This window comes from Miscanthus floridulus, chromosome 2, assembly GCF_019320115.1.
Source record: "Miscanthus floridulus cultivar M001 chromosome 2, ASM1932011v1, whole genome shotgun sequence".
Taxonomy (NCBI): Eukaryota; Viridiplantae; Streptophyta; class Magnoliopsida; order Poales; family Poaceae; genus Miscanthus; species Miscanthus floridulus.
Genome location: NC_089581.1, coordinates 85,999,709 through 86,071,797, shown reverse-complemented (window position 1 = coordinate 86,071,797; position 72,089 = coordinate 85,999,709). Strand labels below are relative to the sequence as shown.

Genomic DNA, 72,089 nt, shown 5'->3' with positions numbered 1-72,089 from the left:
CCTATCGACCCTGTAGACGTCAATAGCGACAGTCCACGTCGTGGCCCTGTCTTTCTTAACCCAGACCCATTCGATTGGACCTAGAGTGGTTGGCAGGGGCATGGGTCTCCGTCGGGCGAGATGGATCCCTCGACCTTAGGGTCGCTTGAGGCGGAGTCCCCTCCTAGAGGTCGGGCGAGGTGGAGCGCAAACCCAAGGGTTAGACGAGGAGGAGCCCACCCCCAGAGGCTAGGTGAGGCATTGCCCGCCCTTAGAGGGTGGGCAAGGTGGAGCCAGCCCTCAGAGGCCGGGCGAGGCAGAGCCACGACCTCAGTGTCGAGCGAGGCAGAGCCCGCCCTTAGAGGTCGGGTGAGGCACAGCTAGCCCTCAGAGGTCAGGCGAGGCAGAGTCCATGGCCTCAATGTCGGGTGCGGCAGAGCCCGCCCTTAGAGGTCGGGCAAGGCGGAGCCAGCCCTTAGAGGTCAGGCGAGGCAGAGCCTGAGGCTTCAGTGGCGGGTGAGGTAGAGCCCGCCCCAAGAGGCCAGGCGAGGCGAAGCCCGTCCCCAAAGGCCAGGCAAGGCGAAGCCCGCCCTTAGAGGCCGAGCAAGGCAGAGCCAGCCCTCAGAGGCCCGATGAGGCGGAGCTAGCCCTCAGAGGTTGGGTGAGGCAAAGCCAGCACTTAGAGGTCCGATGAGGCGGAGCCCGCCCTCAGAGTCCAGGTGAGGTGGAGCCCGCCCCTAGATGCTGGGTGAGGCAGAGCCAGACATCAGAGGCCAGGCGAGGTGGAGCCCGTGGCCTTGGTGTCGGGCGAGGCATAGCCAGACATCAGAGGCCGGGCGAGGCAGAGCCCGTGTCCTCGGTGTCGGGCGAGGCAGAGCCCGCCGTTTGAGGTCGGGCGAGGCGGAGCCCAAACCCAAGGGTCGGGCGAGGCAGAGCCCGCCCTTATAGGCCAGGCAAGGCGGAGCACAAACCCAAGGGTCGGGCGAGGTGGAGCCCACCCTCAGAGGTTGGGCGAGGCGGAGCGCAAACCCAAGGGTCAGGCGAGGTGGAGCCCGCCCTCAGAGGTCGGGCGAGGCGGAGCACAAACCCAAGGGTCGGGTGAGGTGGAGCCCGCCCTCAGAGGTCGGGCGAGGCAGAGCACAAACCCAAGGGTCGGGCGAGGCGAAGCCCGCCCCCAGAGGTCAGGCGAGGCGGAGCCCGCCCTTAGAGGCCGGGCGATGCGGAGCTTGCGCACATGGGGCTCGGTTAGAGCTGTAGTCGCGCTCTTGACTGCTCGGATGAATCAATGTTGATGGTCATTAGCTCCTCCTCTTCGGGTACCCTAGTATTGGTCCCCAACAATAATAAACAAGGATCATGCAATTTGAGTAGTAGCAAGAAATACAATTGTTTTGTGGAAAACATTTAAACAGAACAATAAATGTGATCTATGGGGTTAGCAATTGCAAGCGAAGCATAGGTAAATAAATTAAGCAATTAGCAAGTTAGAGCTCGATCTTCCACGTGTCCTGAATTCCAAACAACTCAAGTCTGATCTAGAAGTATAGAACTTATAGCCTTCAAAAGAAACACTCTGCAGAGAGGTATACATTAACCCCACCAGAAACAAGGGATATCGCCCATACGACCCATTGGTACATAAGAGATCTCTTCCCCTTTCCACCAAAACTCTCATTCCCACAAAACAAACAAAAGGTTTCTAAACTCCTATCTCGAAACTCTCATTCCCTGTTTTCAATGACCCCCAACCAAACGAGCCGTATAAGTTATATAGATAGATAAGAAAATATCACTCTCATAGTGCATATTCAGCATATAGCTTCATGTATGTTTTCAAGTATTCCATGGTCCAATAGTAAACATAGTCCCAAATTTATAACAAACATAGTCCCTGATATTAGGAGTTCATGGACTTGTCAATTAGCATGATAATTCAAATCATTGATCTTTTAAATGACAACCTAGTTACAGTGGCCTCTACCAGTAAACGGAAATATTGGGTCTTGGTAAATCTATCAGTAAAATGTAAACCCTACTCAGTGCTCATCAAGATATTGTTCCGTTAAACATCGCTATGTAACCTTTTCACTTCAGTAGCGAGAATTTTATGCAACCAGCCCCGATCATGGGCTACCCAACCCAACAAAAAAAACCAAAGTTACCCCAAAAAAATAAGACTTGCCATTGTGTTGGGTCATATTCAAGTCATGATTTTTATCCTATGACCCGACTTAACGTGAAAACACATGACCTAAACTTAAAGAAAAACTAAAAACCCCAAGAAATAGTCTAACTTATGTTGGGTGGACGTTATTTTTGCAAAGTGTGGGTGCCGCACACAAACCACAGCTACTTGGTCTGGGTAGGGTGTGCTTACCAGAGGAGCACATGTTGGGTAGACGTTAGGTGGTCAGGTTCAAGGCAAAGATTTTTTACATAACACTAGACATATGTCATTGCGTTGCACGGGGTGACGAACTTTTGTTCACACCTATGACGGCACACATGGCTTATGGCTTAGATAAACATATTTAAATCATAAAATCCAATTACATAGAAGATACAAAGGTCCTATTCGCTTGGCTGAAAAGCCAGTCTGAAAAGTATTGTTGTCTAATTTGTAGTGAGAGAAAAAAATTGTTTCTTCGCTGAGAAAGTACGACTTATAAGACAAACGAACAGGGCCAAAGTATGTTTCATGATCTTATCATTTTTTCATGTTTATTCTTAGAAATAAAAAATAAATCAAAAGAACATCAGTTGTCATAGCATCTTCAGTATGCTCTAAAAACCCAAGCATTACATAACTTGTCCGAAACCTAAGAAAGACCAATAATAATTTACCTTATAGTTTACTCCTGCAGTACACATGTAAATGGGCTAATCATTTCATAATTACGCTTATAAAAACATTTGCAAATGCTCTTTCTTGTTTGAGTGGGTCTCACTGCTGATAATAAATAAAAAACGAAAAGCAGGAACAGCCCACCCCACGACGTTATCATCCAGTGATCCACGCAGTGGAGTGGTGATTCCGGTTCCAAGGCTGAGGCCATCTTGTCAGACCTCAGCTGGGTGGAACGGGGAGGGGCGAGCGGGCCATTCGTCCTTGATGCGGACTCCGTTTCCGAGTTCAACATATACTAGCAAATACCGGTGCGCTGCTACGGGTTTCAAAATCACATGACTATGTATTTTCCAGTAACAATATGAAAGAAATATCTTGTATGCACCATAGTTTTGACTGAGTACGTACATGTTTAACTGAAACACATTGTGCGGTCAAAGGTCTTGCAATAACATCTTGTAATTCACTTTATTACTAAGCGCCTCCTTAGAAGCCAATGATTAAAAGTCTACCATCAACACCTAAATCATTTAGATTGCAGTGGAGATATGACCTTTGTGAACTATAAACTTTTTAGATCCACCTTCATACTAATACAATATGAGGCAATCTAAGATGCACTCCCATAAACATACATGGACCATGGTCAATTAACTTAAGCTGGGATCTTTTACCTAGGCCAAGATCAATATACTAAAAATAATGCAAAACCTTTTCTTGATTTGTAGCAATTTATATTTGGAACATGCTCGTTCAGCCTGTCTTCTTATTTCCATTAGCTTTTTATTTGCACACTGCAGGAAAGGACAGATATTGCAGGGCATCACTCAGACTTTCTTTAAATGGGTTCTAAGACCAATGACACCTGAAATCGAACCATCCTACAATGAAGAAACACTTCATGAGACATTAAGGACAGGAAAGGGCTTGAAAAAAGTACAAGATTATTTTCTAGTTCAAAACTCATGGTCCCAACCTAGAACATGCTTCCTATCAACTGTAACATTCTACTCAGCATTTTCTTTTAAGGTAGCAAATTAAAAGAACATATTCCGCCCACCATGTACTCGACTATAGGTAGCTCAAGTACTAAGATGAATATCACAAGCATCTTCTGAATATTATCAACGAAAAAAATTCTTAATAAAAGACCATAAGCAAACAATTATCCCGGATTGGTCAGTGTTAGCGAGCGCCACCTTCACCAGATCAAATTGTTGTCCATTCAGTGATATTTTGTTTAAAAGCAAGGTAAATAGATAGCCAAATTCACCTGATAAAATTGTTGCGCGTTCCATTATATCAGACGACAAATACCTGCTAAAATTGGCATACTGTTAATAAAGCAAGAACTGAAGCTGCCAAAATTAAAATAATTTACCTACACATACTCTCTCTCATGGAAAAAAGTTATAAAAAAGGGCATCTGTATCTGTAACTACATGCTTATACATGGGTTGGATTTCTGATGATGAGGTTTAGAGCATTCAGCTATATTAGCATTTAGCAAACAAGCACATATTTACCATTAGCATTGTTGAGAGATGCGCTCAATGAGAACTAAAAGCTCCTGCAGTGCATGGTAGTGGATATCCAATGAAATAGAGGAATCATTTAAGTTAGCAATAGCAATCTTCATCAACTCAGCAGGGGATGGCATCTTTAACTTCTCCATCAGTTCTTGCAAAGCAGGCAACCAGTAAAAAAATTGTTTTTACATCTTCCAAACATTGGTCTGAACTCTGAAGATCAACTTTACAACTAAGAGAAATAGGAGTTTGGTCTATTGAGGAAATTTCTAAATTTAATGGAAACAAAACTTAAAGAGAACTCTAAATTTATATTAAAAATATTCCTTCAGCCCTACAGTAGTCGTGTCACCTTAATCTCCAACTATTAGTTAGCCCTACAGTAGTCGTGTCACCTTAATCTCCAACTATTAGTTGAGAAATTTGGCCCCAAAAGTATATCCAATTCTGCAATCCTTTCTCTCAACTTATTTGAAGATTCCGCAGTCCCTTCCCAAATCAATGAAGATGTATGATAACATAACTAAGCACAGCATGCCGCAATTTTTGATAAACAAATTGAGCCAAACTATAAATAATACAGGTTCAAGCGCTCCCAGGCTTTGCATCGTACTCGCACCTAGATGCTGGACCTGACGTTGCTCTCCCAGCACAAATGGCCAATGCTCTCAAAGGTCATCAAGTTGTTACACACACACTCACATGCCATTATCCCATGATGGACGCTTCCACATCAATAACCAGTAATCTTCAACATCGAGTACTATGAACTATCTGAGCCCCGATGAGTTTCCTCTGCTCTCAATTCCACTAAATTCTACTGGTACTAATAATTAACAACTCAGCACAAATGGCCAATGCTCTCAAAGGTCATCAAGTTGTTACACTACACTCACATCCATTATCCCATGATGGACGCTTCCACATCAATAACCAGTAATCTTCAACATCGAGTACTATGAACTATCTGAGCCCCGATGAGTTCCCTCTGCTCTCAATTCCACTAAATTCTACTGGTACTAATAATTAACAACTCCAATCTTTACACCCACCCAAGGAAACCACTCCACAAGAACCAACAACACAGGTGCATGCGCGCAGGCACCATTGCGTAAGCAGATGCCTTTTTTTTGTGCAGCAGTAGCAAGAATCATATTGGTGTCAGAATCGAGAAGATATAATTACCTACATCTAGAGCAAGCACGGGGAACTCGGTCCACACCTCGGGACACGCTGCAAGGGCACGCACTGCTCCCACGGCATCACCTGTGATCTCGGCGCCTGCAGCAGGTGGAGGTGGGGATGCAGGTGGGGCCGCGGCGGCCTGCTGTGACTCCACCGCGTATCCTTGGCGTCATTGGCGACCATGCAATTGGTGGTGTCATGGCCTTTTCTTGATGGTCGCGAATCCGCCACTGTGGCCACACCCCAAAAGCCAAACTCATTGTAGGAATCATCTTCTAGGCGACGACAGGCTGGATGCGGTGGAGGAGGCTAGATCCGAAGCGATGAGGGAAAGATCTAGTGGTGCAGTCGCCTACTCGCTCCTCTCTCGGTCTTCATGGAGCGACCGTGCGTGGCGCCGGCATGACGAGGCAGGGGCGAACCGGCGGAATCGGTAGGGTGGGCCAGGGCGGGACGGCAACGTCGGAGGGAGAGGGCTAGGGCGGTGGCAGGCGGCGTTATCGGGAGCAGGTCAGGGCGGCGGAGGACTGCATTGGTCGGCGGCGCTGCATTGGACGGGTTGGACCGGCTGCGGACCGGGCGTGATTGGGCGTGGCGCAGACGCGGCGATGTCCGGGCCTCATTGTGTGGGAGGAGCAGGGACGAGGTTTATTTGAAATCGTTGTGCTGGCGTGTCCTCGCGTCCGTGGCGGCAACGGCGAATGGGAGGCGAGGGAGAAGGCGACGAGGAGGTGGAGAGGCGGGTGATGGCGCTTTGTCACTCCTAGAGTCCGCAGCGCGGCGGGGCGAGACGGGAGGGCGATGGAGCAGGCGAGTAGGAGGCGGCGCTGGAGCGTCCGTGGCGACGGCGAGGGCGAACGGAAGGGCAAAAGTGCAGGCGCGGAGGAGACAGAGAGGCGCCGCCGTGTCCGTGGCTTCACAGCAGAGAGCATGCCTCGGGAGTCGAGGGGCGGGTAAGGCCGAGGTTGAGGAGGAGCAGAGGGTGGTTTGTGTCGGAGGCACGCTGAATCGTAGATTTGAAAACACGAAGCGGGAGGCACGCGGAAGTCTTCGAAAGGAAGGAGGGAGAGGCTGACCGAAGTGGGTGTGGATGATTCCTAGTTTGGTCTTATTAGGAGTAGAGAAGTAGAGAAGGGGAGTAGGAAGGTTTTCTAGGAACGACGATAAGGGTCCATATATATAGTATAATACAATAATATAATAACAAATATTTTTGACCCAACGTTTCATCATGTCTTGGAGGTATAATCCTAATAAGAGTGAAGGTAAATTATATTTATTATTTGATAAAATGTGAGCCCACTAGTAGTGCCTACAATGCATCATTAAAGAATGACCAATTTTCCCTTCCTAGGGTAGAAGGCTTCTTTTTAGGCTGTGTTTAGTTCACGAAATAAAATTTTTTTGGATGTCACATCGGATGTTTCGGGGATGTTGGAAGGGGTTTTCGGATACTAATAAAAAAACTAATTACATAGCTCGCCTGAAAACTGCGAGACGAATTTATTAAGCCTAAGTAATCCATCATTAGCGCATGTTAGTACTGTAGCACTTATGGCTAATCATGGACTAATTAGTCTTAAAACATTCGTCTCACGATTTCCAACCAAACTGTGTAATTAGTTTTTTTTCGTCTATATTTAATACTCCATACATATGCCGCAAGATTCGATGTGATACTTTGGGTGAAAATTTTTAGGAACTAAACCAGGCCTTATCTCTTCTTATCAAAGCAGGGAGGTTTGGCCGCTTCTCAGGGTGGCCATGGTAGCACACCTATTTTCGGTCGTCCGATCCTCGCGTGAACGCCGGATGCTCGTCCACCCTATTGTGCCGCCACCGCCGCAACCCTGGGACTCCTCTCGGTCTTTCTAGTTGCCCTCCCACTGCCACGAAGCCTCCGGCCCTTCCAGTCGCCCTCTCCCTTTCCGTGCCTCAGCAGTCCTCACCCGCTCAGCGTTCTTCGCCGTCGCCATCGTTGCCTCCACCGTCGCCCTCGTTGCTGCGTACCTGGGTCCCGGCCTCCTGCGTTCACAGGTTCTGAATCAAGTTCCTTTTCTTCTCCTTCAGTTGCCATGCTGGATGGGTTCCTCTCTGCCTCGTTTGTTCCGGCTCGGCCTTCCTTTTCTCCTCCCCTTCGCTTTTCCCTGCTTTACGCTTCGGTGGGGGGGGGGAGTACTCATCCTCAGCCCTGACCCTGTGCCAGATCTACCCCCCGGGCTTCCTTGCCATAGTTCTTCAAGGCACTATTCATCTGCTCTGGTCGCCTAGGGTTTCCGTGCGCCGGGGTGGGTGGATGCGCTGTTCTGCCCGCGTACACGATGGACAGGTTGCCCGATTCGGATGCGCATGCTTTGTCGCCGTCTTTGTTACCGCCATTGTACCACTATTTCTTGCAGCCGCGATTTGCGACCGACAACCGCTCCGCCCCAACTGTTCGACCAGCCTGCGCCGTCGCCCTGCTAGCGCCTGCTTGGTTTACCCTGTTCCTACGAGCGCTGATTTCCTTCTCTTCCTTGCCTGGTTCGGGACGGCTGGGGGCTTGTGATTCATAACGGTGTCATCTCCACACCGCGTCTCCACTTCGCTGTGCTACGCTACACGCTTCTCCTCCTTGCTGTGCTTCAGTCTTGAACTACTTTTCCCGTTCCTTTTGTTTTCCAAAGTGATTTAGCTGCTGATGTATGTACTAATACTTTAATTTGTTGCCAGGTTTCGGTCCTGCCGTTGCGTCGCTGCTCCGGATCGATTATGTAGGTGCCTCTTGCAGATGCGCTGTGCAGGGTAATTACCTTACTCTTATTCTGGGTAATTTTGTTGCCTTCGTTGCCGCCATAAGATCCACTGCTTGCGGAGTCCTCAAGAGTGTCTGGTAGCTTAGTGTATGCGTACTTACGTGTCAATGCTTATTACGGCAAATTATGGGCCCTCGCGCTCTTCACAACGATGTGTCTGCGGTTTGTTTACGCGGTACACTCGGATTTTCAAAGCTCTGGATATTAGTTCAGGTGTTGCAGGCACATTGTGCACCTTCTCGCCTGTTTCTCTATCCTTGTACTGCTCCAGTCTTACCATATAGCCAAAGTGACTTCATGCTGTATGCGCTGTAAGCTACTTTTCTTCCTTGTGCTGTGTTTCTGTACGTGTCTGTCCTGTGTGGCTAATGGATGATTGCCTGTGCCTTCCCATTGTTGCGCTCGAATTATACTGCAATCAAATAGATTGTCCCAAGGGCCCCAGATTCTAGGAGCCCACGTTATTCTATTGAAAATTCGTTCCTCTAGCAGCTCCGGTTTGACCATTGTTTGTGGTTTTGGTTTGTCTGACACCCACACCTGATGTATAGCATTGTGTTACGTACGTCATGATTGGTTGCTGTCCTGACAGCCTTTCTACATTGTTTCCCTTGTGTCAGGTTGTCCAAGTGGGCCTCATCACCTCAGCTCTTGTTATGCCTAGGTACTGTGCCAAATCTTCATAGGATTTTCACATTGTTCTTTATTCTATTCGCCTATTGCCTACACGTGCCTGTGGTTTCCATGAGTGCCTAATCATGTTTTACTCACTCTTTCCCAGTATTTCAACGTTCTTACATCTGCTAACCTAGTTGCTACGTTTGACCTCTGGAGTGCCTGATCATGTTTTACTCACTCTTTCCCAGTATTTCGACATTCTTACATCTGGTAACCTAGTTGCTATGTTTGACCTCTGCGTCTCAGCTCTAACAGGTATGTACATGACGATTCCAGCACAGTAAATTTGTTTTACAATCCATCCTGCAGGCTCATGTTTTACATGTTACTGTGTTGTTGCATCACGATGCTCCTACATATACATATTTGATTCCTGTGGTGGTGGAATTACGTACAGTTACCAATAGATATGGTTGTGTGCAGACATACATATATGTGATAAAGTCTACTTCCATTCATAGATACGCACGCATTTTTTATGCCATTATGGATGCTCAGTACCTGTTTCCTACACTTTTTAAAATCATCCGTGTTCTAATTTCGGCCCCATAGACTTTGCCCATGCTACTTTTTACCAATCGTTCGGATGAAGTGCCTTCCCATTGTTGCGCTCGAATTATACTGCAATCAAATAGATTGTCCCAAGGGCCCCAGATTCTAGGAGCCCAAGTTATTCTATTGAAAATTCGTTCCTCTAGCAGTTCCGGTTTGACCATTGTTTGTGGTTTTGGTTTGTCTGACACCCACGCCTGATGTATAGCATTGTGTTACGTACGTCATGATTGGTTGCTGTCCTGACAGCCTTTCTACATTGTTTCCCTTGTGTCAGGTTGTCCAAGTGGGCCTCATCACCTCAGCTCTTGTTGTGCCTAGGTACTGTGCCAAATCTCCATAGGATTTTCACGTTGTTCTTTATTCTATTCACCTATTGCCTACACGTGCCTGTGGTTTCCATGAGTGCCTGATCATATTTTACTCACTCTTTCCCAGTATTTCGACATCCTTACATCTGCTAACCTATTTGCTATGTTTGACCTCTGCGTCTCTGCTCTAACAGGTATGTACATGGCGATTCCAGCACTGTAAATTCGTTTTACAATCCATTCTGCAGGCTCATGTTTTAGCTGTTACTGTATTGTTGCATCACGATGCTCCTATATATACATATTTCATTCCTGTGGTTGTGGAATTACGCACAGTTACCAATAGATATGGTTGTGTGCAGACATACATATATGTGATAAAGTATACTTCCATTCATAGATACGCACGCATTTTATATGCCATTATGGATGCTCAGTACCTGTTTCCTACACTTTTTAAAATCATTCGTGTTCTAATTTTGGCCCCATAGACTTTGTCCATGCTACTTTTTACCCAGATAAAGCCTCCTTATTTTGTCTTTCCCTTTCCCTTTGTGGCCCAATTTGGTTCCAATTCCCCTTCAAAAAATATATTCCTCTACGTTTTACCGGTAACTACGCCTGCTCCTCAGTCGTGCTGGGTATGCCTCCTTTTTACCCTTGCTGCCTATTTTGTTTAGACTCAGCTTTCTTGCCTCCGATTGCTGTCCAGTAGGTGGCGCGGTCATACTTGCTGTGTCTGCTTTTTGCAAGCCAACACCTCTATCTAACATTGCCAGTTCTCAAGTTTTTTATCGTGTTTACCGTCTAATGAAAAATCCTTTAGCTGTGAATTGCTATCTGCCAGATTGCTTCCTGTGCCCAATTAGTTCGGTGGTTGTACCTTCTCTATCAGCCATGATAGCATATATGTGTTATTTCCTGTTCCATTGCTTTCCTCTGGCCTCGAACATTGCCTCACCGAACTATTCCCTTTAGATTTCTCTGTCCCTATTGTTCTTGGCTTCTTTTTTAGACGGCCTTAGTTTCTCGCCGCTTGTACAAAAGTACCTTCCACACCTTATTACGACACTACCTTTAGTTATGGATTATTTAGGTTCTTCACCCTCTTCATTCTTTTACATACTTTGTGACCACATGCCTTCTGCTCCTTCCTGCTTGATATAGTCTCAACTGCTAGACATACATGACCACTTCGGCACATCACTCCGTTCAGAACAAACAATCATGTGTGTACATCTTTTGCTTCAAACTTTTACAGCCTGTCTACATTGTTTCCCTTGTGTCAGGTTGTCCAAGCGGGCCTCATCACCTCAGCTCTTGTTGTGCCTAGGTACTGTGCCAAATCTTCATAGGATTTTCACGTTGTTCTTTATTCTATTTGCCTATTGCCTACACGTGCCTGTGGTTTCCATGAGTGCCTGATCATGTTTTACTCACTCTTTCCCAGTATTTCGACATTCTTACATCTGGTAACCTATTTGCTACGTTTGACCTCTGCGTCTCTGCTCTAACAGGTATGTACATGACGCTTCCAGCACTGTAAATTCGTTTTACAATCCATTCTGCAGGCTCATGTTTTAGCTGTTACTGTATTGTTGCATCACAATGCTCCTATATATACATATTTCATTCCTGTGGTTGTGGAATTGCGCACAGTTACCAATAGATATGCTTGTGTGCAGACATACATATATGTGATAAAGTATACTTCCATTCATAGATACGCACGCATTTTATATGCCATTATGGATGCTCAGTACCTATTTCCTACACTTTTTAAAATCGTCCGTGTTCTAATTTCGGCCCCATAGACTTTGTCCATGCTACTTTTTCCCCATCGTTCGGATGAAGCCTCCTTATTTTGTCTTTCCCTCTCCCTTTGTGGCCCAATTTGGTTCCAATTCCCCTTCAAAAAATATATTCCTCTACGTTTTAACGGTAACTACGCCTGCTCCTCAGTCGTGCTGGGTGTGCCTTCTTTTTACCCTTGCTGCCTGTTTTGTTTAGACTCAGCTTTCTTGCCTCCGATTGCTGTCCAGTAGGTTGCGCGGTCATACTTCCTGTGTCTGCTTCTTGCAAGCCTACACCTCTATCTAACGTTGCCAGTTCTTAAGTTTTTGATCGTGTTTACCGTCTAATGAAAAATCCTTTATCTGTGAATTGCTATCTGCCACATTGCTTCCTGTGCCCAATTAGTTCGGTGGTTGTACCTTCTCTATCAGCCATGATAGCATATATGTGTTATTTCCTGTTCCATTGCTTTCCTCTAGCCTCGAACATTGCCTCACCGAATTATTCCCTTTAGATTTCTCTGTCCCTATTGTTCTTGCCTTCTTTTTTAGACAGCCTTAGTTTCTCGCCGCTTGTACAAAAGTACCTTCCACACCTTATTACGACACTACCTTTAATTATGGATTATTTAGGTTCTTCACCCTCTTCATTCTTTTACATATTTTGTGACCACATGCCTTCTGCTCCTCCCTGCTTGATATAGTCTCAACTGCTAGACATACATGACCACTTCGGCACATCGCTCCGTTCAGAACGAACAACCATGTGTGTACATCTTTTGCTTCAAACTTTTATATCTAAATGTTGCGTTCCTATGATAATCTACGCGCTGCTCATTTACTGAAATTGCTTTTTTTATTATGTCATCATGTTTGGGACGCTTGTCTTATTGATGAACTTGCTCCTTGTGCATGGCAATTCTGTTTAGCCTCCTCAATGTCCTCAGGTCCGGTCTGTTTTTTCAGCCACTGCGCAACAGATTGTATAGTGTTCCTCTGTGTACTTCGTACTGTGCTTAGTCCCTGTTTTCAAACCTTTAACCTGATCATAGTGTTACCTGTGCTCTGCTTCGCTTCTCTTAGGTGGCCGTGTTTTTTGTGCTTCGCCCATCTTAGATCCCTCTGAATCCCGCCAAAAACGAAAAAGGCTATTGGATCAGCACCGCCTTGCCTGGACAGGTATATGAACGGTTTCCTATCGAGCAAATAGGACACGCGCCTTCCACAAATTATTTTCCTCTTCTTTTTATTTAAACAGAATACATTCTTGTTCACGCTACGTGTACCACTCCTTTAATCAAGCCGCCTCACAGGTCGTTCAAAGAATTATACACCGTCTCTTCAATGTGGCCATTTCGATGATGAATATGTTAATGCGCTCAAAGGTACAGTTTTTAGCCTGCTGAAACAAAACAAGTTCTGCTGTCCTATCCCTATTTCGTTCCCTAAAAGTCTCGTCCCTTCTATTCACCGCATCTAAACGGCCGCTTTTAAAAAACTTGATTTGTAGCCTCTTATCGAGATAGGTCATACTATGGCCCACCAGATTATCAATGCCGTCATTGTGGGGCTGTGTTCTGGTATGGTGAGAGAGGCAAATCTGAGTCTTCACGCCGTGATGACAATATTGTTTATAACAACTGTTGCCGCAATGGGAAAGTTGTCATCCCACCTTTCCAAACTCGCCCTGATCCTTTGGCTGCGCTAGCTACGTTTCATGGAGGTCCTCACTCCAACAAATTCATGAAGAATATTCGGCAATACAATTGCCTTTTTGCCTTCACGTCTATGGGGGCTAACATTGACCGCTCGCTTAACGATGGCCGTGGCCCTCCGATTTACAGAATTAGTGGATAGGTCCACCATAGGATTGGCTCCCTCTTGCCACCAGATGGAAGCCCTCCTAAATTTTTGCAGCTCTATATTTATGACACCGCTAACGAGGTCGATAACAGAATGGAGGCTGTAGCACCCGCTGACATATCTAATAATAATTTGGATCCTAATATTACTTGGAGCCTCATAGATATGCTTGACTAGCATAATCCATTTGCTAAAAAATTTAGGATGGCACGGGATAGACTTCAGGATGGACATAGCCAAGATTTCGTTGTCAGGATTATAGGAGCTAAAGAAGGAGATCCCGTTCAGTACAATCTACCGACGACTGATCAGCTTGCTATGCTTGTGGTCGGGGACTTTTCTCTTGATACTTTCAAGCGAGATATAGTCATTCAAACACGGTCTAGAGACCTGCAACAAATATCTTCTTTGCACCCTGCCTATATGCCGTTACAGTACCCTTTGTTATTCCCATATGGTGAGCGTGGATACCAGATTGGTGTTCTATATAATGGTGCGGTACCAGCTAACAGAAACACTCGCACAAAGGTTACTATGCGAGACTACTTCTGTTACAATTTCCATTATAGAAGGAATCAGCCAAATCCATATCTTTGTTATGGTCTTCTATCGAGTCAGGCCAAGGTTGATGCTAGAGCAGCTATAGATGAAACCAGGTTATGGTACATTCTGGATAATCAGAGTGATCTTCGAGTTGACAATATTCAGGGTATATCCGATGCTATAGACCGTGGCTGTGTGGACGGTAGCCAAATGGGGAAAATGACAGTTTTGCCATCCTCATTCACTGGAGGTCGACGATACATGATTCAGAACTATCATGATGCCATAGCAATATGCAGGGTTCATGGTCCACCTGACTTCTTTGTCACATTCACATGCAACGCCAAGTGGCTTGAAATAACTGAGGGTATCATTGAACCAGGACAGAGGCCTAGTGACAGAGCAGACATCGTTGTTAGAATTTTTAATATGAAGCTTGAAGATCTACTGCATGATATTAAGAGTGGAAAAGCCTTTGGTCCATGTAGTGCAGGTACTAATATCAGGCCTATTCTTCCCTACTCTATAACTGCTCATCATTTACACTTCTTCTGCAGCCATCACAGATTTACCTGTCTTATTCCAAATTACCATTTACATATGTTCGTTCATTTCTAAATCCATCCTATCAATCCTCTGTGCTTCCTGTTACAGGCTCGTATTTCTTATTGATCTCATGTGTTCACATGCACATTGTATTTTTTGCGATCTATATCACTATCTCACACTCGCACACTTCAATGTATGCTGCAGTTCTTCATACAGTTGAGTTCTAGAAACGTGGTCTGCCACATGCCCACATCATTCTTTGGCTATCTGCCGACACTTCACAACCAACTTCATCATATGTAGATTCATTTGTTATCGCTGAGATACCAAATCCAAAGGAAGATCCACTGGCATATGCTCTTGTAGCAGAACACATGGTACACGGTCCTTGTGGGAGATCCAATATGAATTGTCCTTGCATGAAAAACAGCAAGTGTTCGAAAAGATTTCCCAAGCCTTACCAAGATCAAACTTTGGTCAATGAAAATGGATTTGCAATCTATAGAAGAAGAAACAATAGTCTGTTTGTACACAAAGGACGAAACAAACTAGATAATTCATGGATCGTGCCATATAATTTGTCCTTGCTCAAAAGATACCAGGCTCACATTAATGTAGAATGGTGTAACAAGAGCATCTTTGTTAAGTACCTCTTCAAATATGTGACTAAGGGACCGGATTGTAGCAAGGTCTACCTCCAAAGAGTTAGAGACGGTGTAGATCCTCCCTATGATCAAGAGACTCAAACTATTAATGAGGTTAAAGAATATTTAGATTGCCGCTATATATGTGAGCAAGATGCATGTTGGAGAGTCTTTGGCTATGATATCCATAGGCACTATCCATCTGTGGAAAGGTTGCCTATTCATCTACCCAATGAAAATTTCATTATGTATCGTGCAAAAGCAAATATGTCCCGGACCCTCTCACAGGAATTCCTGCAGGACAATGCTCACGCAGTGGTTTGTTGCTAATCAAACCCATTCTCAGAGCAGGGAGTTAACTTACTGTGACTTTCCTTCTAAGTGGAGATGGGAGGAGACCTCTAGGACATGGCAACAGCGATGTCAGAACATTGGAAAAAATAGGCCGTATCCGCTATGTTCATCCTTCAGCTGGTGAATGGTACTTCCTAAGAATGTTATTGTTAGTGGTTAGAGGAGCCACAGGTTATGAAGACCTTCGATCCTTCCAGGGTATCTGCCATCCTACTTTCAGGAGTGCATGCAGGGTCCGTGGTCTTCTTGGTGATGACCAGGAGTGGTACGGTGCCTTTGATGAGGCTGCTGCTTGGGCAACCTCTAGACAGCTAAGAAACCTTTTTGTTACCATGCTTCTCTTTTGTGAGGTTGGAGATGAGTATGCCTTCTTTGAGAAGGTTTGGAGACTCCTAGCTGATGACATTCAATACCAGTTCAGAGACATGATTGGTAACCAAAACTACCAAATGGCAGACAATGACATTAGGAATCACTTGCTTGATAAGCTCACTGCTTTATTTGCTAAAAGTGGTAGCAATATACGCAATTTTAATCTTCCACATAGAACAAATGCTTCGGCTACTTCTTCCGAAAACCGTTTGGTTGAAGAAGAATTATCGTATAACATGGCTTGTTCATCTGATCAGTCAGACTTACTATCATCGCTCAATGATGAGCAGATTGCTGCCTTCAATTCTATAGTCAATAGGGTTACAAATGAAGAACCTGGCTTCTTCTTTGTCTCTGGATACGGTGGTACTGGCAAAACATTCCTTTGGAATTATATTGTCACCCATCTAAGATCACAGAACAAAATTGTTCTTACCGTTGCGTCTTCAGGGGTTGCATCGCTATTGCTGCCTGCTGGTCGCACAGCCCAGTCTCGGTTCAAAATACCTTGTGACCTAGATGAAAACTCGGTCTGTGACATAAAGAGAGGTACCATGTTAGCTGAGTTGATTCAGATAACATCGCTAATAATTTGGGATGAGGCCCTTATGACTCATAGAGCAGCTTTTGAGGCCGTTGACAGAACATTTCGGGATATCCAGTCTCAAAACTCTTCTGAAGCAGCCCACCTCCCATTTGGAGGAAAGGTTGTTGTTCTTGGTGGTGATTTAAGGCAGATACTGCCTGTCATTGAGGGTGGGACTCAAGCATAGGTTATTAACGCCACTATTGTCAATTCTCCGTTATGGTCGTCCATGACTGTTCTTAGTCTTACTAAGAATATGAGGTTATCTTCTTCAGGTCTGGATTCACAGGAACTTCAAGAACTGTCAGATTTTAGCAGTTGGATTTTAGATGTTGGAAATGGTAGAGTAAATACGTTTGCAAAAGAAGGAGACACTGACGCTGCATGGATCAAAATACCCCATGATTTGCTGCTGATGCCTAAAAAGGATAACATCAACTGCATAGTTCATGCAATCTATCCAGATTTACAGAGAAACTACTATGATTCTTCCTACCTTAGGGAACGAGCCATCTTAACTCCTACCAATGATTTGGCCGAAACGCTTAACACGCATGTACTTTCGCTCCTACCCAGTGATCAAAAGGAATATTTGAGCTGTGACAAAACAGGAAAGCCTCCAGGCACTCATGATGCATATGATCTGTTCTATCCTGTTGAATTCCTAAACTCTCTCAATGGAAATAATTTCCCTCGACACCAACTCATTCTTAAAGTCGGTGTCCCGATAATGCTGCTACGGAATCTAAGCCAATCTGATGGACTTTGCAATGGTACAAGGCTGATTATCACTACTCTTGGAGACATGATTATTGAGGCAAAAATTATGACGGGTACCCATGCTGGTCAGACCGTCATCGTCCCTAGGATTTGTCTAACACTAAAAAATACAAAATGGCCATTTGTTCTCCATAGACGCCAGTTCCCAATTAAAGTATGTTATGCTATGACCATTAACAAGAGCCAAGGACAGACACTTTCGTACGTTGGTGTCTATCTTAAAAAGCCAGTTTTCACACATGGCCAACTCTATGTGGCTCTTTCACGTGTGAGTTCGAAAAAAGGCCTCAAAATTTTGATAGAGGACGTAAATGGAAATTCTACAGATGAAACCAAGAATATTGTGTACAACGAAATCCTTGCCTCTATCCCATATACCACCCCAAGCACATCGCAGATCATTTGAAATACTTACTAATTGTGTTATAGGTTGATATACCAGTTGATTGTTTATGTGTATTAACATGTCTTCCTCTACATTTGTCTGCTCTGCTATCTATGCATGGTAGGCTTCTTTGCTGCGCATACATAATGAATGTGCTTACCTACAAATTTATTTGCAACTTATTAACTTAATATATTCATCACAGTTTCCAAATTTTCTCAGGTCAGAAGTTCATCTTCTTCCTTGTTTTATAGGTGCATGATATGGCTCATACACCTGCCTCCACACTCTTAGCAAACCTAAAGCCAAGAGACGTACAAGCTTCTGTATGTGTTCGAGTTAGCAGAAAGTGGAATTTCACTGGCAGAAATGAGAATGGACCTATCCTACATGTTGACCTCGTTCTCACTGATAAAGAGGTGTTATAGTTGCTTATATCCTCAGTCGCTTCAGAGGTTTATGTACCTACATCTCCTTTTGATCCATATAATCCACCTTTTGGTCTACAAAATCCTTGTAGGGAGGTGTTATATACGCTGAGATTCCAAAAGATGAGGTGCAGGACAAAAGCCCTCTCATAGAGGCTGGCAAGGTGTACACCATCAGCAGGTTCAGGGTTAAAAATGCTAAGTATTCCTACATGCCAGTTCGTGGAAATAACATGATTGAATTCACTTGCTACACTAGAGTCATAGTGGAGAATATCCCCTCAGACATGTTCCCACAGATTGTTTACACACTTGTCCCTTTCAATGAAATACATCAGCATGTAAGACAGCACCCAAATTTTATTGGTAAGCTCCTTTAAAAATCACACACTCTAACCTAAATACACTAGGTCTTAATATTCTATATACTATGCACAGATGTTCTTGGTGTTGTCGTGAGAGTGCATCCAACAATCCCAACATGTTTACCAGGATAGACAGCGTCGACTCTAACCCGGGACATAATTATTAAAGACTTAGAGTAAGTGCTCTGCAATCATACTACACATTCACCTTTAACTTCCGCACACTGAAATCCATGTTCTTTATTTTATGTTTATCGATTTCCAGAGACGAAGAACTTAGGGTCATGTTATGGGGATCACGAACAACAGCATTCAGCCTTAATTCTATCTACAACAGCAGTATTCCAAGGGCAATTGTCTGCTTGTTTGTAGGTTGCATCCCCAAAGAGTACCAGGGTAAGTTTCCTAGGTCTCTACAATTCACTTGCAGCAGTTCCTCCCTATTTACACACATAACTAAGACATTTAGATATTACAGGGGTATCACATGTGACTGGCAGCAACGCCTGCCACTAGTATCTAAATCCTCCCATACCAGAGGCCCAACAATATTATAACAAGTGAGTACCGTGCTTCTACACGGTCGTTTCCACCCTTCGTTATATATTTTATGAAAATTTAATTAGTAACACGCTTCTGAAATTGTAGGTTTCAGAATCAGCACTTCCCAATAGATTTGCCTCCGTCATCACCAACGCACCTACAAGAGGATGAAGAAATTGTCATAGAGCATAGGTCACTTGATGAGCTAAATGTACTTGATCCATATGACTTCCCTGTATGTCCTGTAAAGCATCCAACATTTAATTACTAACACAAACCAATGCATCCTAAAATATATCTAATTTTTACCTATTTCCTTCCATAGGAATCAGGCTTCCACTGCACAGCCACAGTAACGGCTGTGCCAAATGACGATTCATGGTGGTATCTAGGATGCCAAGGATGCAAAAAATCAACTCCTGATCAGGTCGGCGGTGCGCCTTGGTGTGGTGCTTGCAAATCCTCAGATTTTATACCAAGGTAAACCTACTTTATTACCTCTTCATACACACCACACTACTGTTTAGTCCTAAGGTTCAATGACACTCTTGACCATTCGTTTTCGTTACCCATTTCATAGATACAAATTGAAATTTTCTGCGAAAGATGAAACTGCAGAGGGTCAGTTCTTCTGCTTTGACGGTATTGCTCAACAGCTCGTTAAGAAAACATGCGAGTCTCTCTTTCACCTTCCTGATAGAATGAGTGCCACACCTCCTCCCCTAACAGCTATTATCGGAAACAAGTACACATTTACTGTAGGCCTAACAAGTGAGTCCTACTATTCAAAACAAACAAGAGAATACCAGGTGAAGTATGTTATGGAAGATTTCCAAAAACACCTATTCACTCCAAGATCACTAGCAATTGAAGGATCCAGCAAAATTCCTACTCCACCAAAACCCTTGATGATCATACCACGTACAACCACTACACCCAGCACAACTAATACATCGTCCTTGATAATAGATACACCACCTGCGGAGTCTCCTACTTCAACAGAACCAGCTGCTTTACCACCTGCTGGACAAACTACACCATCCGCAGCTAAGAATTTACATGATCAGGCCTCGTCTACCAAGGTGATCTCCTTAACACATATACTGACATTGTACACCCTACTTACTTTTACTACAAAAAATTACTGTTCAAATCTGAACCTGTCATTTACAGACGCTATAATATCTGCTAATTCCCACCACTGTGCAGCCCTCGGTGGAACCTGAACCTGCTCATACCCCACCTTCATCTGGTGTTGCTGAGTATGTGTCTCATATCACAAACTATGTACATACAATTTGCTAGCTCACCAAGGTTCCTGTTGCGCTGTTAACTCTGTACCTAAATCTGCCAACTGTGTAACAATAACCCCACAGCTTTCCTTGAATGGTAAGCGGTTCATATAATACCATAAAACAAATGGTTTGGTCTCAAGGATGCTTAGCATATAGTGTCTCTGGGCTTTCATACACTTTTAGATAGCTTTCTAAACTTGGCCACTGTTTATCAATGGCTACACAAGATACCTTCAATGATAGTTGGTTTACATGGTCCACAAGATGGTTTGGTCTCACCCTCTCAACAGTTGTTCACATGTGGTATCTCTGGGAATTCATGTTCATACCTTTAAAACTTTGGTGGAACTCAAACAAAACATCTGGACCTCTTTCTTGTGGCCGCCTGACTATCACAATGGTCATGCCTTACCATTTCCTAACTCAATTGCTAATTACTTTACCGCTTTCATGTTCACAGATATCTAGCTGTGTGCTGCTTTCTTACCATGAAATACCTATTTTACACTATACTGTCAAAATTAGCGCACTCAAAATATATGAACAAAAAAGTTCTCACTAGCTTCCTATTACACTCAGTAAGTCACTTAAAATTTCCTTGCTACAGATTCTTCTTCGTGCTGTGACATTGCTAGGCTACCGACCTTTAGAGTGTAGGATCATCATACAGATCATCAGTACCATGACATGAAACCATCAGATCAATGCACATTGATAAATTTAAATCCTTGTACATACAACCATCCTTTTTTTCTGCTCACATGAAAGTAATAGTAGTCTGTACCTGTGTTTATTTTATCACCGCAGTTAGTGTTGCTTCGGATGATCTAATATCACTGCCCCACTGTTCTATACTGCTCTGCTCTACAGTACTTCCTCTCAATATTATACATGCCTGCTATATTTCTAATAATACAGCTCACACTTACCACTGATTAGTTAATCAAATATTACTTGCCAATTCACTATTTCTAATGCTATATTTCCCAGCCCGCCAAAGTCGTCGGCCCATGTTGAAAAGCAACCTGCAAAGAGGAAATTGTTTCAAGACCATTCTACTCATGAGGAGGTTTGTCCTATTTGTATTCACAGATCATATCATTTTCCACACTGTACTGTACACCACACAGCCTGATACTACACCTGCGTTCCCACACATAAAAATTTAAAGTACAGACTTCGTGTTAACTAGGCTCGACAACTTCTGTTCATCACGGACTTTTCATATAGGATCAAACACCCTTCACTGAATCTGCTCATGAGACCTCTCAAGCAATCGACAAAGACGTCCAGATCGCCGACCATGATACGAGTACACACGAACAACATCCAGAGGACCAGCTAGACAGCCACCAGCTAGACAGCCGAACAAAAAGGTATTAAACACTGACTATGGATTGGAAAACCACTTTTTTGGGCAGACTGCTTACAATGATACGTTAAACCATTAACATATAATCCTTCTGTGCAACTTCTCAACAATAATAAATATGAACTGCTTCCAGGCCAAGAGGTCAGGATACTAAACCGCATGGCAGGTCTGGTGGACGCAAATCATCATCAGGCAATCAAAAAAAGTGATAAAGGTTTTTACATACATACTGCCATATTTTTTTTAAAGTCACCTTCAAAACTCCTATTATCACCTCAAACTATCTGATGTTTTGTACAGCTTGTCAAAACCCTTGGTGCGTCACCTTGTGCATGGCCATCACAACGCGTACAACCAAGCTCATCTTCAGCACGATGTACTTTGAGATTTACAATGCCGGTTCAAAACTTGCCTGCCTAAGTTACTATACCAGCACGCAAACTCTACACTTTTGGACCTACTCATCGGCATTTTTGTATAGTCTAGGATCCCACTATCTAATCTCATGAAACTACAGGACCTGCCTACTACTACCTGCACTGTAACCTGTCGTCATATGGTGTCAACTGTTGTAGTATGTCGGGAACACTACCCTAACCTTCCAAATCGAGACATTGCCGCCTTCATAACATACATCCATGTAATATAAATACAATCTGTGCTTCTGCAGTATGTTTACCGTTACTCACTATACTCACCTCTACCATTTCATTTCTCGTTTAATTGCGCGCCGCGCGCAATGGCGCGCATAATGTACTAGTAACTCATGATTTATGAAGACACATTTCACACCAGATCTACCGTTTCTTGGAATGCTTGCATACATGACATAGGCATAAGAACCAGCACTGTGCTCTGGCTGTCATGCATGCCGCGCAGAAACATTGCCACCCTTCTGCGGCAGCTCCGCCGGTCCTGAGTAGATTGCTTCACCCCATCCGAAGTTCGCCGCGCGAAACCCGAGGCGATTCCAAGCAGTGACCAGGGTCGTTGCCGTCAGCGACGGGCGAGCACCGCTGTTCATCTCGATGTAGTCAACGGCGGAACGGATGAACGCATCGTCGGTGCGGAAGATGGCATCTCTGATGGAACGGGCAGCCACGGACAGTGGTTTGCTGAGATCACTGGCAGTGGAGATGCAGCAGGCAAAGATGATGGCGTTGCCCCAGAACCCCGGCGGCATGGGCGGATCGACGCGCAGACGGCCGTCCACGGCGAACAGCAGCTTACTCTTCTGCTCGGGGCGCATCCGCAGGACCCGCGTCCTTGTTACCCAGACAAAAGCCGTGAGCGCGACGAAGATGGAACTCTTGGTGCCTCGCGCTTCGTCGCTTGCGGCTTGCTTCAGCCTGTTCAGCTTGGCTGCGTCGAACGTGAACGAGCGATACACGCACGGCTCATTGTCGAATATGCCGGCGAGGCCAGAGACGTCCTCAATCTTTGTAAACTCGTCATGTGGGAAGTCGATCGTCGGGATCGGCCTGGCGCACTGCACCATGCGGTCCAGGTAAGGTGGCGTTGACAGGGCGACACCCCGCGCGGTCTCGGCCCAGGAGCAGATGAACTCGTCGGCGGACTGGCCGTCTGCCAAGCTGTGGTTCATGGCGAGGCCGAGGACGAAGCCACCGCACTTGAACGTTGTCACCTGCACGGTCAGCATTGGCGCCTCCAGGGCGTTCTCATTCTGCATGTCATCGACGTAGACGAGGTCACCAAGAACCTCAGCACCCGGGGCCGAAAAATCGCCGACCACCTGGAGCTCGTAATCGGACACCGCCTCAACGAATGGGACACCGCGGCGGTCGTTCCGCATGGCGAGTCTCCCGTCCTCTCGTACGGCTAGCCGGCCCTCCAAGGGGTAGTAGTGCGACAGCACCCTGCTCAGGGAGTCCCTGAGCAGCGTTGCCACATTGTCCATACGCGTCTCACATGGCACCGTGAAGACGTGGACTGTCTTCATGAGCCCGGCGACGTTCTGATCCAGGTTGGAGAGGAAGTAGTATTCTTGTGTGGCCGCGGCTGCGGCATCACCAGTGTCGTGCACTAGTACAGGGTCCGATCTCGTCACCTTCATGGTCTCTCTTTCGTACTACCATCGACGTGCTTTCGTATGACATTGGAGATTGTCTTCATATATACTAGCAATGTCAAACAGTTAGCTGCAAGGTTTAACTGCTCTCGTCATCCTTTCCTTTCTTTCGGTGGATGATAATAGCATGACTGCTCCTGGCCGTTGCCGTCATTTCTTCATAAAGGCGTCACCTAATTTATTGACCCAATGACCAAGTCCACTCAAATGTGCAAGAGTAAAATATTGCCATGTAAGTGCAATATTTGGTTTCCGGTGTATTTACATAACTACATATTTTTTTTTCAATGGACTGAACAATCAAACTTTGTTGTTCCAGATTTAATTGTTTGTGAGATCAGGACCCTGTTTTGTGAGACACGTGCCATGCTTATGTTTGCAAACAGTGTCAAATCACAAATATTACATTCTCGAACCGGGTTTCCAAAAGATCTTTGTTTTCAAACATAACCATTAAATAGTTGAGTTTGCACCCTATACATTTACTTGTTTGCGCTTGCCACCAGTTTTTCCATACCAACTATGATTTTAGATCCTAAGAACAACTCCAGAAGACTCTCTAAATTCTTCTTAAATGTTATGAATAGAGATTTTGATGAAAAACTATCCTCCAACAGCTTATTTAAATGGTTATCTAAATATAATCATCTTCTATTCTGGATTTCTCGCTAGCAAAAAATAAAAGACGATAATGGCTCTCTCGAGTGAGCACGAGAAATAGAAAAACAGTTGAAAACTAAAATAATATAGATAACGATTTTTATGCAAATGACTTTAAAATAATAATTTAGAGAGTGAAATTTAGAAAAGCAATTGGGGATGCTCTAAGAACTGGCCGCATAGACCACAAGCAAGGAAAACGTCGATCAATCAATCTGCCATGGGATGCTAGCCAACGATTTCTTCCTTTTTCTCATTTCCCTTTTCAATTTCTCTTTTCAATAAGAGCAAGTATAATAGCAGGCAGTAAGCTGACTAAATGCTGAGGAGGAGAGAGAGAAGAGGAGAGAAAAGAAAAGTGAGCTATAAGCTTACAGCCAACTTAGACGCAAAAACCAAAAAAATTTGTGAGAGAGACAAGTGGGTCATATATTAATAGTGAAGAGCTAACTAATATATGAATAGGACTAAGAGAAGGCTACCAAGAAACCTTACAGCCATCAATTGTTGTATTATTAGCCTCGCTCTAAATAACCTGCCACATCATGAAACTGCTTACGCGCTAGTGCAATAAATACACATAGAAACTAACATATGTTGTCGCATATTTAATAAAAAACCACTATTGCCTTGTTCAAGCTATCCGAATCATAAAAAAGGCATCAATTTAATGATACTCGTGAAAAAAAATATAAATTTACCTCTTGACATATACAAATATTTGTGAAATAGGCTATATGAATCATAGAAAGATTTGAGTTAGTTTTCTGCTCACAAATAATGAAGCGTGCGAACATAAACACGTCAATTCTAGCCTCAAATAATTTTTCTTGTGAACTAATGAATTAAAATTTTATGACTTTACATATAAATATTTGTAATATAGGATATTAAAGGTTGTGTATGTAAAAGCATGATGGAATTCAGAAATAATCAGGCAAAAATATCCTCGACTGAACACAAACACATACACACAAAAAAACACAAGCATGTAACGAATATAGAAGCCACAAAGAAAACACAAATACTAGCAGTCTAGCAGCGATGGAGCACACGAAGGTCATGTTCGCTTGTTGGTTTTAGCCAGTGCTAAATTATGAATTTGACAGTCCTGTGGTGCAAATAAACACAACTATATTAATCCAAAATTCGGTAAAGAGAATTCAGTAATTTGCAAATCAGGTAAGCTTAACTCGGGCAAGGGGAAGTAACGGACTAAATTAAAGCAGCCCACGTAAAGTACATAGAATCTTGGAGCACCAGCGAGGAACAACACTAAGGTGTACATAGACATAGGATACAGCATGAACGGTATGTATGAAGACTACTCAGGAGTGCTATGACGTTTAAACAACAAGCAAGCCGGTTGGAATTGAAATCAGCATCATAGAGGATTGATGGAGTGTCCGTTGATAGCCACGGATCCGTCGAAATTATAAATAGTGGTACTATCAGACCCGAAGGTATGTTATTTTTCGTGGAGCCTCCGCCGAAGTCGACGGAGCATTCGTAACACCTCAGGTGTTTTGTTTCCATATTTGCACTTGCATTTTATAAACATGAGCATCATTCATCCCTTTATGAGTTTAGAATTGTATGAAACATGCTTTTGAAATATTGCAACATATTATTATATTCTATGTGTAATTGTTTTAGGAAAATGAATAGGTGTGTAACACTCAAGTGCAACATGTGCAACTCACTTTAGTGAAACATGATTAGCTAGTACAATGCCACAAACTCATGAAACACATGAAACATGGTTTTGAAACAGAAGTAACAAAGTCACTTGTTTTTCCTTGTTTCAATACATGTGATGCTTGATTTTGGTGTGACCAATATGTGGTGTGGCTAATTATCATCTTAAGCAACTTAGTTATACTTAGAATGTCATTAGGAACAATGTTCATGTTGATCATTTTGCCTAATTAAGTTTCCAAGTCATGGTTTGACTAGTGTTGACCTCTAGAGCTTCTTGGTTTGACTGTTTAAAAAGTATAGCTTAGAGTGTTTGCATGTCTGAGCAACCTAAAGCAAAGTTGTAGCAAATTTTATGAGGAACAAACTTTGTTTAGAGGCCAAGTCACGAAAATGTGCAGAACATGCTCTAAAGGGGCCCATAAGTCAGTTTTGAGGTTCATTTGGAGGCTCTGAAAAAATTCTAAGTCACAATTCGAGTTTTAGTTTCCTGTACCCAACTTGTTAGCCTTGTAGCTCCCTAACCAAGCCGAATCAGCTCAAGCTCCAATTGGCAAAGTTGTAGCCCTCACTTAGATCTCCCACTTTGTCAATTACACCGGAGCCTGGATCATCACGGATTTGGAGTTTGAAGGTCACCAAGTATCGCTGTCAGGCATCGATGGCTTAACTGAATGGATGCTACAGTGTCCCTGACCGATTCAGAATTTGAAGGCTACGTGTACGCCACGTGTCGCCTGGCACCCTGATCGCACAGGCCACGTTGGGCTGCCGCACTGCCAAAGGAAGCCCCTGGCACGCGACCAAGAGCCTCCCAGCGCCACATTTCTATTTTTGCTCCTCCTTCGCCTCAGCGCAGCGTCCGCCGTGACAGCACCGCCTCCGCCATCGATGCCGAGGACACTGCCGTCGCCTATCTCACTCGCCACCGCAAAATCGCCGCCTCTAGTTACCCCACAGCTCCGCCATAGCCTCCTCTAGCTCGTCCACCACACCATTGAGCCGGTGAACCAAGGTAGTGGCCACATTTCGATTCCCGCCTGCCGTTCGGACCTCGCCAGAGTTGCGCTCTCCGTGGCCAACACTGCATCGCTCCTCTCTTCCTGCCCTAGCTCCCGTCTAGTCTTCTCCAGTCACAGTCACACACTGATGCTCGGGTGAAGATGTCACCGTCCCCGCTGGTCTAGTTAGGTCGGAACGCGGCCGCACGCCGCCATGCGCCATGGCCAAGCCGCCGAGCTCCGTGGCCAGGGTACTTAGGGGTCGGTAGAGTTTGAGGTTAGGGTGTCAATCAATGCGGGAGGTCGAGGCGGTCACATTGGTGCTGTCATCGTCGAAGGAGATGCCGCCGTCGGTGAGCTCCGTCGGGTTCCTGTCGAGCGAGTCGTGTCACAGAACCGACTAATTTATAAGAGCACAAGTACAAAAACAATTATTGAAACGATCAAATTCTCAAACTTGAGCCCATATAAACCCGGTAGTCAACCGAAATCTCGAAGGATTTCAAACCAACTTGCATACAACCAAGATCACAGTAATTCAACATAACATATCGTACGTTACAACATTTCGCAGACGTTCACAAATAGATTACATCATCACAAAGTCATCGTTATTACAAAACAAGTCTTGTAAAACATGCAGAAAGCAAATAGTTTAACTTACATACCCGAGTTCAAATACACATACTGGTTTGCTGATCATAGCCCGTAAAAGCATTCAGATAAGAGAACAGAGATCATGCCCATCATCTAGTCTTCATCACTCGTCGGGTGGAGACAATACTTACAGAATCCCTGATATAGAAGGTCATCTACAACAAGAGGCAATAAATCCCTGAGTACGGGAATGTACTCAGCTAGACTTACCCATCAAAAACCAAACCAATGACACCAATGATTATGCATAGCTTAATGTAGTGGATCTGGCTGACACTTTCTTTTTGCGGAAAAGCATAAGTAATAATGATCAACTCTTAACCTGAACTAGCAGTGACTTTTAGCCATTAACCTGTCAACTATATTAGCACTTGTACTAAGCAATCATTTTATTAGGGTGCAAACATTAATAACCATATCAGGTATTCATTGTGGCAACCTTATCATCATCATCCATTTAACCATATCGTTAAATTAATTGAATCTACGTTGCCGCTGCTCAGTCAAGTTCTCACTATCCGGGAGAGACGACGATTCGAATCGATTCCTATCCAGCTGGAGGGTTATTCCTAACACAAACCCTACTTCCCCCATCAGGGTCGCAAACAAGTTACCTTTGGTACAACTCAGGAGAAAAATAAAAGAAAAGACATGGGTCCGGGCCGCCCTGCATTTTTAGAGAACCACTCTGCCAGGAAGTGCAGGATTTTAAGCACCTGACTCCCCTTGGACTTATGCCAATGGTTCTCCGCACATCCTTACTACCTCCAAAATGCATGCAACCCCCACGATTCCCAGCCTGAGTTGAGCTACTCAGCTTCGCGGTCGGAATGACTTATCTGGCCAGCTAAGTGTTAGGCTGCGTTCAACATGACATGAGGACGTACAGCGTATCAGTCCTTAAACGACTCAGACGGAGTCACTATGTCTAAACCTACACAAGACTCCGCCCGGTCTTAATTCATTATTAACATGGTTCTTTTCCACGATAGCAAATATAGCCAACCGTGATCCACCTCATCCTAAAGCTCGCAGGTGACAGGAAATCACCTGACTTCTACCGCACTAAGCAAGGCTAAGCATTTAATCTGTTCCTAAACTTAAATAGGATTCCAGTGCGATATCTGGACAAGGAGGGATATATAATACAGCAATTGGTTCCAACCAATTCCTATACTTAATGCATCATCAATGAATAAAAGATACTCAATGTATTTGTAAAAACATGGGAGGCTTAATATGCTCCGGGGCTTGCCTTTTAGGAACGAGGAAGGCTGGTGGTCAGGGCACTCGGGCAACTCCTCGTGGCGGCTGCTTCGTCGGCTTCCTACACCTCGGGCTCCTCCTCCTGGTTGGCTCCCTCGAACTCCAGCAATGTCACTCCCTTCGGCACACCTATTGCATGAATGCGCAAGATAAATATCATGGATGCATATGAACGAATGTCAGGGAGGCTTGGGGAATGCACATGTTCGCTGTAGTTTGCATATTCCAACTTAAGCCCTATTCAAATCACTTTTACTTACCAAGTTTATACAACCTAATGTATAATTGCTCATCTTCAGTTAATGACCTAGCACCTGCACCTAAGCATATTCTCAAGTTAGGCTAACCCCTAAATAATCAACAGGAACATTGCATCAAGCATACACTCAAGCATTTGTATTTCAGCAAAATGAAGACTATGTAGCGGTACAGTAAACTAGCCATAACTGGAGATTTATAAATCCAAATGACATGCAACAAGACAATATGGAAAGCTTATGAAATTGTCTACAATTCATTTTCAGACCTCAAAGCATGATTCAACACTTTACCAAGTCGAATTCTTTGATCAACAGAACTCTGTCCTCACAAGACTAGAGAGTAAGCAAAACTGGAACCTAACTTTAAACAGCTGTAGTTCTAAACTACTGGGCCAAATGCCCTCAAATTTTGACAGGAGCTAGATACATAAATTATCTACAACTCTTGTATTCATCACATTCACAGCAATCAAAATATCATGGGGAACTTTCTAAAGTTCCCAGATCTGTCCAGAGGGACATAATGCAAACGAAATAATTATTAACTTATGATGTAAACAAATAATTGGACAAAACTAACTCTACTCACTTATTACACATATCACAAGAATACCAGAAAGTAGGGTGTTCATCACCAAAACATTTCTTTTAATACCTTTTTTAATTTATTTAATTAATTAGAGGAAATGGTAAACATATATGAAAACTACACCATTAAATCTACAAAAATTACAGTAGATACTACATGCTCTAAGTAGACTACCATAAAAATTTCACACCATTTGAGTAAGTAGAACAGCCTACACAAAAATGGTAAGGCATAATGGCTTAAAATGGCATAATTAGGAAACCTTAATGAAAAGTGTCAAGCAACAGATTTCATATTTTTCCTTGCATCTTTAAGGTACTAAGATACTACCCACCAAGTTTCATGGTCATAGGATTCCTAGATAATTTACAAAAATTCATACAAGTATCCATCAATGATAAAAGGAAAATCTATAACTCAAAAACTATACATGCAATGACTCTCAAATTTTAACCAGAGCTTCTACTTAGCAAGACTAGCTTACCCACAAAATTTCATAATTTTTAGATCACAGAAACTCAAGATATGATTTAAACAAGTTTGCATGCATTCAAAAACACCTTTCAAGTTCCTATTTAATTCATCCAAAATTTCTACATCATGTGCTCAAGACATATTTTTCTTAAATACTAGACCTAACAGTGAGTCTAACAAAATTTGAATCACACCATTTGGATCTACACATTTGGAGTTACAAAATTTACAAAACAGAATTCAAAATTGGAAATTTGAACTATCCTATGGAACAAGCAGTCACTGACATGTGGGACCCGGTTGTCAGCCGGACCCGTATGTCAGTGAGACAGAACAGGGGAAGGCGGCTTCGATGGCGCTGAACATGGCAAAGCTCGCCGACGGCGACTCCTCTGGTGAAACCGACGGCACCGGCGTGCTCCCCACAACTATGCGCACCCATCCATGCCCTCACTTCAACCTCTACCGAACCCTAGCAAGGACGACGGTGTGCATGGCAGACGGCGCCATGGTCTGACGGTGCTCCGGTGAGGTCCGGCCCCATAGGGCGTGGCTAAGCTTAGTATGAGCTTTAGGAGGTCACTACCATGCTACCCAAGCAAAGAAAAGGGACGGGAAAGCCTTGGTGGTAGTTGGCCGCGTGGAGCTCCAACTCCGGCGAGACCCCATCATGGCGGCGGTGGTGGAAATGACAAATGCGCCCTTACCAAGACTCAATTGGGATGACTGAGAGGTGGAGGAGGTAGAGGAGAACACGATGGAGCTATGGTGAAGACGTAGTTCACATTTTTGCGGTGGCGAGCAAGCACGAGCTCCTTGGAGTTGCTGTGGCTGTTGCTGCAGAGCAACGGGCGAGTGGAGGAAGTTGAGGAAATGGAAATTGGACTGGTGAGCTGGTTGACAGGCGTGTGGGGGGGGGGGGGGGGTTCACGTCGTGGCCGGCCATGCCAGGATGCCCGCGACGCATGGCTGCACGTTCAGGCGATCGGCGACGGGTGGCGCCACGCGGCGGTGATCTTCTGAACGGTCGGGTCACTGTAGCGATCTGAAATTTCGATTTAGTGCTCCATGGTGACGACTGACAGTGAGACTTGATGACGTTTGATCTCTTAAACCGTGACGAGTTATTGGGAGAAATGTACATGAAAGTTGTAGCCCTACCTTCCATCCTCAACTTCTATTCAAGGATCATAGTCTAATTCACCACGAATCAGGTGTTACATCAAGCCAAAGTTGGCTCGATCAAACTGGAATTGTATTTATGACTTAGAAAATTTTCTAAGTATTGATTCAACCCTCAATACTGACTTGTGGGACCTTTTTGAACATGTTGTGCACATTTTCATGACTTGACTTCTAAACAAAGTTTGTTCCTTATCAAATTTGCTACAACTTTGTTTTAGGTTGCTCAGACATGCAAACATCCTAAGCTACACTTTTCAAACAGTCAAACAAAAGGGTTTAGGGGTCAAAACAAGTCAAACCACTTTTTGAAATCCTATTTAGGCAACATGATCAATATGAACAATGTTCCAAATGGCATTCTAGGTGTCACTAAGTTGTTTAAGAGAATTATTAGCCACACCACACCTTGGTCACACAAGAATCAAGCATCGTATGTACTGAAACAATGAAAAACACATGAAATGTTACATCTGTTTCATAGTCATGTTTCACATGTTTTATGATCTTGTTGCATAGTATGAACTAACCATATTTCACTAAAGTGAGTTGCACATGTTGCACACTTTTTATTTCATAAAAGAAACAACACACATGAAATATAATGATACGTTGCAATGTTTCAAAAACATGTTTCAGGCAACACAAGCTCATGAATGGATGAAGGATGCTCATGTTCATGAAATGCAAGTGCAAATGTGGAAGGCAAACACCTAGGGTGTTACAGCCCTCCCCCTTATAAAAATCTCATCCCAAGATTTGAAAAGTGTACCATTGTTGATAGAATTCCTTATAACCATCCCTCAAATAATCTTTTCTTTCCCACGTTGCATCGCGTTCACTACCCTGATTACTCCACATGACTTTGTAAAACTTGACCACCCGACTCTGAGTCACTCCCTCACGAGTGTCAATCACTCGGACCGACTTTTCTTCAAAGGTCAAATCTGATTTTAACTCGATATCCCCCAATGGAACTCTCTCTTTAGGAACACGAAGACATTTCTTCAATTGGGATACATGAAAGACATTGAAGATAGCACTCATCTCAGGAGGTAATTGAATCTTGTACGCCACCTTATCACTTTGTCCAATGATTTCAAATGGACCAACATATCTCAGCGCAAGCTTTCGCTTCACACCAAAGCGTTGGACACTCTTCATGGGTGAGACTTTCAGATAAATGAAGTCTCCAACTTCAAACTCAATAGGTTTTCTACGTCGATCAGCATAACTTTTCTGCCTAGCTTGAGCAGCGGCCATGTGGGTTTGGATAGTATGGACTTGTTCTTTGGCTTCTTGAACAAAATCAATTCCATAATATCTCCTTTCACCGGCTTGTACCTAGTTCAACAGGGTTCTACATTTCCTGACCATACAAAGCTTCAAACGGTGCCATCTTGATACTCTCTTGATAACTGTTATTGTATGAGAATTCAGCTAGGGGCAACCATTTTTCCCATGAACCCTTAGCCGAGATGACACATGCTCTCAACATATCTTCTAAGATTTGATTCACTCATTCAGTTTGCCCATTGGTTTGCGGATGATAGGCAGAACTTCTTACTAGCTTAGTTCCTAATAATCTGTGTAAGTGCTCCTAAAAGCGAGCAGTGAACTATGGTCCTCTATCCGAGACAATAGTATAAGGGATCCCATAAAGTCAGACTATCTAATTGAAGTACAACTCGTGTAGTCGGTTGGACGAAAGTCTATGTGGACAGGAATGAAGTGTGCAGACTTGGTCAGACAAACTACAATCACCCAAATGGAGTTAAAATTCCTTTTCATAGTATGGAGTCCAACAATAAAATCCATACTGATCTCCTCCCATTTCCAACCTAGAATAGACAGTGGCTGAAGTAATCTAGCTTTCATGTGCATAGCCTTAACCCGACAACAAGTGTCACACCTAGCCACATAAGCGGCTATCTCTTTCTTCATTTTGGTCCACCAAAATCAAGGCTTCAAATCATGATACATTTTGCTACTACCAGGATGAATAGATAATTTAGAGAAATGGGCTTCGGATATGATTTGATTTCTAAGCTCTCTATCCTTCAAAACTACCAACCTATCCTTGACCATAACACGTCTTCCTCATCTACTCGAAAATGTTTGGTTTCTTGCTCTTTCATCTTATGCTTGATGTGAAACACACCTGCATCTGTCTTCTATAGCTCAATAATTCGACTCTGTAGAGTACAACTGATAGTGATGTTGTGAAGGACTGCAGGATGGAGGAGCTTTGACAAATGGACATCACTCTCAATCAATGAGTGGCAATGAGACTTCCTGCTTAAGGCATCCGCTATGATGTTTGCCTTGCCAGGGTGATAGTGCACTTGGAGGTTATAATCCTTGATCAACTCGAGCCATCTTCTCTGACGCATATTCAACTCTGGTCGACTGAAGATGTACTTGAGACTTTTATGATCAGTGTAAATGTTGCACACATTGCCAAGCAAATAATGTCTCTAGGCCTTCAAAGCATGAACAACAGAAGTGAGTTCCAAGTCATGCGTTGGATAATTCACTTCATGCTTTCGAAGCTGGCGAGAGGTATAAGCAATGACTCTACCCTCTTGCATAAGAACACCTCCTAACCCAATACCTGATGCATTGCAAAACACATCAAAAGGTTTCTCGATATCCGGTTGTGCCAAAACCGGGGCCGAAGTTAGAAGAGTTCGCAGGGTATGGAAAGCCGCATCACATTCAGGAGTCCAGACAAACTTCATGTCTTTTTGCAGCAACCGAGTCATAGGCTTGGCTATTTTAGAGAAATCCGAGATGAAGCGACGATAATAGCCAGCCAACCCTAGAAAACTCCGAACCTCGTGCACCGAGATTGGAGCCTTCTAGTTCAACACTTCTTACACCTTGGTGGGATCAACCATAATTCCACCATCGGACAACACGTGTCCTAGAAAAGGTACCTCACGAAGCCAGAATTCACATTTGTTGAACTTTGCATACAACTGGTGTTCTCGCAATCTAGTGAGAACCACTTGCAAATGTTCAACATGGTCTTCTTTGTTCTCAGAATAGACCAAGATATCATCAATAAATACCACCACAAATTTGTCCAACTCGGGCATAAACACCGAATTCATAAGATACATAAAATGTGCGGGGGCATTGGTCAATCCAAAAGACATAACAAGGTACTCATACAGACCATATCTTGTAGAGAATGCAGTTTTTGGGACATCCTTAGGCCGAATTTTGATTTGATGATACCCATATCTCAAATCAATCTTGGAAAAGACTTTTGCTTTAGACAACTGATCAAATAAGATATCTATGCGTGGCAGAGGGTACTTATTCTTGATTGTAACTGCATTCAAGGGTCTATAATCTACACACATGCGTAGGGATTGATCCTTCTTCTTCATAAAAATAGCTGGGCACCCCCATGGAGATGAACTAGGATGGATAAGGCCTTTCTTTAGAAGTTTATTCAACTGGGTCTTAAGTTTGGCTAGTTCATTGGGAGGCATTCTATATGGCCTTCTAGAGATGGGCGCTGTACTAGGAAGCAACTCTATCTTGAACTCCACTTCTCAATCCAGGGGCAATCCAGGCAAATCATTGGGAAAAACATCTGGAAAGTCACACACGACAGGAATATCTACCAAAGACTTTGCTTGCACCGCATTGGTCGTGCAAGAAAGATTGATGTCCCTAGGTAGCTGTACTAGAAAACCCTCCTGGTTACTAGGATCTCTGAGTATGACTACCCTAGTCAATGTATTAATAAGCACTCCATGATGGCTCATCCAGTTCATTCCCATTATCACATCGATACCTAGCCCCGGTAAAACTACCAGATCAACCCGATGACTTCGCCCCTCTATCTCAAATTGCACGTCCTCAACTACTAGCTTGGTTGGGATAGTACCACTAGCAGCCCTAATACAATAACCCTCACCCTCAACAGTATATGTTTTCTGCATAAACTTGGATGCAAATGCTGGACTAATAAAGGAATGCGAAGCACCTGAATCAAATAGTACAACTACGGGGTGTTGATGTCACACCCAATTTTAAGGATAAAATTGAATGCACTAACTCATGTGTGCCCAGGGATCAATCACACACATAAGCTGACAAATAACCTAAAGTATCATCACGGTGTCCTTACATCAGATCCATAATACAACTTAGTCTTACATCACACAGCGGAAAATAAAAAGAAAATAAACTCTCGTGGGCTTCATCACAGGGAAGGTCAACTGGTTGACCACAAGCCTAAAAATCCTCCAGGAATTTCTCATACCCGTTGTCATCTGTTACCCATCCGGGATTTTTATCCAAATAAAGAAAATAAACAAGCGTAAGTACATCCCGTACTTAACAAGTTAACATAGGGTTATGAAGCTCAAAAAGGGTTGACTCTGGTTTACTGCAGTTAGCATTTTTAGTAAGTCAAGCTTTTATTCTCAGGTGTTATCAATTTATGCTTAAGCTCCCATTTAATCCCATAAGAACATATATTAGGGTAAAGTGTATCGTATAACATCATAGAACATCTTAAATGATCATCAACAAGTATCCAGTTATTCTGTGAGTTTTCCAGGCCGCTCATGACCGTGAGCACGGCTGTTATAACAGTTTGTTACCCTCTATAGAGGTGGTGCACATTCACCGCGAGTCATGATTTCCATATGCCCAGGTTAATTACTCCCATGTCACTGCCAAGGTGAGCGGGCAGGGTACACTATGAAGCCATTTCATAGGTTTCTCTAACAAGTTAGGGCCGCTAGGTTTCCTTGGCAGGCAGATGTAGGAACCCTCCTTTCTTATGGCACATATCCATCGTGGCTATACTCATAGGAACAGAGGCAGACCTATACCCAACATGGCAAGCCCCATTTGCGCCAAAAAGGTAACCTCTAACTAGCTAGAAAAGGTCCTATTACTGAGCTAAAGTCAGAGCCATATGACTCTCCCGGTTGCACTGTCAGTCCTAGCTTTTTCCGATAGATATGTCCTTATGGAGGGCTGGGAGCAACATGATCAAAGGTCATTTGCACCTTCGCCCTATGGAATAGTTGTTATAAATCATGTTAAACTCTTAGTTTCATAGAATCATTCATCATCATGTAGATCAAGTTTAGTTAGAGCACTAGCAATCTATCCATATGCATTTAACCCATAGGAGACAAGGAACAGGATAATCAATCACTAGAATGTCCTTACGGGTATCAAAATTTGACACATGCAAATGAGTAATTGATTAAAGTGAAATAGGACATCAAGGTAGGCCCATGCTATACTTGCCTTGGTTCACAAACTCGTGCTGGTCCTACTGGTCGTCGAAGAATTCTTGATCTCCAACATTCTCCTCACCGTCTGAACGCGACCAACACGACAACATACAACATTCCAAAAGCATTCATGCAAGGCAAACATTCCTATCATTAGAACAGTACACCAATAGTATTGAAAACAAGATAAAATGTTTGTAAAAATAATCTACGTCTCGGTACGATCACGTCAACGCGAAGTTCACGAAAAACAGAGCTAAAATGCGAAAGTTATGATTTAAACGGGTTTTCCTATAGCCATATATTTAATTAAATCTAACCATGAAATTAAAAAGTTCCAAACTTGACTAACAGTGGTTCTAACATGTAGATTATGGAATTACGAAGCTAACGCGATTTGAATGGATCAATTCGGAGCTAAAACGACAATTTTATACGCAAAACAGTTCAAATGGCATTTCTGTAAATACTGAAAACGTATTTTAGACTTAAGCAGTGAAGTTTACGTTTTCAAAATGAGAATGCGCATTCGGGGAACTATGCATTGGATTGCGGGTTCAATTAGATGAAAACCGAGGGTCTCTTTAGAAAAATAACCCGCGAAGGGGTATCGGCCAATAAGAGCCGTCGGATTAGAAATGAGCGGCCAGAAATGGATCCGGGGGGGGGGGGGGAGAGAAGAAGGTGGCCGGCCGTAACAGTGACGCCGGTGGCAACCTCCATGGCCGGCGGCGTGGAGGTCTCTGGTGTGCGCGGTTAGGGGGCTAGGGTTCGCTAATTGAAGAGCCGAGAGCACTGGGGTATGCGGGGGGAGTAGGGGGTCTCGGCCATGCCGATACGGTGGCCAGAGGACGCGGGTAGCGCGGTGGCCGCCATGGCCGGCGGCCGAAGCTCGCGGGCGCATGCAACAATGACCAAACAGGCCACCAAAAGCCAAGGAAAAAGTTCGGGAAGAAAGAGGAGAGCGAGGGGATTCTCACCGCGGGGAAAAATGATGTCGACGTCGGCTTGGGGACGGTTGTCCGCGTGGGCAGGCGGACGGCGTCGGTGAAGCTCCTCCATGCACGGTTGCTGGGCTTCCCAGGCGAGAGCGAGCGAAAACGGCGTGGGGAACAGCAGGGGGCGCGCGGGGGGCTTGGCTCCTATTTATCGAGGCCGAGGAGCGGGGGACGCTCCCACGACGCACGTCGTGGTGACGGTTGCAGCAGCGCCAGGCGCGGGCGAGCGGTTCCGAGCCGCATGGAGGAAGGGGATGGCACTGATAGACGGGGCCCGGGCGTTAGCGGCTGGGGAGAAGGGAGCGGCGGCGGTTGCTGCTAGGCCGTTCCGTAGGGCTGGGCCGGCAACGGTGCTAGGCCGCGCAGCGCGCAAGGGGGGGCGAGCTGGGCCGAGCGAGGCGCGCAGCTGGGCTGGCGGCTGACGCAGAAGAAAAAGGCCTACGGGCTGAAGGAGCTGGGCCAACGGGCCGAAATGAAGAAGGGAGGGAAAAATGAATTTGCATTTTTTTTCTTTTTCCAAATAGATTTTCAAAAGCATTTTCAAATAGGTTTTGAATTCATTTGAACATTGAATCAAGATCAATCATCACAAAATTAGATATGCAGCAGCATGCATGCATCAAGAAGTTTCTAACCTTATTTTTAATTTTAATTCCACAAAATTTATTATTTTCCTATATTTTAATGCACACATATTTGCATAAATAAATCAAGTTAGCTATTTTAAAAGAATGTAATTTTTAGGGTGTTACAATTCTACCCCCCTTAAGATGAATCTCGTCCTCGAGATTCAGGGTGATTGCTTACTCAAACAGTTGGGGATAAGTCTTTCTCAGATCCTCTTCTCTTTCCCAAGTAGCTTCATCCTCTGTATACCGATTCCACTGCACCTTGCACATCTTTATGATTCGGCTTCTCGTAACTCTTTCGGCAGTTTCCAAGATCTTTATCGGATACTCTTCATAAGTAAGATCTTCCTTGACAGCAAGTTCTTCCAAAGGAATTTGCTCTTCTGATACCCTCAAACACTTCTTCAATTGGGAAACATGGAACACGTCGTGCACACCTGACAAACTCTCAGGCAGTTCCAACTGATAAGCTACTTCTCCATGTCTCTCTAGGATCTTAAAAGGTCCTATATACCTTGGTGCTAACTTTCCCTTCATATTGAATCTTCTCACACTTCTCATTGGTGACACCTTCAAGTACACATAATCACCAATCTCGAAAGTCAGCTCTCTTCTACGAATATCAGCGTAACTCTTCTATCGGGACTGAGCTACTCTCAAATTGTCTCTAATCATTCTCACTTGTTCTTCCGCGTCTCTAAGGACATCGGGTCCAAACACTTGAGTTTCTCCAGTCTAATTCCAGAACAAAGGCGTTCTACACTTACGCCCATACAGCGCCTCGAAAGGTGCCATCTTGAGACTCTTCTGATAACTGTTGTTGTACGAAAACTCTGCTATGGCAGACTCTTATCCCAACTATCACCATACTGAAGTGCACAAGCTCTCAACATATCTTCCAAAATCTGGTTGATCCTTTCAGTCTGTCCATCAGTTTGCGGGTGGTAAGCAGAACTGAAATTCAACTTTGTTCCCAAAGATCTATGTACTTTATGCCAGAATTGCGATGTAAACTGAGTGCCTCTATCGACATAATTTTCTTGGGAACACCATGTAAGCACACTATTCTTTCCATATACAACTCTGCTAGTCTTGCACCAGTATAGGTAGTCTTGACTGGTAAAAAGTGGGCAACCTTTGTGAGTCGATCCACTATTACCCATATTGAATCATAGCCTCTTTGAAATGTATAGAATAAGCAGACTCATGGGCCTCTTGCAGAATTGCATCACAGATAGCTTTCACTTTAGGTACACATATCCTTTTTCTGAACCAAAGAGTGCCATTCTCATCCATTCTGAATCCTGGTGCCTTTCCAAGCACTACATTCTCTGCTATCTCCTTAAGTTTTTCATCCTCCAATTGACCTTTGCGTATCTCTTGCTCCAATGTAGGCTCTATCACCAATTCCATTGCATTAGTGACAAGGCTCAAATTGAGATACTCCATTTCAGCACACAACTCTGCTAACATAGATGTCCTCTGAAGTCCATTGGCATAGCTCTTTCTGCTAAGTGCATCTGCTACGACGTTTGCCTTTTCCGGGTGATAATGCACTTCCAAATCATAGTCTTTGATCAATTCCAATCAATGATGTTGTCTCAGATTCAGATCTGATTGGGTGAAGATATACTTCAAACTCTTATGATCAGTATAGATATCACTCTTATGTCCAATTAGATAATGTCTCTAGATCTTCAAAGCATAAACCACAGCTGCCAATTCCAAGTCACGAGTAGGATAATTCAACTCATGCTTCCTTAGTTGTCTAGATGCATATGCAACCACTCTTCCTTCTTGCATAAGCACACATCCAAGGCCCAAACAGGATGCATCACAATATATAGAGAAGTTCTTGCTCAAATCGGGCAAAATTAATACTAGAGCTGTAGTCAATCTCTTCTTTAGCTCTTCAAAGTTTGTCTGGCATTTATCCAACCATACATACTTAGCATTCTTTTCCAACAAAGCTGTCATGGGCTTGGCTAGCTTGGAAAAACCTTCAATGAACCTTCTATAGTATCCAGCCAATCCCAAAAAGCTTCGAATCTCACTTACCGTTGTTGGTGGTTTCCAATTCAATACATCTTGCACTTTGCCTGGATCCACTACTATTCCACCATTGGAAACAACATGACCCAGAAAAGAGACTTCCTTCAACCAAAACTCACACTTGCTCCGCTTAGCATACAACTTATGCTCTCTAAGCTTTTGCAAGACCATCCTTATGTGTTCAGCATGTTCTTCTTATGTCTTGGAGAATATTAGTATGTCATCTATGAATACCACCACAAATTTATCCAGAAATTCCATGAACACCTTATTCATCAGATACATGAAGTATGCAGGTGCATTGGTCGATCCAAAAGACATAACGGTGTACTCATATAATCCATACCGTGTAGTGAATGCTGTCTTGGGTATGTCCGAGTTTTGGATCTTAAGCTGATGATAACCTGAGCGGAGATCAATCTTTGAGAACACATGGGCTCCTCTCAATTGATCAAACAAATCATCAATCCTAGGCAATGGGTATTTATTCTTGATTGTAACCTCATTAAGTGAGCGGTAATCCACACACATTCGTTGACTACCATCCTTCTTATCCACAAAGATCACAGGTGCCCCCCACGGGGAAGAACTGGGGCATATGAAACCTTTTTCTTGCAACTCTTTTAGTTGTTTCTTAAGCTCTTCTAATTCATTAACTCCCATTCTATATGGACGTTTAGCTATTGGTGCAGTTCTAGGTAATAATTCAATAATGAATTCAATGTCTCGGTCAGGTGGCATACCTGGCAAGTCATTAGGGAAGACATCTGGGAACTCCTCCACGACACGATCTTGTTCATTGACTTCACCATCTAGCTGGTTCACTGTGGCTGTAGGCTGGGCTTGCACTACCACTTCTACATAGATTCTATCTCTATTGAGTGATGTCACAACCATAGATTTCTCCTGACACTGAATCACTACCCGGTGTTGTTTCATCCAATCCATTCCCAGAATAAGATCAATTCCCGCTGTTCTCAACACAATAGGCTTCACTTTGAAGTCTACCCCCCTTAAGGAAATGCTAGTTGAGGGGCTCCAATAAGAAGCAGGCATAGTACCTCCCAGGGAATTTACTAATATGGGGTTTTTCATGACACACAAAGGTATGCTATGCATTCTAACAAAAGCTTGGGAGATAAAAGAATGCGAAGCACCAGAATCAAAAAGTATGGTAGCAGAGATAGAGTTGACGCTGAACGTACCCAACATGACCTTAGGCATCTCCTGAGCTGCATCAGATGACACATAGTTCACCTTCGCAGTGTGATGTGGTCGGGCGTTGAACTTCTGATTGCTGGTCTGGTTCTGAGGTGCTTGTTGGTTTTGCTTCTTAGGACACTAATGAGCATAGTGACCTACTTCTCCGCATCGGTAGCAGGCATTGGGATTGTTGGGTGCACCACTCTTCATAGGAGCATTGTTGGGCACTCCCTGGCGTGTTGTAGGATTGCTGGTCTATTGTGGGGGACGCTGATTTCCAAACTGTTGCTGGTACTAAGGGCGTTGCTAGAACTAGTTTCGCTGAGGATACTAACCACGGTTTCCCTGGTGAGTTGGTCCTTGATTCCTCTACTGGAAACCTTGCTGGGGATAAGCACGTGGGCGAGTGTTGCTTCCAGAAGCTTGCCCTTGGAGCCTTCTCTTCTTAGCTTCCATCTCCTTGCGCTTATCGTCAATCACGATGGCGCGATTCACCAAAGACTGGAAGTTAGGGTAGGTATTAGACATCAGCTGGAGCTGCAGTCCATCATAGAGTCCCTTGAGGAAATGGCGTTGTTTATCCTTGTCATCCGCTACATCATTTGGAGCATAGCGTGATAGTTGTGCAAACTTGTCCCGATACTCCACCACTGTCATGGATCCTTGCTTGAGAGATCTGAATTCTTCCTGCTTCAGTTCCACTAGTCCATCAGGAATATGGTATGACCGGAAATTGTCCTTGAATTCCTACCAAGTGATAGCAGGAGCATTGTTGGGACATCCAAACTGGAATGATTCCCACCAATCCTGAGCAGCTCCTTGGAGTTGCCTAGAAGCGTACAACACCTTCTCAAGGTCGTTGCATTGTGCTATGTTCAGTTGTTTCTCCACAGCACGCAACCAATCATCTGCCTCCATAGGGTCTGAGGCATGGGTGAACACCGGTGGATGACCTTTCATAAATTCTCCACGCTTATCTCTGACCTGAACAGGCGGTGGTCCTCTTGCAGGTTCATTGTCCAAGCGCTGCATCATAGCTTGCATCAGCTGCGCTTGCATTCCCAATATCTGTTCCATGGTCACAGGTGGCGGTGGTGGTGGATTTATGAGAGCATCACGTCCACGACCATGGCCTCTGCCTCTTCCTCCTCTTGCGGCCATCTGTTTTCCAACAAATGTGCAAAATTTAGAGATTCTCCAATTATAGAGAGCTTACAAAAGATAAGAAACAATGCTGAGAATTTTCTGGACAAGATTCAAATTCAGCAGTTCAGTAAAACTGTTATAACTCGAGTTTCAGAGATCCAACAGAGGTGCACCCAGATTTGTTAGAAAGCTTAGGAGATCAGCTACAACTTTTATTTAGATCACTTTTATAGATTCTGACACACATATGGTCAAAAGTAGAGCTAAACCGAAACTGTTCTAGGTTCCAGACAGCGCAGGAACATCAACTTGTGTCAGCTAGATCTCCCAAACCTGAACAGATATTGACGTGATTCCAGAGACATTTGAAAGATACAGAAGTCTAGTTATCTCCACAAAATTTTCAGAATTTTTAACAGCCCAGATTTCAAGATATCAGATAAAGAACATAGGCTGCTCTAGAAATCAGCACAGCAGAGATAAGATAAAGCGAGGCATCTGCATTAAGATTTCATTCTAAACTTAAAGTTCCAATCTAAGGAAGTTGTGGACATGCCCACAAACTTCAGCAATCAAACAAATACCAAATCAATCAAGTTCACAAATTAAAACATCTAATCATCCAAGTTCACAAGACCAACAAAACTAAGTATGAAACACAAACTAACGACGTGGTAAACTAGATCAAGGCACCTAACACCATGGGGCGGTGTCAATCATGGTGAAGGACCGGCGCTTCTTCTTGTAGATCGAAGGCTATCCAAGTTGAGCTCGAAGTTCATCCACTTGCTTCTGGAGGCGTCTCTGAGCCCTCTGAGATGCATGCAGTTCTCCTTTGACTTCCTCATCCACTCCCTGCATAGCGTGGACATGCTGCACCGTTGCCTCCAGAGTTGGGTCATTCTCTGGTGGAGCCAATGTAACACCCCGGGTGTTAGCCTTGCATAACTTGACTTGCATAACATGAGCATGATCATCAAGCATTCATAAACAAGCATTTACAATTGAAACATTTGATTGAAACATCTGCAACGTTTGCTTGTTATCGCATGTTTCTTAAACATATGCAACTTTTCTCGTTATTTCATGTCTCCATGTGTCTATGCATATGATCATGAGTGGACACATGTACTTGGTGGATGTGAGTCACACAAACATATAGCAACACCTAGGTTAGCAAATAGGACTTTATTCATGGTCACATTTCATGAACCAACACTTAAGCTTCATATGATTACACTAACTAGCCCTATGAGTGACTACTACATGAAATGATTGAATGACCTTGCAAATTGCTTAAACATGTTTAGAGTATCATTATGAACAACTTTGATATTCATGGTTAGGGGTAAATAGGTCATTAAGCCATGCTTTGATGTGTATCATATTTAAATGTGACATGTTTGACCAAGTTTGAACTAGGTGTTAGAGACCTTGCATGGAGGAGATCACTAAAGCAAAGTTGTAGTATTTGACATAAGGAACGACTTTTATTTCTGGGCCATTGACTGATTTAGCTTCTAACATGCTTGAATTGGTATCACAAGAATCAGAAAAATCAACATCTCATGACTTAACAAAATTTTCTAAGTCATGTTCACTGAGCGACTGACAGGCTGACTTTGGGGGTGATTTTACTCAGTCTCGGTCGCGATTTAGCATGAGTTCACTGAATGAAAATTGTAGCTGGTACATAGGGCTATGATTATTGTTAAGACGGTTTACGAGTTGGAGCCACGGATTAGCAGCTACATCGTCATGAAAACCGGCTGTCAGGCGTCCCGTTCAGGTTCTAAACCGACTGAATCGGTGGATTCAGTGGCCGACCGAAACAGAGTCCACGCGCCGCGTGGACGTCACGGCTGGCCGCGCGTCGCCGGTGTTCTACCCAGTGCGGCAGTGATGAGCCAGAGCGTGGCTTTAACACCACCAGCGCCCTCCCGATCCATCCCGTGCCTCATTTCCAATTTCTGCTCCTCCTTCCTCGCCGCAGCGATAGCCGAGCTCGGCCCGCACCTCTACTGTCACCATAGCTAGCTCCAGCCAGCGCTAAGCCACCCATTTGCCACCACAATAGCATCAACATCTTCCCAGCAACTCCCTGCGTCCCCCATTGCCCGCTGTTCTAGCTTGGTAAGCCACCGCAACGCACAATGCCTCGCCGGAGCTCCGCCGCTAGCCCCGTCACCGTGGCCACGTCGCCTCCGTCCACCATTGGCTGTGATAGCTTGTGATATAGGTTTGCCATGGTCTAGAGATGCTCATCCAAGCCTTAGTTGGAGCCACCGTAGCTTCCACTGGCGTCTTGCCGTCAGCCTCGCACCTCATGATCATTGCGAGGAAGGAACCTGAAGCGATCCTCCCTCATGGCCTCAAAGCAACACCCATGGTAGTGGATGTAGGCGTTCTATGCTGCATCCTCCATACCATCCAAGGCATGGGCTCTCCTGGCAGGGGCACAGTGGACAGTCTCCACCTCATGTCCATTCTTGATGTCATTCCAGGCGGTGACCACCAGTTCTACCTTCTAGAAGGTAGCCTCCAATGGATGCTGGTACTCGGTGCAGTGGTAGCTGATGGAGGCATGCAAGTCGGGGTAGAAGTCGCCCAGCACGTGAGTGAGGAGGGTGTGGTAGTAGGCTGTCTCTGGGGCTGGCTTGAAGTAGTACTTGCACTTCCAGCCAATCTCCTCATCCACCACGGGGACAGCTAGGGATGGTGCAGGTGTAGGGGAAGTAGCCATCGACTCCTCAGGTGTAGCTACAATAGGATAGACCGGCATGGCGACTGGAGTAGGAGCAGGTGTAGGCATCGGGGTAGCCATCTCCTCGTCGTCGGAGATGATCACAATCTCCCTCTCTGCCTGTGGGGCACGTGGGGTGAACAGGGCACGATAGCCGGATGGTGTTGAGGCGAGCAGTCTTCGGGTTATGAGACATCTATAGATTTAAAGTGAGATAGAATTAGAATCAACAATTTTAAATAATAGATTAAGGTATGAAAAGCATAAATGTTTTAATAAAATAACAAGAATAAGACAGTAAGCAAGAAACCAAAGGAGCAAAGATGCTAAAACGACCATTTTCTAACTAGGCTTGCGTCCTATAGTCAACACAGCTCTGATACCAATTTGTCACACCCAATTTTAAGGATAAAATTGAATGCACTAACTCATGTGTGCCCTAGGATCAATCACACACATAAGCTGACAAATAACATAAAGTATCATCATGGTGTCCTTACATCAGATCCATAATACAACTTAGTCTTACATCACACAGCGGAAAATAAAAAGAAAATAAACTCTCGTGGGCTTCATCACAGGGAAGGTCAATTGGTTGACCACAAGCCTAAAAATCCTCTGAAATTCCTCATACCCGTTGTCATCTGTTACCCATCCGGGATTTTTATCCAAATAAAGAAAATAAACAAGCGTAAGTACATCCCGTACTTAACAAGTTAACATGGGGTTATGAAGCTCAAAAAGGGTTGACTCTGGTTTACTGCAGTTAGCATTTTTAGTAAGTCAAGCTTTTATTCTCAGGTGTTATCAATTTATGCTTAAGCTCCCATTTAATCCCATAAGAACATATATCATGGTAAAGTGTATCGTATAACATCATAGAACATCTTAAATGATCATCAACAAGTATCCAGTTATTCTGTGAGTTTTCTGGGCTGCTCGTGACCATGAGCACAGCTGTTATAACAGTTTGTTACCCTCTGTAGAGGTGGTGCACATTCACCGCGAGTCATGATTCCCATATGCCCGAGTTAATTACTCCCGTGTCACTGCTAAGGTGAGCGGGCAGGGTACACTATGAAGCCATTTCATAGGTTTCTCTAACAAGTTAGGGCCGCTAGGTTTCCTTGGCAGGCAGATGTAGGAACCCCCCTTTCCTATGGCACATATCCATCGCGGCTATACTCATAGGAATAGAGGCAGCCCTATACCCAACGTGGCAAGCCCCATTTGCGCCAAAAAGGTAACCTCTAACTAGCTAGAAAAGGTCCTATTACTGAGCTAAAGTCAGAGCCATATGACTCTCCCGGTTGCACTGTCAGTCCTAGCTTTTGCCGACAGATAAGTCCTTATGGAGGGCTGGGAGCAACATGATCAAAGGTCATTTGCACCTTCGCCCTATGGAACAGTTGTTATAAATCATGTTAAACTCTTAGTTCCATAGAATCATTCATCATCATGTAGATCAAGTTTAGTTAGAGAACTAGCAATCTACCCATATGCATTTAACCCATAGGAGACAAGGAACAGGATAATCAATCACTAGAATGTCCTTACGGGTATCAAAATTTGACACATGCAAATGAGTAATTGATTAAAGTGAAATAGGACATCAAGGTAGGCCCATGCTATACTTGCCTTGGTTCACAAACTCGTGCTGGTCCTGCTGGTCGTCGAAGAATTCTTGATCTCCAACATTCTCCTCACCGTCTGAACGTGACCAACACGACAACATACAACATTCCAAAAGCATTCATGCAAGGCAAACATTCCTATCATTAGAACAGTACACCAACTAGTATTGAAAACAAGATAAAATGTTTGTAAAAATAATCTATGTCTCGCTACGATCACGTCAACGCGAAGTTCACGCAAAACGGAGCTAAAATGCGAAAGTTATGATTTAAACGGGTTTCCCTATAGCCATATATTTAATTAAATCTAACCATGAAATTAAAAAGTTCCAAACTTGACTAACAGTGGTTCTAACATGTAGATTATGGAATTACGAAGCTAACGCAATTTGAATGGATCAATTCAGAGCTAAAACGACAATTTTATACGCAAAACAGTTCAAATGGCATTTCTATAAATACTGAAAACGTATTTTAGATTTAAGCAGTGAAGTTTACGTTTTCAAAATGAGAATGCGCATTCAGGGAACTACGCATTGGACTGCGGGTTCAATTAGATGAAAACCGAGGGTCTCTTTAGAAAAATAACCCACGAAGGGGTATCGTCCAATCAGAGCCGTCGGATTAGAAATGAGCGGCCAGAAATGGATCCGAGGGGGGGAGAGAAGAAGGTGGCCGGTCGGAATAGTGACGTCGGCGGCAACCTCCATGGCCGGCGGCATGGAGGTCTCTGGCACGCGCGGTTAGGGTGCTAGGGTTCACCAATTGAAGAGCCAAGAGCACCGGGGTAAGCGAGGGGAGTAGGGGGTCTCGGCCATGCTGATACGGCAGCCGGAGGACACGGGTAGCGCGGTGGCCGCCATGGCCAGCGGCCGAAGCTCGTGGGCACATGCGGCAATGGCCAAACAGGCCACCAAAAGCCAAGGAAAAAGTTTAGGAAGAAAGAGGAGAGCAAGGGGATTCTCACCACGGGGAAAAATGATGTCGACGTCGGCTTGGGGACAGTTGTCCGCGTGGGCAGGCGGACGACATCGGTGAAGCTCCTCCGTGCACGGTTGTAGGGCTTCTAAGGCGAGAGCGAGCGAAAATGGCATGGGGAATAGTAGGGGGCACGCGGGGGGTCTCGGCTCCTATTTATCAAGGCCGAGGAGCGGGGGACGCTCCCACGACGCATGTCGTGGCGACGGTTGCAGCAGCGCTAGGCATGGGCGGGTGGTTCCTGAGCCGTGCGGAGGAAGGGGACGGCGCCGACAGATGGGGCCCGGGCGTCAGTGGCTAGGGAGAAGGGAGCGGCGGCGGTTGCTGCCAGGCCGTTCGGTAGGGCTGGGTCGGCAGTGGTGCTGGGCCACGCAGCGCGCAAGGGGGGGGGGGCAAGCTGGGCCGAGCGAGGTGCGTGGCTGGGCTGGCGGCTGACATGGAAGAAAAAGGCCAGCGGGCCGAAGGAGCTGGGCCAATGGGCCGAAATGAAGAAGGGAGGGAAAAATGAATTTGCATTTTTTTCTTTTTCCAAATAGATTTTCAAAAGCATTTTCAAATAGGTTTTGAATTCATTTGAACTTTGAATCAAGATCAATCATCACAAAATTAGATATGCAGCAGCATGTATGCATTAAGAAGTTTCTAACCTTATTTTTAATTTTAATTCCACAAAATTTATTATTTTCCTATGTTTTAATGCACACATATTTGCATAAATAAATCAAGTTAGCTATTTTAAAAGAATGTAATTTTTTGGGTGTTACAGTTGATCAATCAGAAACTTACTAGTAGTCACTACCTCTCCTAAAGGAATCTCAGTAATATTTGTGTGGTTCACCTGCCCCTGACGGCCACCTTGGTAGTTGTTCTTCTTAGGGTAAGGACACTTCCTTGCCCAGTGACCGGTCTTGTTGCAATTCCAGCATAGCATGTTGCTTGGCGGCACACTAGAACTACCTTGACTGGTAGTGCCCTTGGGAAGAGCAACTGTAAATGCCTTGCGAAACCCAGTCTTGGTGGGATTCTTCTTCAGCGGTGGGCGAAACTTAGCGGCTAACGCTGGAGGACGGAATGGAGCCCTCGGTGCGACTTGAGCCTTGGATTGTGAGGCGCCCGCCTCATAGGCCCGCTTACAACTTTTCGAAGCAGCATACACAGCATTGTTGTTCTCTTGTGATAAGGCATCACTCACAAACTCATTAAAAAGAGCACACTTGCAATTTCCCATGGTCTTCATCAATTTGGGGCTAAGTCCCTGCTTGAAGCTAGCAATCTTCTTAGCATCGGTGTCCACAAACTCGGTAGCATACCTTGCAAGGTTGTTGAAAGCTTGCAGGTATTCATTCAAGCTCTTGTTCCCTTGGGTTAGCTTCATGAACTCTATATGCTTGATCGCCATGAGACCAAAAGGAATGTAATTTCCTCTGAAAGCAGACTTGAACCGATCCCAAGTGATTTGGGCATTAGCGAGCATAGTGGACCGATGATGACTCCACCAAATGCCAGCTGACCCATGTAGTTGGTGAGATGCATACTCAGTCTTCAGCACCTCAGTCAAGCGGAGCAGATGGAACTTCTGCTCAAGAGTATTCAACCACTCATCAGCTTGTAGAGGCTCCTCAGCCTCCTTGAAGATCGGGGGTTTTGTGTTAAGGAAATCCTTGAAATCACTGTATTGATTTGGTTCCGGTCCTTGGCGTGGACCACAGCCATCCCGATTCGCAATCGTACGGAGGGCCTCGGCCATAGTGCGCTGTCCTTCCGCAAGCATTGCTATTAATTCCGTTGGTGTGGGTCGTGGTGGCGGTGGAAGATCATCATCATCACCCGCACCGGTGGAACGAGTATGAGGCATCTGCACAATGCGCAACCAATAATTATTGATGATGTTAGCACATTGGAGAGGAACAATGTAATTGTGCCAAACTGAATTTACTGACGAGAATGAAAACTTCATACAATAAACAGAGGCAATAATTCATTCTCCAATCACCACATCATCAAGTAGATTACTAGCTCCATACGCAGTGCATTCCAACATGACAAGTTTTAAACTTAACCATTACGATACGCATCCCGAAGGGAGCGAATTAAAGTACATTACATGTCGAGTTCGAATTTAAAAAGGTACATCCAACATTAGTCTTCGTACTTAAGTTCATTACATCAATGACTGCAAAAGCTGAACTAGTGAGACTTGCTAACGAACTACTCGTCGAAGTGATCGCTGTCCACATCGGAGACACCTTGGACTTCTTCTGGGTCTTCCTCTTCTTCTTCATCTGCAGGCTCAGCTGCATTGTCATCCATCTACACATCCTCTTCTTCCTCATTGGCCTCAATCACTTGAGGTCCACCCACATTTGGATACCTTGGTATGGGGTGAGGAATAGGAAACAGACGGTTGTGCAGTTGATGGTGCTCAATCTGAAGCTCTTCAAGCTATTCTTGTAGTGCTTGCTCCCTTTGAAAGGCGTTGTGGTTAGCCAAAATCCAACCCCTATGTCTTTCTTCTGCTAACTCTAAAGCTGCATCTCTATGATGGGTCACACGATCCAATTCTTGTGCAGCCTCATCTCTCTCAATAGTGAGGTTCATCAGCTGGTTATGAAGCTCATCTCTCTCGCGTGCTGTTTGACCCCACTGTTGTAGACGATAATTTGCAATACCATGAATCTCCTCAACTTCTTGCTGAGCTCTCCCACATGCATCCGCCCTACGGCGATACTTGTGGGCACGCAACCTAAACTTGTGCTGGGTTGCCATTGCCTTGCCAGCTTTGTCTAGCGCACTAGAGAAGGTGTTTTGCCTGACTCGACAAAGCTTCAAGACTGCCATCATAGCACTCATTCCAGCATTGTCACTCTACACACATTCACCACGGCCTCGAACTAAGGCCTGACCAACGTCCTGAGTCCACTCAGCCTTAGTAGGAGACACTCGGGGAATGGATGAAGCAGGTCCATCCACTAACTCATCCCCAAAGCTCTGTGCTATATCCATCAGCACATCAAGGGCAGCAACCTGAGCGGCTTCCCACAAGCTTCGTCCATCAGTCTCAATGCTCCACCCATGCCACAACGGTCTTGTGGGGTTTTGCGGCACTACAAAGGTCATGACGTACCATGGTACATCTCCCAATGGTACCGCCTGCCTCCATGTGTAGCTGGGTGCCTCCGGGTACCCAACTGAACTGAGCACCCTCCAGAGCAAGGTGGGAGTACAGAACTGGTCCAAAAAGGTGCTGCTACCAGTAGGAAACACAGGTGCGGCCGTCTATATCAGAAAGGGATGCAATTCATGTGAGAGGATTATTTTGCTGAGAGATTGCACTTTACACTTGGGATAAGCAATTATAAGGGAGGGAGTAATGCAATATGAATGAGATGAGTGAATATGATGCATGCGCGTTCCGTACGTCCTCACAAACCTATGAAAATTTAAGCTTTAGCGGAATATACGATGGCATACATACGTTCTCTCAATTAACGGTAACTAGTCGATCTACACAGTGCATTGTTAGCGTACCTGCAGAAAACTTCATTGCAGCCCAACCCAACAAGATATAATGCTAATAATCACAAGTAGTAACTAAGATACTCTCCATATATACATCCCCCGATATATATATTTCGGTATCCAAACTACCCGACAAATGTACCCACAATTAAGTACCCTCATATATACATGTATACAATATGTAAATACTCTAGTAACCACAACTAGCTCTCCCCTAGACCGATGGTTGGACGGTCATGCTCTCGCAACTCACACTTACCTTAGCGTAGAGGCAATTGATCCATACATTACCATTCAAACGAATGGCAGCCATGCAATATCATGCCGCATGGACGACGAAATAGAAACAATCAATTCACCCAAGTTAGTCATTATATATAAGCCAACTAGAAGTCCTTAAGTGGGCTATAAGCGATGTGATCACCAGTATACCATAAAAATTTTGATTTTTGAACACTTATATATAACTATAAGTTGGAAAACTGTTTTTACAACAAAAGCTTTTGTTTTAAATAGCCATAAGACATGTTTAATGTTGAATCTAGCTCTGATACCAGCTGTCACAGAACCAACCAATTTATAAGAGCACAAGTACAAAAACAATCACCAAAACGATCAAATTCTCGAACTTGAGCCCATATAAACCCGGTAGTCAACCGAAATCTCGAAGGATTTCAAACCAACTTGCATACAACCAAGATCACAGTAATTCAACATAACATATCGTACGTTACAACATTTCGCAGACATTCACAAATAGATTACATCATCACAGAGTCATCGTTATTACAAAACAAGTCATGTAAAACATGCGGAAGCAAATAGTTTAACTTACACACCCGAGTTGAAATACACATACTGGTTTGCTGATCAGCCCGCAAAAGCATTCAAATAAGAGAACAGAGATCATGCCCATGATCTAGTCTTCATCACCCACCAGGTGGAGACAATACTTACAGAATCCTTGATATAGAAGGTCATCTGCATCAAGAGGGAATAAACCCTGAGTACAGGAATGTACTTAGCTAGACTTACCCGTCGAAAACCAAACAAATGACACCAAGGATTATGCATAGCTTAATGTAGTGGATCTGGCTGACACTTTCTTTTTGCGGAAAAGCATAAGTAATAATGATCAACTCTTAACCTGAACTAGCAGTGACTTTTAGCCATTAACCTGTCAACTATATTAGCACCTGTACTAAGCAATCATTTTATTAGGGTGCAAACATTAATAACCATATCAGGTATTCATTGTGGCAACCTTATCATCATCATCTATTTAACCATATCATTAAATTAATTGAATCTACGTTGCCGCTGCTCAGTCAAGTTCTCACTATCCGGGAGAGATGGCGATTCGAATCGATTCCTATCTAGCTAGAGGGTTATTCCTAACACAAACCCTGCTTCCCCCATCAAGGTCACAAACAAGTCACCTTTGGTACAACTTAGGAGAAAAATAAAAGAAAAGACGTGGGTCCGAGCTGCCCTGCATTTTTAGAGAACCACTCTGCTAGCAAGTGTAGGATTTTAAGCACCTTACTCCCCTTGGACTTATGCCAATGGTTCTCCACACATCCTTACTACCTCCAAAATGCATCCAACCCCCACGGTTCCTGGCCTGAGTTGAGCTACTCGGCTTCATGGTCAGAACGACTTATCCGGCTAGCTAAGTGTTAGGCTGCGTTCAACATGACATGAGGACGTACATCGTATCGGTCCTTAAATGACTCAGATGGAGTCGCTATGTCCAAACCTACACAAGATTCTGCCTGGTCTTAATTCATTATTAACATGGTTCTTTTCCACGATAGCAAATATAGCCAACCGTGATCCACCTCATCCTAAAGCTCGCAGGTGATAGGAAATCACCTGACTTCTACCGCACTAAGCAAGGCTAAGCATTTAATCCATTCCTGAACTTAAATAGGATTCCAGTGCGATATCTGGACAAGGAGGGATATATAATGCAGCAATTGGTTCCAACCAATTCCTATACTTAATGCATCATCAACGAATAAAAGATACTCAATGTATTTGTGAAAACATGGGAGGCTTAATATGCTTCGGGGCTTGCCTTTCAGGAACGAGGAAGGCTGGTGGTTAGGGCACTCGGGCAACTCCTCCGTGGCGGCTGCTTCGTCGGCTTCCTGCACCTCGGGCTCCTCCTCCTAGTTGGCTCCCTCAAACTCTAGCAATGTCACTCCCTCCGGCACACCTATTGCATGAATGCGCAAGATAAATATCATGGATGCATATGAACGAATGTCAAGGAGGCTCGGGGAATGCACATGTTCGCTGTAGTTTGCATATTCCAACTTAAGCCCTATTCAAATCACTTTTACTTACCAAGTTTATACAACCTAATGCATAATTGCTCATCTTCAGTTAATGACCTAGCACCTGCACCTAAGCATATTCTCAAGTTAGGCTAACCCCTAAACAATCAACGCGAACATTGCATCAAGCATACACTCAAGCATTTGTATTTTAGCAAAATGAAGACTATGTAGTGGTACAGTAAACTAGCCATAACTGGAGATTTATAAATCCAAATGACATGCAACAAGACAATATGGAAAGCTTATGAAATTGTCTACAATTCATTTTCAGACATCAAAGCATGATTCAACACTTTACCAAGTCGAATTCTTTGATCAACAGAACTCTGTCCTCACAAGACAGAGAGTAAGAAAAACTGGAACTTAACTTTAAACAGCTGTAGTTTCTAAACTACTGGGCCAAATGCCCTCAAATTTTGACAGGAGCTAGATACATAAATTATCTACAACTCTTGTATTCATCACATTCACAGCAATCAAAATATCATGGGGAACTTTCTAAAGTTCCCAGATCTGTCCAGAGGGACATAATGCAAACGAAATAATTATTAACTTATGATATAAACAAATAATTGGACAAAACTAACTCTACTCACTTATTACACATATCACAAGAATACCAGAAAGTAGGGTGTTCATCACCAAAACATTTCTTTTAATAACTTTCTTAATTTATTTAATTAATTAGAGGAAATGGTAAACATATATGAAAACTACACCATTAAATCTACAAAAATTACAGTAGATACTACATGCTCTAAGTAGACTACTATAAAAATTTCACACCATTTGAGTAAGTAGAACAGCCTACACAAAAATGGTAAGGCATAATGGCTTAAAATGGCATAATTAGGAAACCTTAGTGAAAAGTGTCAAGCAACAGATTTCATATTTTTCCTTGCATATTTCAGGTACTAAGATACTACCCACCAAGTTTCATGGTCATAGGAATCCTAGATAATTTACAAAAATTCATACAAGTATCCATCAATGATAAAAGGAAAATCTATAACTCAAAAACTATAGATGCAATGACTCTGAAATTTTAACCAAAGCTTCTACTAAGCAAGACTAGCTTACCCACAAAATTTCATAATTTTTGGATCACAAAAACTCAAGATATGATTTAAACAAGTTTGCATGCATTCAAAAACACCTTTCAAGTCCCTATTTAATTCATCCAAAATTTCTACATCATGTGCTCAAGAAATATTTTTCCTAAATACTAGACCTCACAGTGAGTCTAACAAAATTTGAATCACACCATTTGGATCTACACATTTGGAGTTACAAAATTTACAAAACAGCATTCAAAACTGGAAATTTGAACTATCCTATGGAACAAGCAGTCACTGACATGTGGGACCCGGTTGTCAGCCGGACCCGTATGTCAGTGAGACAGAACAGGGGAAGGCGGCTTCGACGGCGCTGAACACGGTGAAGCTCGCCGACGACGACTCCTCCGGCAAAACCGATGGCACCGGCGTGCTCCCCACAACTATGCGCACCCATCCATGCCCTCACTTCAACCTCTACCAAACCCTAGCAAGGACGACGGCGTGCATGGTGGACGGCGGCGTGGTCTGACAGTGCTCTGGCGAGGTCCGGCCCCATAGGGTGCGGCTAAGCTTGGTACGAGCTTCAGGAGGTCACTACCATGCTACCCAAGCAAAGAAAAGGGGACAGGAAAGCCTAGGTGGTAGTTGGCCGCGTGGAGCTCCAACTCCGGCAAGACCCCGTCATGGCAGTGGTGGTGGAAACGGTAAATGCGCCCTTACCAACACCCAATCGGCATGGCTGAGAGGTGGAGGAGGTAGAGGAGAACACGGCGGAGCTATGGTGAAGACATAGTTCATGTTTTTGTGGCGGCGAGCAAGCACGAGCTCGTCGGAGTTGCTGCGGCTGTTGCTGCGGAGCTACGGGCGAGCGGAGGAAGCTGAGGAAATGGAAATTGGACTGGCGAGCTGGTTGATAGGCGCGTGGGGGGGGGGGGGGGTTCACATCATGGCCGGCCGTGCCAGGATGCCCACGGCATGTGGCTGCGCATTCAGGCGATCGGCGATGGGTGGCGCCACGCGGTGGTGATCTTCTGAACGGTCGGGTCACTGTAGCGATCTGAAATTTCGATTCAGTGCTCCATGGTGACGACTGACAGTGAGACTTGACGACGTTTGATCTCTTAAACCGTGATGAGTTAGTGGAAGAAATGTACATGAAAGTTGTAGCCCTACCTTCCATCTTCAACTTCTATTCAGGGATCATAGTCTAATTCACCACGAATCAGGAGTTACATCAAGCCAAAGTTGGCTCGATCAAACTGGAATTGTATTTGTGACTTAGAAAATTTTCTAAGTATTGATTCAACCCTCAATACTAACTTGTAGGACCTTTTTGAACATGTTGTGCACATTTTCATGACTTGACTTCTAAATAAAGTTTGTTCCTTATCAAATTTGCTACAACTTTGTTTTAGGTTGCTCAGACATGCAAACATCCTAACCTACACTTTTTAAATAGTCAAACAAAAGGGTTTAGGGGTCAAACCACTTTTTGAAATCCTATTTAGGCAACATGATCAATATGAACAATGTTCCAAATGGCATTCTAGGTGTCACTAAGTTGTTTAAGAGAATTATTAGCCACACCACACCTTGGTCACACAAGAATCAAGCATCGTATGTACTGAAACAATGAAAAACACATGAAATGTTACATCTGTTTCATAGTCATGTTTCACATGTTTCATGATCTTGTTGCATAGTATCAACTAACCATATTTCACTAAAGTGAGTTGCACATGTTGCACTTAAGTGTTGCACACTTTTTATTTCATAAAAGAAACAACACACATGAAATATAACGATACGTTGCAATGTTTCAAAAACATGTTTCAGGCAACACAAGCCCATGAATGGATGAAGGATGCTCATGTTCATGAAATGCAAGTGCAAATGTGGAAGGCAAACACCTGGGGTGTTACAAGCCGTGTCCCCTATTTTTTGTGTCGCTGACATGTGGGCCAGCTGACAAGTGGACCCGCCTGACATTGACTGAGTATTCAAAAGATAGTTCAATTAGCTCAGATTTGATTGCTGTTTTGTAAAAATTGTATCTCCAGTTTTGTAAATCTAAATTGGGTGGTTCCAATTTTGTTAGGATCATGGTGAAGTGTAGTATTTAGGAAAAATATGACATGAACACTTGTAGGGGAATTTTTGGATGAATTAAATTGAAACTTGAAATGTGTTTTTAAATGAATGCAAACTTGTTTAAATTATATCTTGAGTTCCTATACTCCAAAAATTATGAAATTTTGTTGGTGAGCTCTCCTTGCCGAAGTAGAAGATCGGATAAAAAATTGAGAGCCATTGCATGTATGGTTTTTGAGTTATAGATTTTCCTTTTATCACTAAATGATCCTTGTGTGAATGTTTGTAATTTATCTATGAATCCAATGACCATGAAATTTAGTGGAGGATGTCCTAGTACCTTAATGATGCTAGGAAAAATATAAAATCTGTTGCTTGACACTTTTCACTAGGGTTTTCTAATTATGTTATTTTAAGACTTCATGCCTTGTCATTTTTCTGTAGGATGTTATACTTGCTCAAATGATGTGAAATTTTTACAGTAGTCTACTTGGAGCATGTAGTACCTACTGTAATTTTTATAGATTAAATGGTGCAGTTTTCTTATATGTTTATCATTCCTCTTAAATAATTAAATAAATTAAGAAAGGCATTAAAAGAAATGAATTGGTGGTGAACACTTTACTTTCTGGTGTTCTTGTGATATGTGTGATAAGTGAGTAAAGTTGGTTTTGTCCAATTATATGTTTACAACATAAGTTAATAAATATTTCCTTGCATTATGTCTTTCTGGACAGTTCTCGGAACTTTGCAAGGTTCACCATGATAATTTGGTTTTCTTGGAAAGTGGAGAATACAAAAGTTGTAGATAAATTATGTATCAAGCTCCTATCAAAATTTGGTGGCATTTGGCCCAGTAGCTTAGGAGCTACTGTCGTTCAAAGTTGGATCATAGTTTTGCTTACTCTCTATCCTGTTTGGACTTGATCATGTAGTTCTGTAAATTCAACCTGGTAAAGGATGGAATCATGCCCTGAGGTTTGAAAATGAATTGTAGGCAATTCCATAAGCTTTCCAAATTGTCTTGCTGCCTATCATTTCAATTTGTAGATCTCCAGTTAGGATCAATTTACTGTACCAATATATAAGTTCCTGTCTTGCTGAAATACGAATATTTGTGTGTATGCTCAGTTGCGATGTTCTTGTTGATTGTTTAGGTGCTAGCCTAACTTGAGAACATGCTTAGGTGCAGGTGCTAGGTCCTTAATGGAAGGTGAGCAATTGTACATTAGATTGTATAAACTTGGTAAGTTAAAGTGATTTGAATAGAGCTTAAGTCAGAACTTCGTTCATGTGCATCCATGATATTTATCTTGCGCATACATGCAATAGGTGTGTCGAAGGGAGTGACGCTTCTAGAGTTCGAGGGAGCGAGCAAGGAGGAGTAGCCCGAGGTGCAGGCAATCGACGAAGCAGCTGCTGAGGAGGAGAGGCCCGAGTGCCCTGACCACCGTCCTTTCTCTTTCCTGAAAGGCAGACCCCGGAGCATATTAAGTCTCTCATGTTTTTACAAATATCTTGAGTATCTTTTGTTCGTTGATGATGCATTAAGTATAGGAATTTGGTTGGAACCAATTATTGCATTATGTATCTATCCTTGTCCAGATATCGCACTTGAATCCTATTTAATTTTAGAAACGGGTTAAATGCTTAGCCATGCTTAGTGCGGTAGAAGTTAGGTGATTTCCTGTCACCTACGAGCTTTAGGATGAGGTGGATCATGGTTGGCTATATTTGCTATCGTGCAAAAGAACCATGTTAATAATGAATGAAGACCAGGGTGGAGTCTTATGTAGGGTTGGACGTAGTGACTCCAGTCTGTGTCGTTTAAGGACCGATACGTTGTACTGTCCTCATGTCATGTTGAACGCAGCCTAACACTTAGCTGGCCGGATAACTCATTCCGACCGTGAAGCCTAGTAGCTCGACTCAGGTCGGGAATGCGAGCAGTGGCGCACATTCTGGAGGTAGTAAGGATGTGTGGAGAGCCATTGGCATAAGTCCAAGGTGGGTTAGAGTCCCGAGCAACCTTGGCAGAGTGGTTCTCTGAGAATGCCGATCTATTTGGACTCGCGACTCCTAAATTGTGCCAAAGGTGACTTGATTGCAACCCTAATGGGGGAAGCAGGGTTTGTGTTTAGGAATACTCCTCCAGCTGGATAGGAATTGATTTGAATCGACGTCTCTCCCTTATAGTGAGAACTTGACTGAGCAGCGGCAACGTAAATTCAATTAATTTAATGATATGGTTAAATGGATGATGATGATAAAGGTTGCCACGATTTATACCTGCTATAGTTATTAATGTTTGCATCTTAATCAAATGAATGTTTAGTAAAGGTGCCAATATAGATGATAGGTTAATGGCTAAAAGTCACTGCTAGCTCAGGTTAAGTGTTGATCATTATTACTTATGCTTTTCCGCAAAAAGAAAGTGTCAGCCAGATTCACTAAATTAAGCTATGCATGATCCTTGGTGTCTTTTGTTTTGGTTTCCAATGGGTAAGTCTAGCTGAGTACATTCTCATACTTAGGGTTTATTCCCTCTTGTTGTAGATGACCTTCTATATCAGGGCTTATGTAAGTATTGTCTCCACCCGGCGTGTGACGAAGACTAGATCACGGGCATGATCTCTGTTTTTCTTATTTGAATGCTTTTGTGGGTTGTGATCAGCAAACTAGTATTTGTATTTGAACTCGGGTGTGCAAGTTAAACTATTTGCTTTCGCTACTTTACAAGACTTGTTTTGTAATAACGATGACTCTGAGGTATTGTAATCTATTTGCAAACTGACTATTTGCTTTCGCTACTTTACAAGACTTGTTTTGTAATAACGATGACTATAAGGTATTGTAATCTATTTGCAAACCATCTATGAATTATTGTAACATGTGATGTGTTATGTTGAATTACTATGATCTTGGTTGTATGCAAGTTGGTTTGAAATCCTTCGTGATTTCAGTTGACTACCGGGTTTATATGGGCTCAAGTGCGAGAATTTGATTGTTTCAGCGATTGTTTTTGTACTTGTGCTCTTATAAATTGGTCGGTTCTGTGACAGCTGGCATTAGAGCTAGATTCAACACTAAACATGTTATACGGGTATTTAAAAACAAAAGTTTTTGTTGTGAAAATGGTTTTCCAACTTATAGTTATATATAAGTGTTTAAAAATCTAAAATTTTATAGTGTGCTGGTGATCACATCCCTTGTAGCCCACTTAAGGACTTCTAGGTGGCTTATATAATTACTAACTTGGGGGAAATTGATTGTTTCTATTTCATTGTCCATGCGGCGTGCTATTGCATGGGTGCCATTCGCTGGAATGGTAATGTATGGATCAATTGCCTCTATGCCAAGGTAAGTGTGAGTTGTGAGAGCATGACCATCCAACTATCGGTCTAGGGGAGAGTTAGTTGTGGTTACTGGAATATTTACATATTGCATACATGTACATATGAAGGTACTTAATTGTGGGTATATCTGTCGGGTAGTTTGGATACCAAAGTATATATATCTGGGGATGTATATATGGAGAATATCTTAGTTTACTACTTTCATTGTTAGCATTATATCTTGTTGGGTTGGGCTACAATGAAATTTTCTGTAGGTATGCTAACAATGCACCGTGTAGATTGACTAGTTACCGCTAACTGAGAGAACGTATGTATGCCACCGTATATTCCGCTAGAACTTAAATTTTCTTAGGTTTGTGAGGACGTACGGAACGAGCATGCATCATATTCACTCATGTCATTCATATTGCATTACTCCCTCCCTTATAATTGCTTATCCCAATTATTAAGTTCCATCTCTCAACAAAATAATCCTCTCACGAGAGTTGCACCCCTTTTTGATATAGATGGCTGCGCCCTGTGTTTCCTCCTGGTAGCAGCACCTTTTTGGACTAGTTTAGTATGCCTACCTTGCTTTGGAGGGTGCTAAGCTTAGTTGGGTACCCGGAGGCACCCCGCTACACGTGGAAGCAGACGGTGCCATTGGGAGATGTGCCATGGTACATTGTCACCCTAATAGTGCCGTAGAACCCCATGAGACCATTGTAGCATGGGTGCAGCATTGAGACTGATGGGCAAAGCCCATGGGAAGCCACACAAGTTGCTGCCCTTGATGTGCTTACAGACATAGCACAGAATTTTGGAGATGAACTGGTGGGTGGACTAGCTTCATCCATTCCCCGAGTGGCTCCAACTACGACTGAGTGGACTCAAGAAACTGGCCAGGCCTTGGTTCGAGGCCATGGTGAACGTGTCCAGAGTGACAATGTGGGAATGAGTGCTATGATGGCCATCTTGAAGCTTTGTCAAGTCAGGCAGGACACCCTCTCTAGTGTGTTAGAAGAAGCTGGCAAGGTAATGGCAGCCTAGCACAAGTTCAGGTTGCGTGCCCGCAAGTATCACCGTAGGGCGGAGGCATGTGGGCGAGCTCAGCTGGAAGTAGATGAGATTCGGGGCATTACAAGTTATCGCCTGTAGTAGTGGGGACAAGCAGCACACGAGAGAGATGTGCTTCATAACTAGCTTATGAACCTCACCATAGAGAGAGATGAGGCAGTGCACGAGTTGGACCATGTGACCCATTATAGAGATGCAGCCCTAGAGTTGGCAGAAGAAAGACGTCAGGGCTGGATCATGGCTAACCACAATGCTTTTCAAAGGGAGCATGAGCTCTAAGAGCAGCTTGAAGAGCTTCAGGTTGAGCACCATCAACTGAACAACTGTTTGTTTCCTATTCCTCACCCCATTCCAAGGTATCCTAATGTGGGTGGACCTCAAGTGATTGAGGCCAATGAAGAAGAAGAGGATGCGTAGATGGATGTCAATGCAGCTGAACCTGCAAATGAAGAGGAAGAGGAAGATCCTGAAGAAGTCCAGGGTGTTTTCGATGTGGATAGTGACCACTTCAATGAGTAGTTAGCTAGCAAGTCTCACTAGTTTAAGCTTTTGCAGCCATTTGTGTAATGGACTTGGTACTATGATAGATGTTGGATGTACCTTTTAATTCAAACTTGGCATGTAATGTACCTTAATCCGCTCCCTTTGGGATGCTTATCTTAGTTGGTGAATTTTAAAACTTGTCATGTTGGAATGCACTGCGTATGGCGCTAGTAATCTAATTGATGATGTGGTGATTGGAGAATGAATTATTGCCTCTATTTATTGTATGAATTTTACATTCTCTCTAGTAAATTTAGTTTGGCATAAGTACATTGTTCCTCTCCAATGTACTAACATCAATAATTGCTGGTTGTGCATTGTTGCAGATGCCTCACACTCGTTCCACTGGTGCGGCTGGTGATGATGATGATCTTACACCACCACCACCACCCACACCAACAGAATTGATGGCAATTCTTGCTGAAGGACAGCGCACTATGGCTGAGGCTCTCTGCACGATTACAAATCATGATGGTCATGGTGCACGTCAAGGACCAGAACCAAATTAGTATAGCGACTTCAAAGATTTCCTTGACACTAAACCACCGATCTTCAAGGAGGCTGAAGAGCCCCTCCAAGCTAATGAGTGGTTGAACACTCTCGAGCAGAAATTCTGTCTGCTTCGCTTGACTAAGGTACTGAAGTCTGAGTATGCATCTCACCAACTTCATGGGCCAGCTAGTATTTGGTGGAGTCATCATCGGTCCACTATGCTCGCTAATGCCCAAATCACTTGGGATTAGTTCAAGTCTGCTTTCAGGGGAAATTATATTCCTCCTAGTCTCATGGCAATCAAGCATACGGAGTTCATGAAGCTGACCCAGGGGAACAAGAGCTTGAATGAATACCTGCAGGCTTTCAATAACCTTGCAAGGTATGCTACTGAGTTTGTTGACACTGATGCCAAGAAGATCGCTAGTTTCAAGTAGGGACTTAGCCCCAAATTGATGAAGACAATGGAAAATTGCAATTGTGCTCATTTTACTGAGTTTGTGAGTGATGCTTTATCTCAAGAGAACAACAATGTTGTATATGCTGCTTCAAAGAATCACAAGAGAGTCTATGAGGCGGGTGCCTTATAATCTAAGGCTCCAGTCACACATAAGGCTCCATTTCATCCTCCGACATCAGCTGCTAAGTTCCACCCACCGCAGAAGAAGAATCCAGGCATGACTGGATTTCGCAAGGCTTTTACAGTTGCTCTTCCAAAGGGCACTACTAGTCAACGTAGCCCCAAGACTCCTCCAAGCAACATGCCATGCTAGAACTGCAACAAGATCACTGGGCAAGGGAGTGCCCTTACCCTAAGAAGAATAACTACTAAGGTGGCCATTAGGGGTAGGTGAACCACACTAATATTGCTAATATTCTGTCAGGAGAGGTAGTAATGGCTGGTAAGTTTCTAACTGATCAAAACCCCATAGTTGTACTATTTGATTTGGGTGCTTCGCATTCTTTTATTAGTCCTGCATTTGCATCCAAGTTTATGCAGAAAACATACACTGTTGAGGGTGAGGGTTATTGTATTAGGGCTACCAGTGGTACTATCCCAACCAAGCTTGTAGTTGGGGATGTGCAACTTGAGATAGAGGGGCAAAGTTATTAGGTTGATCTGGTAGTTTTACCGAGGCTGGGTATCGAAGTGATATTGGGAATGAACTGGATGAGCAGTCATGGAGTGCTTATTGATACATCAACTAGAGTAGTCATGCTCAGAGATCCTTGTAATCAGGAAGGTTTTCTAGTACAACTACCTAGGGACATCAATCTTTCTTATGCGGCTAATGCGGCGTAAGCAAAGGTTATGGTAGACATCCCTGTCGTGTGTGATTTTCCAGATGTTTTCCCAATGATTTGCCTGGATTGCCCCCGGATAGGGACATGGAGTTCAAGATAGAGTTGCTACCTGGTACAGCGCCCATCTCTAGAAGGTCTTATAGAATGCCTCCCAACAAACTAGCTGAACTTAAGACCCAATTGAATGAACTTCTAAAGAAAGGCCTTATCCATCCTAGTTCATCTCCGTGGGGGTGTCTAGCTATCTTTGTGAAGAAGGATCAATCACTATGCATGTATGTAGATTATAGGCCTTTGAATGCAGTCACAATCAAGAATAAGTACCCTCTGCCATGCATAGATATCTTATTTGATCAGTTGTCTAAAGCAAAAGTCTTTTCCAAGATTGATTTGAGATCTGGTTATCATCAAATCAAAATCCGACCTGAGGATGTTCCAAAAACTACATTCTCTATAAGATATGGTCTGTATGAGTATCTTGTTATGTCTTTTGGATTAACCAATGCCCCCACACACTTTATGTATCTGATGAATTTGGTGTTTATGCCCGAGTTGGACAAATTTGTGGTGGTATTTATAGATGATATCTTGGTCTATTCTGAGAATGAAGAAGATCATGTAGAACATTTGTGAGTGGTTCTCACTAGATTGCAGTGAACATAAGCTTTATGCAAAGTTCATCAAGTGTGAATTTAGGCTTCGAGAGGTACCTTTTCTTGGGCATGTGTTGTCCGATGGTGGAATTATGGTGGATCCCACCAAGGTGCAAGAAGTGTTGGACTAGAAGGCTCCAATCTCGGTGCACGAGGTTTGGAGTTTTCTAGGATTGGCTGGCTATTATCATCACTTCATCCTAGATTTCTCTAAAATAGCCAAGCCTATGACTCGGTTGCTGCAAAAAGACATGAGGTTTGTCTAGACTTCTGAGTGTGATGCAGGTTTTCACACCCTACGAACCCTTCTAACTTCGGCTCTGGTTCTGGCGCAACCGGATATCAAGAAACCTTTTGATGTGTTTTGTGATGCATCAGGTATAGGTTTAGGAGGTGTTCTAATGTAGGAGGGTAGAGTCATTGCTTATACCTCTCGCCAACTTTGGAAGCATGAGGAGAACTATCCTACGCATGACTTAGAACTCGCTGTAGTTGTTCATGCTTTGAAGGCCTAGAGACATTATTTGCTTGGCAATGTGTGCAACATCTACACGGATCATAAAAGTCTTAAGTACATCTTCACTCAACCTGAGTTGAATATGCATCAGAGAAGATGGCTCGAGTTGATCAAGGATTATAACCTCCAAGTGCACTATCATCCTAGCAAGGCAAACGTCGTTGCGGATGCCTTAAGCAGGAAATCTCATTGCCACTCTTTGATTGAAAGTGACCTCCATTTGTCAAAACTCCTACATCCTACAGTCCTTCACAACATCACTATCAGTTGTACTCTATAGAGTCGAATTATTAAGCTACAGAAGATAGATCCAGGTGTGTTCCACATCAAGTGCAAGATGAAAGAGCAAGAAACCAAGCATTTTCAGGGTAGATGAGAACGACATGCTGTGGTTCAAGGATAGGTTAGTGCTTCCGAAGGATAGAGAGCTTAGAAATCAAATCATATCCGAAGCATATTCCTCGAAATTATCTATTCATCCTAGTAGTAGCAAAATGTATCATGATTTGAAGTCTCGCTTTTGGTGGACCAAGATGAAGAAAGAGATAGCCGCTTATGTGGCTAGGGGTGACACTTGTTGTCGAGTTAAAGCTATACACATGAAGGCTGGATTAGTTCAGCCACTCTCTATTCCAGGTTGGAAATGGGAGGAGATAAGTATGGATTTTATTGTTAGACTCCCTACTACTCAGAGGAATTTTAACTCTATTTGGGTGATTGTAGACCGACTGACCAAGTCTGCACACTTCATTCCTGTCCGCATAGATTTCCTGTCCAACTGACTATGCTGAGTTGTACTTCAATCAGATAGTCCGAACTTCATGGGATACCTCGCACTATTGTCTCTAATAGAGGACCACAGTTCACTACTCGCTTTTGGGAGCACTTACACAGATTGTTGGGAACTAAGTTAGTAAGAAGCTCTGCCTATCATCCGCAAACCAATGGGCAAACTAAGCGAGTGAATCAAATCTTAGAAGATATGTCGAGAGCATGTGTCATCTCGGCTAAGGGTTCATGGGAAAAGTGGTTGCCCCTAGCTAAATTCTCTTACAATAATAGTTATCAAGAGAGTATCAAGATGGGACTGTTTGAAGCGTTGTACGGCCATAAGTGTAGAACCCCATTGAATTGGGTTGAAGCCGATGAAAGGAGATATTATGGAATTGATTTTGTTCAAGAAGCTAAAGAACAAGTCCATACTTTCCAAACCCATATGGCCGTAGCTCAAGCTAGGTAGAAAAGTTATGCTAATCATCATAGAAAACCTATTAAGTTCGAAGTTTGAGACTTCATTTATCTAAAGGTCTCACCCATGAAGAGTGTTCAACGCTTTGGTGTGAAGCGAAAGCTTGCGCCTGAGATATGTCAGTCTGTTTCAAATTATAGGACAGAGTGGTAAGGTAGCATACAAGATCCAATTACCTCCTGAGATGAGTGCTATCTTCAATGTCTTTCACATATCTCAGTTGAAGAAATGTCTTCGCGTCCCTGAAGAGAGAGTTCCACTAGGGATATCGAGTTAAAATCATATTTGACTTTTGAAGAGAAACCGATCTGAGTAATTGACACTTGGGAGCGAGTGACTCGGAGTCGGGTGGTCAAGTTTTATAAGGTCATGTGGAGTAACCAGGGTAGTGAACGAGATGCAACGTGGGAAAGAGAAGATTATTTGAGGGAAGGTTATAAGGAATTCTATCAACAATATTATGCTTGTCAAATCTCGGGACAAGATTTTTATAAGGGGGGAAGGCTGTAACACCTTAGGTGTTTGGCTTCCACATTTGCACTTGCATTTCATAAACATGAGCATCATTCATTCCTTCATGAGTTTAGAATTGTATGGAACATGCTTTTGAAACATTGCAACATATTGTTATATTCTATGTGTAATTGTTTTAGGAAAATGAATAGTGTGTAACACTCAAGTGCAACATGTGCAACTCACTTTAGTGAAACATGGTTAGCTAGTACAATGCCACAAACTCATGAAACACATGAAACATGGTTTTCAAATAGAAGTAACAAAGTCACTTGTTTTTCCTTGTTTCAATACATGTGATGCTTGATTTTGGTGTGACCAATGTGTGGTGTGGCTAATTATCCTCTTAAGCAACTTAGTTATACTTAGAATGTCATTAGGAACAATGTTCATGTTGATCATTTTGCCTAATTAAGTTTCCAAGTCATGGTTTGACTAGTGTTGACCTCTAGAGGTCCTTGGTTTGATTATTTAAAAAGTATAGCTTAGATTGTTTGCATGTCTGACCAACCTAAAGAAAAGTTGTAGTAAATTTTATGAGGAACAAACTTTGTTTAGAGGCCAAGTCATGAAAATGTGTAGAACATGCTCTAAAGGGGCCCACAAGTCAGTTTTGAGGTTCATTTGGAGGCTCTAAAAAAATTCTAAGTCACAAATTGAGTTTCAGTTTCCTGTACCCAACTTGTTAGCCTTGTAGCTCCATAACCAAGCCGAATCAGCTCAAGCTCCAATTCGCAAAGTTGTATCCCTGACTTAGATCCCCCACTTTGTCAATTACACTGGAGCCTAGATCATCACTGGATTTGGAGTTTGAAGGTCACCAAGTATCAGCTGTCAGGCGTCGATGGCTTAACTGAATGGATGCTACAGTGTCCCGACTAATTCAGAATTTGAAGGCCATGTGTACACCGTGCGTCACTGGTGCCCTAACTGCGTAGGCCACTGTCAGGCCTACCGCATGCCAAAGGAATCCCTAGCATGCGACCAAGAGCCTCCCAGCGCCACATTTCTGTTTTTGCTCCTCCTTCGCCTCAAGCGCAGCGTCCGCCGCGACTAGCACCACCTCCACCATCGACGCCGAGCACGTGCCATCGCCTATCTCACTCGCCACCACAAAATCACCGCCTCTAGTTACCCCACAGCTCCACCGTAGCCTCCTCTAGCTTGTCCACCACGTCGTTGAGCCAGCGAACCAAGGAAGTGGCCACATTTCGATTCCCATCGCCGTTCGGACCTCGCCAGAGTTGTGCTCTCCATGGCCAGCACTGCACCGCTCCTCTCTTCCTGCCCTAGCTCCCGTCTATTCTTCTCTGTCACACAGTAATGCTCGAGTGAAGATGTCATCGTCCCCGCCAGTCTAGTCAGTCCAGAACGTGTCCGTGCGCCGCGCGTGTGCCATGGCCAAGCCACCGAGCTCTGTGGCCAGGGTACTTAGGGGTCGGTAGAGTTTGAGGTTAGGGTGTCAATCGACGCAGGAGGTCGAGGCGGTCACGCTAGTGCCGTCATCGTCGAAGGAGATGCCGCCGTCGGCGAGCTCCGCCGGGTTCCCATCGAGCGAGCTGTGTCCCCTATTTTTCGTGTCGCTGACGCGTGGGCCAGCTGACAAGTGGACCCCGCCTGACAGTGACTGAGTATTCAAAAGATAGTTCAATTAGCTCAGATTTGATTGCTATTTTGTAAAAATTGTATCTCTAGTTTTGTAAATCGAAATTGGATGGTTCCAATTTTGTTAGGATCATGGTGAAGTGTAGTATTTAGGAAAAATATGACATGAACACTTGTAGTGGAATTTTTGGATGAATTAAATTGAAACTTGAAATGTGTTTTTAAATGAATGCAAATTGTTTAAATTATATCTTGAGTTCCTATGCTCCAAAAATTATGATAGTTTTGTTGGTGAGCTCTCCTTGCTAAGTAGAAGCTCTGGTAAAAATTTGAGAGCCATTGCATGTATGGTTTTTGAGTTATAGATTTGTCCTTTTATCACTGAATGATCCTTGTGTGAATTTTTGTAATTTATCTATGAATCCAATGACCTTGAAATTTAGTGGAGGATGTCCTAGTACCTTAAGGATGCTAGGAAAAATATAAAATCTGTTGCTTGACACTTTTCATTAGGGTTTCTTAATTATGTCATTTTAAGCCTTTATGCCTTGTCATTTTTGTGTATGATGTTATACTTGCTCAAATGATGTGAAATTTTTACTAGTAGTCTACTTGGAGCATGTAGTACCTACTGTAATATTTGTAGATTAAATAGTGCAGTTTTCATATATGTTTATCATTCCTCTTAAATAATTAAATAAATTAAGAAAGACATTAAAAGAAATGAATTGGTGGTGAACACTTTACTTTCTAGAGTTCTTGTGATATGTGTGATAAGTGAGTAAAGTTGGTTTTGTCCAATTATATGTTTACAACATAAGTTAATAAATATTTCCTTGCATTATGTCTTTCTAGGACAGTTCTGGGAAGTTTGCAAGGTTCACCATGATAATTTGGTGTTCTTGGAAAGTGGATGAATACAAAAGTTGTAGATAAATTATGTATCAAGCTCCTGTCAAAATTTGGTGGCATTTGGCCCTAGTAGCTTAGGAGGCTACAGTCGTTCAAAGTTGGATCACAGTTTTGCTTACTCTCTGTCTTGTTTGGACCTGATCATGTAGTTCTGTAAATTCGACCTGGTAAAGGATTGGAATCATGCCCTGAGGTTTGAAAATGAATTGTAGGCAATTCCATAAGATTTCCAAATTGTCTTGTTGCCTGTCATTTCGATTTGTAGATCTCCGGTTAGGATCAGTTTACTGTACTGCTATATAAGTTCCTGTCTTGCTGAAAACATGAATGTTTGTGTGTATGCTCAGTTGCTGATGTTCTTGTTGATTGTTTAGGTGCTAGCCTAACTTGAGAACATGCTTAGGTGCAGGTGCTAGGTCCTTAACGGAAGATGAGCAATTGTACATTAGATTGTATAAACTTGGTAAGTTAAAGTGATTTGAATAGAGCTTAAGTCGGAAAATGAGGACTGCAGTGAGCATGTGCATTCCCCGAGCATTCCTAACTTCGTTCATGTGCATCCATGATATTTATCTTGCGCATACATGCAATAGGTGTGCTGGAGGGAGTGAATGCTTCTAGAGTTCGAGGGAGCGAGCCAGGAGGAGGAGCCCGAGGTGCAGGCAATCGATGAAGCAGCCACCGAGGAGGAGTTGCCTGAGTGCACTGACCACCATCCTTTCTCTTTCCTGAAAGGTAAGCCCCTGAGCATATTAAGTCTCCCATGTTTTTACAAATATCTTGAGTATCTTTTATTCGTTGATGATGCATTAAGTATAAGAATTTGGTTGGAACCAATTGTTGCATTATGTATCTATCCTTGTCCAGATATCACACTTGAATCCTATTTAAGTTCAGGAATGGGTTAAATGCTTAGCCATGCTTAGTGCGATAGAAGTCAGGTAATTTCCTGTCACCTGCGAGCTTTAGGATGAGGTGGATCACGATTGGCTATATTTGCTATCGTGGAAAAGAACCATGTTAATAATGAATGAAGACCAGGCGGAGTCTTGTGTAGGGTTGGACATAGTGACTCCGTCTATGTCGTTTAAGGACCGATACGCTATACATCCTCATGTCATGTTGAACGCAACCTAACATTTATCTAGCTGGATAACTCGTTCCGACTGCGAAGCCTAGTAGCTCGAACTCAGGCTAGGGAACATGAGTAGTGGCACGCATTCTAGAGATAGTAAGGATGTGCGGAGAGCCATTGGCATAAGTCCAAGGCAGGTTAGAGTCCCAAGCAACCTTGGCAGAGTGGTTCTCTGAGAATGCCGATCTGTTCGGACTCGTGACTCCTAAATTATGCCAAAGGTGACTTGATTGTGACCCTAACGGGGAAGCAGGGTTTGTGTTTAGGAATACTCCTCCAGCTGGATAGGAATCGATTCGAATCGCCGTCTCTTCCGGATAGTGAGTACTTGACTGAGCAGCGGCAACATAGATTCAATTAAGTTAACGATATGGTTAAATGGATGATGATGATAAAGGTTGCCACGATTTATACTTGCTATGGTTATTAATGTTTGCATCTTAATCAAATGATTGTTTAGTATAGGTGCCAATATCGATGATAGGTTAATGGCTAAAAGTCACTGCTAGCTCAGGTTAAGTGTTGATGATTATTACTTATACTTTTCCACAAAAAGAAAGTGTCAGCCAGATCCACTAAATTAAGCTATGCATGATCCTTGGTGTCTTTTGTTTTGGTTTCCGATGGGTAAGTCTAGCTGAGTACATTCTCGTACTCAGGGTTTATTCCCTCTTGTTGCTGATGACCTTCTATATTAGGGTTTCTATAAGTATTGTCTCCACCTAGCGGGTGATGAAGACTAGATCATGGGCATGATCTCTGTTTTTCTTATCCGAATGCTTTTGTGGGTTGTGATCAACAAACTGGTACTTGTATTTGAACTCAAGTGTGTAAGTTAAACTATTTGCTTCCGCTACTTTACAAGACTTGTTTTGTAATAACGATGACTCTGAGGTGTTGTAATCTATTTGCAAACCATCTGTGAAATGTTGTAACGTGTGATGTGTTATGTTGAATTACATGATCTTGGTTGTATGCAAGTTGGTTTGAAATCCTTCATGATTTCAGTTGACTACCGGGTTTATATGGGCTCAAGTGCGAGAATTTGATCATTTCAGCGATTGTTTTTGTACTTGTGCTCTTATAAATTGGTCAGTTCTGTGACAGCATTCGCCAGATTAAAACTGCTATGCAGAAAGAACCAGCAGTTGCACACTAAATACACGCACTACAAGAAATATGTGGTTTTTGACGTATTTAGTATGACAACAGGTCACAATGTCATTATATCATCTAATTTATGACATTCTGCTTTAGCCTTTTCAACAGTGATGATAAAAAGTTGTATGTCACAACAAATATCATATTATTACTAGTCTAATTCTATTGAGTGACAATATTTGCTAAGTCATAAGGACTAATTTTTAAATGTCATAAACATATGACAAAGGTTGTGCGTCAAAAATTATTTTATTGAACTATTTTAAATACTCTTGTCCATGTTGGAATGTCCTTTTGC

The 72,089-nt window shown here is 43.4% G+C and overlaps 1 protein-coding gene and 1 pseudogene across 1 annotated transcript; one reads left to right on the top strand and one right to left on the bottom strand.

Moving 5' to 3' along the window:
* The first annotated feature begins 14,067 nt into the window (after positions 1 to 14,067).
* Positions 14,068 to 21,003, top strand: LOC136536772 (uncharacterized). Its single transcript, XM_066528956.1, has 10 exons — positions 14,068 to 14,569; positions 15,777 to 16,751; positions 16,857 to 16,927; positions 18,267 to 18,355; positions 19,188 to 19,317; positions 19,408 to 19,562; positions 19,663 to 19,724; positions 20,052 to 20,164; positions 20,292 to 20,344; positions 20,985 to 21,003. The coding sequence occupies exons 1-10, from the start codon at positions 14,068 to 14,070 to the stop codon at positions 21,001 to 21,003; spliced, it is 2,169 nt and encodes a 722-aa protein (XP_066385053.1).
* Positions 21,004 to 22,462: 1,459 nt separating this feature from the next.
* LOC136539185 (omega-hydroxypalmitate O-feruloyl transferase-like) lies at positions 22,463 to 23,823 on the bottom strand (annotated as a pseudogene).
* Positions 23,824 to 72,089: the final 48,266 nt, after the last annotated feature.

Excerpts from the sequence above, each read along its gene's own strand:
- LOC136536772 (XM_066528956.1), top strand. The coding sequence starts at position 14,068 with ATGCGAGACTACTTCTGTTACAATTTCCATTATAGAAGGAATCAGCCA. Across the intron at positions 16,928-18,266 it reads TAGATGTTGGAAATGGTAGA|GGAGGTGTTATATACGCTGA; the intron begins GTAAATACGTTT and ends AAATCCTTGTAG. Across the intron at positions 19,318-19,407 it reads TTGATCCATATGACTTCCCT|GAATCAGGCTTCCACTGCAC; the intron begins GTATGTCCTGTA and ends TTCCTTCCATAG.